Genomic DNA, 72089 nt, shown 5'->3' with positions numbered 1-72089 from the left:
ACATACTAACATGAGTCTAAATTTGAGAGTACACAGTGATAGTGACTAAGAATCATTCCAATGATTCCTCTTCAAAATGTCTAGTATTCAATATACAAAGTGCCTTGGACACACCATCTTCAAAAGTTAAACCAAAGTGGGTAGGATCAAGGGTGGGAAGTGGGGATGGCTGAGGCCGGGGGGATGTGATGGAGGGAAAATGGAGACAACCGTACTTGAACAACAATAAAAAATGTGAAAAAAATAAAACAAAATAAAACTTCAAAAAAAGTTACTAAAGATATTTCTCTGAAGATCTTTCATAAGAAATAAAATTTGTTCTCCCTCCTTCAAAATATTGCATTTTTTGACTTCACAACTATTTAGCAGGAGAAATATCAGATAAACTTCACATTCCTTTCTTATTTGAACTCCTTTAGAAACTTGTAGAGCATTACTTTCCTTTTGTATTTCAGCAATTTTTAGTGGGCTTCTTTCTTTTTTTCCTAAGCTGATCATTATGGATAAACATAAAATCTCTAAATAGATTTTCCTAGTCAGTTAACCATATTCTTGGGGGAAAACATAAGGTAGAATCATTATTAAAAAGCTTTCTCAGTAATACACACATCTTTATTATGTCAGCCTTTGCCCAAAAAAAAGATAAGATTGATAGTAAAATCCACTTAATTTTTTGTTTCTACACAGAATCAAGCCATCTGCCTCAAAATATACCACCAGCCTCTGTTAGATGAATTCACATATTTTAAAGCCCCAAAGTAACCATTTGAATGGAAATTGGACACTTCTTGTCATTTAGGAAGCTTTTTTAAACTGAAAAGGCTTCTCATTTGTTCAATTAAATGTGTGTATATGTGATGCACTTTATGAAATTTATCCCAAAGCAGCAAGGACTGAAATAATATTTGAAACAGATGGCACAGCTGCTGTATTTAGAGAGCTACTTGTGGACATGGAGGGAGACATTGAGGGAACTCTGAAGTGCAAGTCAAAATATTATTCAGTCAAGACTCTCAACCACAGCCATTAGAGATGGGAAAAATCTCTGTAATGTCAACCCCTTCCCTAATGGAGGTGTGTGGAAAGTGCTAAGATTTAGTCAAGTGGAATTTATATCTTTCTCTGGATGAATTCTTTGCTTCTCAGTTGAGCCTTAAAATTTGAAAATGCTGGATCTGCTGCCTGAAGTTTACTCTCTCTTGAATACTATTTGAAAACAGAGCTACATGCGGAAAGTATGGCACCCTAGGGGATGTTAATGTAGTTATGTATGCATAGCAGAGAAAAGCAAAGTAGAGCATTTAGAGCTGGAAGGCGAGTCGGGAGAAAGACCATAGAGATTATTTCATGATTGTCCTAAATTTTAAGAGAGGAAAGAGAGGCTAAAGCAGGTTAAATGGCTTACCTCCACCCCACACAACTGGTTTCATCAGACTCACCCAGGGCACCTCCAGGGTGGAGGTTCCACTACAGACACTGTTTAATAGAAAAAAAAAGTCGGGTACATTTGAATTTTATTTTATTTCATTTATTATATTTCATTTTGAATAAGAGTATCACATCTTTTTAAAAAGTCATAATTTTTTTAAATAAGACAGATTTAGAATGGCAAAGCAGAGAAAAACATCGCTTTTCTTAAAATTATATTAAGGTAAAAACATTTCATAAAAATGAAAGTATATATGCTCTAATTTCTGTAAATAATGTATGTGTGTTAACAGGCTACTTGGCTAAATTTTTTATTTCACATTAATCACTCAGACACAACTTGCAGTTTGCTTTAAAGTACTGACACAATTCTACATCTTAATCTAATCAAGGAAAGCAAACATTCTAATGTGAAATTCTTGAATTCAGAATTCCTGAGTAGGTGAAGCACATCTGAGCAAACACACACAAAAAGGCATAAACAGCAACCAGGAGGAAAATATTTCAATTTCATAGCAACAATTCCTTTTAAATGCAGCAGTGTCTGGGGTTTGAAGGTTCACACATTTCCCTCTCAGTTGTGGTTTTATAGACATGAGTGTTGAAAGCAGATGCCCTCATTTTATTTCAGGGAGATCCCCAAGCTACTGAAAATGACAAATCTTGGCAATCACTTTAGACTCCCATACTCTTCTATGTTGAAAACAAATGGATAAAACCCTTAATAAGAAAAGCAGCAAACAACTAAGTTGATCCATCATCTTCTCTGCAGCAAGAGCTAAGGAAACAGAAAAGAAACCAAGTCCATCTTCAGTGGAACTTTCCCCAACAGGTTGTGTTCGTGTACTTCAGTGGAGTCCTCCTAGAGAAAGCAATTCTTTTTCTAAAACATCCTTGGTTATTCCAGGGACAGAATAAAGTCACAGTCTGGTATGTTAACCTTCCACCACATGCCTAAGACCAGATATCTGCAATCAGAACAAAGGAAGACTTGAGGTCACTTCAGGTCAGAAAGTCTATTTGGGCCTGAATGCCTCCAATAACTGGTTCATTTACCACCTTTGCCTCCCCAATTATTTTACCATGGCTCTTGTGAATACATGGTGGAAGCCCAGTCTTTGTTTCTGTGTAAATCAGAGCAGTAGTTCCTAAAAAGCAATACCTGCACATAACTAACATGTTCACTGACCCTGGCTAGGGGTCTCCCCTGAATAACATTCCATTTCTCTACCTTTTGTACTCAGGAGAAACAAAGAGGTTTCAACCTCCTTGTTTCCATTACATAATATTTTTGACAATTTTCTTTAAAGAGTTTTAAAATCAGAAAAGCTCAAGCGTGTTAATCTTAAAATTTCTATTAAGTTACTGACATTTCATTTCTCACATAATAAGCGGTGAAAGCCAGTCAACAACTACAGAGTGTTTCTTTTCTTTGATGTGGTCTTGTGTTTTTTATTAAACTCACTGAAACCCATTTCTATAAAGCTATATATTAAGATGTGTGAGTCACCAGTATAAACACACATTCATTAATATACCCATTAACTGTGGAAAAGAGAGAATAGAAGAACACAACTTGGAAAAAAATTAGCACAGCAAACCTACCACTCAATCATTTTTAGCATCTCATTTTTCTGTTGGTATAGTAGAAGGTCTACCCACAGGCACCATGAAGAACCAATCTATCCCATATTTATTGCCAATAGGTCTAATCTGATGGGCAGAAAACTCAGTGTAAGGTAAGAGGGCATCCAGTGTTCCATACCATTTGGGGTCATCTGAAACTACATACATACTGCGAGAGATGATGTAGGCTGCTGAATTATATAGTATTAATCAAAGTATCTTAAGATGCTCTGCATACCCCTAAGAGGTTGTGAGAAACTGAGAGAGTGAGCTCAGTGAAGGAGTTTCAACGCAGGGACTCAATAAGAAACAAAGAATGAGGCCCATTACTAGACTCTAAAGAAAGTACTAAGACACATGAGGAGTGTGGCCATCTTTCATCTGTTTGATGAAAAGAAAAGCAAGGATTACTACAAAACAGAATAATGCCACCAAAATTGGTGATAAATCCCTGAAGACCTACAAAAGTCGAAGTGACAGTGGAAGGGCCAGAGCAGCAGGATGGTCATAGACAAGTGTTAACAGAACTTAAGCTTCCAAGCAAAATATGTAGACCACCCTGCAAAATTAAAATTGTGTTACTTTTTCCTCTACTATGCATTAGTAATCCATCTAGTTCTATTTCTTTTTTAATTTATTTTTTATCATTGACACTATTACAGATATCCCTCCTGCCCCACCATTTTCTCCCTCCACTCAACCCCCAGCCCCCACCTTCGACACATTGTTCTATGTTCCCATGGGCTATGCATATATGTATATAGGGGGTCTGTCCAGAAAGTATTCCACCATGCACTATGCAAAATAGAGACATTTACTAAGAAGATACAAGAAACATTGTACACAGGACAATAACACCTTAGCCCCCTTTAAAGTAGACACCTTGAGACATCACACAGTTCTCCCAATCACCATCAGCTGCCCTGTCACATTTCTCTAGCCTCACTGATGGTCTGAAATCTCTTCCCTTTCAAAGGTGATTTCAGTTTTGGGAAAAGCCAGAAGTCACAGTACACCAAATCTGGGCTGTAGGGGGGCTGCGTCACCTGCGTTATTTGATGTTTTGCCAAAAAACTCCACATGAGACATGATGCATGAATGGGTGCATTGTCATGATGAAGCTGCCAATCACCAGTTGCCCATAGCTGTGGCCTTCTGAATCATCCAAATAAATTCTGCAGAGGAATATTCAAACCTAGTGCAAAATCTGATGCAAATTCATTGCTCTACTCTCTCAGTCACTTTGAATGTGATAGCCACACAATACACATGCTCACTCAACAGCACCTACTGACCCCACTGACTAGAATAGTGAAGTCATCATTATTCATGCATGCACATTACAGTCCACTCTTCTTGATTGCCAGGTTACACCACTGTCATACAAACCGTTCTCATTATATTAACAATTACTGGACTTTTTTCTGCATATACCTTGTATAATCTTTGGTTAATATCTTCATTCCTCCTCCTACCCCTCTGAGATCTGTTGGTCTGTTCCATGTACCCATGCCTCTAGTTTTATTTTGTTCCTCAGTTTTTTTGTTCATTAGATTCCACAAATGAGTGAGATCATATAGTATTTATCTTTCTCTGACTGGCTTATTTCCCTTAGCATAATATTCTCCAGGTCCATCCATGCTGTTACAAAGAATAAGAGTTCTTTCCTCTTTACAGCCATGTAGTATTCCATTGTGTAAATGTACCACATCTTTTTTATCCACTCATCTACTGATGAGCACTTGTGCTGTTTGCAGATCTTGACTATTGTAAATAACAGTGCCATGAATACAGAGGTGCATATATTCTTTCTGATTAATGTTTTGAGATTCTTAGGATATGTTCCCAGAAGTAGGATTGCTGGGTCCAAAGGCAATTCCATTTTTAAATTTTTGAACAAACTCCATAAGGTTTTATGGAGTTTGGGTGCACCAGTATGCATTCCCAGAAACAGTGCATGAGGGTTTCCTTTTCTCCATACCTTCACCTGCATTTATTAATGGTGGCCAATCAGACAGATGTGAGGCAATATCTCATTGTGGTTTTAATTTGTTCTGATGATTAGTAACATTGAACATATTTTCATGCCTACTGGCCAAGTGTATGTCCTCTTTGGAGAAGTGTCTATTCAGGTCCTTTGCCCATTTTTTAATTGGGTTGTTTGTCTCCTTGGAGCTATGTAAGTTCTTTATATATTTTGGAGATAAACCCCTTATCAGATGTACTAATGGCAAATATGTTCTCCCATTCAGTTGAGTTCCATTCTCATTTTGTTGTTCATTTTTGGGTCTGTTTGTTTTTTTGCTGTATAAAAGTGATTCTACTTCTTGAAAACATGTCCAAACTTCCCTTCATGGACCAAGACTTTCTCTCACTTCTCCACAGATTTATGCAGTTCCCAACCTGAACCATAGCTGTACAATTATGATAAATGCATTTCCTGTAAAAATAAAAATCAGGAACATGTATAAAGGACACATGGACAAAACCAAAGGGGGGTAGGATCAAGGGTAGGAAGTGGGGATGGCTGGGATGGAGCGGTGGTGGGGAGGAAATGGAGAACTGTACTTGAACAACAATAAAATGTGGAAAAAATAAATAAATAAAATAAAATAATAAAAATAAATAAATAAAAACACAATTATGACAAATTATCAAACAAATATGTAAAGTAGGTCAGATGACTGCTAATCAGATCTTCTGTTTCTAAGGAAAACTGTTAGTTTGCTCAATAACTTCTTTTTAGTCTCATTTTCTAACACGAGAAGATAAAACTGAGGTAATAGTGAGCCCTGTGCCCAGAGTTCCTTCCTCCATAACTGTATTCCATTATGAACACCACTCTTTCACATGGAGCTATTACCCATTTGTTCCTAAACCTGTAATTCTTGTGTCAGGAGCTGGCATGTTAAATTTAATAAAACTTAAACTTATTCTCCTATTCAGTTTCATGATGTGATTTTAAGCCAACATAAGTTACTAGGGCCAAATTATTTCACCTTAATTTCATATATATTTTAAATATCTTACAAAATATAAAATCACTTTACATGCTCCACTTTAAATAAAAAACTTCCTTCACATATACACAAACACACATACAGTCACTCACACAGTCTATAAAAGTTAACAAATAAAAGGCCAACTTGAAGTATGATTATGAATTAAAATCTAAAGCTAACCAATAGTAAATAAAAAAATCTTATGATCAAGTCCATTTGGGATAATTGCATACAAAACCAGCATACTTAAATAATTTCTTAAAATCAAATATCTCATTCTGTCTTTCCAATAAATGCCACTCAATCAAACGTATCAGTGTACAGAACAGATTACATTCCTCTATAAATCTTGACACCACTGGTTTTAAGAAAGGAAGAAAATTTCTTGGCAGCAAATGTATAAAGTTCCACATGGCTCCTGTCCATTTCCTTTTATTTCTTCAGCAGTTAGGTTCCTTTCCTATATCAAAAACATGATGAGACTGACAGTTTTCTAAAGTCATAGCTAGTATTTTGAAAGAACTCTCTCCTGGTTTTCTACCATTAGGCAGCAAAATGAGGCCTAAATTGTTGGTCAGAATGACCTGAAATTTTAACCACTTCCTTTAGGCAATTGCTTTTTCCTGACATAGAGTTAAATTTTAAAAAGGATGTGTGTGTATATATGTACATTATAAAATTTTCTATTTACAAATAACATATTTCCTGTTAAAATTTGTTTAAAAAATTGTTTTAAAGGGTGGGGAAGATAAATGGGAGTTATTGAAAGGCAGAAAGTAGCTTGAAACAGACATTAGTCTTGAGAACGTAAATAAGGCAAATATCATATTTGAAACTCTACTTACTGTAAAACTTTAGAATTCTATATTATCCCAAGGTGAGAAATTTGAGTATGCTTCAATAACACAAAGTTATTTCTAGCACCATTTCCACATGCTCTCCATCAGCTCTTTCATGAACTGGTCTGATTATTACTAAGCTGACTTCATCCCCATTGTAGCTACTTTTCAAGGTACCAGGGAACAACACACTCAGCCAAAATCTACTACTCTTCTTTGTGATATTTTCAGACTGTTGTTTTTGGTACTACATGCCTCTCTTTCTCTTCCAAAATCTCTTTCGCTTTGACTCAGAGACACTGAATCTGATATTTCTTGAAGTGTTATGGCCAGTCCTCTTCCAGGTCCTAACACACCTTATTGTTAGATAATATAAATTATTATAACCAATAACTTTATTATGATTATATTAATAACAATAACAAGGTCACCTGCCCCCAAATCATTCTAATGTAAAGTAGAGTAATCACAAAGACTACAATATTGATAAAATCAAGCCAAGTCCCATCTCATAATGTTATTCAGGTATATCTCAAGTCAAGTGGAACTTAAATCTGAAACTTGTATCCCAGAATTTCCTTAGTGCTTAGATATCATCTTTAAATGATTAACCTATGCTAAATAAAGACATAGACTTAAGTATCTACTTGCAGTCTAACATATGCAGACTTTATTAATGTGTTTAATTCCAAATAGATGTCAATTACTACTGACTATTTTGAGACATAAAGTTATGAGGAAATACATTTATTACTGCCTTCTTTAGAATAATGGTAATTGGTAATGAAGCACAAAAAACCCACATTCTCTACTAAGAAGATTTCTTACATAGAAGAAGCAAATGCTAGTTTGAAGGGTGCCATTTAACTTTCTAGTGCTATTATACAATCTTCACAGCAGATAACACTTGAAGAAAGGGCATTAGTACCAAGCCATGGAAAGAGAAAATATCTGTAATATTGAATAAAAAGATGTTTAGATCTAATTGTCTTCCTCTTCCACAACATAGAAGCAAACAAAGCAGCATTTTTATTTATGAGGCTTTCATCTCTTGTCAGCAGGAAGAGCCTAGAAAGCTTTCAGATCAAGATGCTAATCTAATTCTAGGAAAGCTGATGCATTTTATCAAAGTTCTATGAGAAAGATGGCTTATGAATATGGCCAGATGGAGAGCTGCATAACTTTGCAGGGGAGAAATTCACATGAGAATTACAATGAGAGGAGGAAGGAACCCCCACAAGGCTTGAGTTTCCAACAGCTCCTAGCATAAATTTAACCAAATTAAAAGCTTTTCACATGGGTACAGCTGAGATAGCCATTACTGTAAAGAAATATATTAGAGCAAAAGCTATTTGGAAGCATTGAAGTATTCCCAGAGCATACCAATATGAGTATAGATCTTTTTTTTCACTCACAAAGACTACACTTCCATTACTACTCATTGCCATAGATTCAGAAGGGAAAAGAATATTTGGGTTTTCCCTCTCTGGATTAACCTGGAGAAACTTCGCTATGATGATATCTGGGATGCCAGCTCAGGTTGGGGACTTTTACTTCTAGTGGTTAAATGGCCCTGAATGAGGTAGACCACTAGAGAGAAGGTTTGTTAAATCCCCATAACCCAAGCTAATGAGAAAAGAAGTGGTGTCCAAGATTAAGAACAGCCTTCTTAATCTCCCTCCTAGGAGCAAGCTGGTGCCTTTCTCTTCCTCCTTTTCTTCCCTGCCCCCGTCCCCAGGTGTGTTACCTTTGCCTTTCTCTCCCCAGGGGTCCTTTTGCCTTTGTAACTTGTTTCCTGAGCCTGCACAGCCCAGGTGGTTCTCTTCTACTACCTCTGCAACTTTTTAAATAAACTTTCTCTTACAGTTTGAAGAAAGAAGAAAAACGAACAGTGACTTTCAGTTGCTAAAAGTCGGACATCCTCAATGAATTGACTAGACTTCTTACCAATAGAAACAGAGGAAGAATGCCAAAGATAATGAAAAGGCAACATGTCCATGACTTTTTCTGTCTTTTGCCCTCTCTTCCCTCCATATATTCTTTCAAAATTATCTTCCCTATATGTCTGCCAGCAAATTTTACCATAGACTCACTATCTCTGCAAGGGCAGACTGCTGTTTCCAAATGTCTGCTATACAGTTCCACTTTAAAGCCTGAAATTTAACATGTTCAAAAATCAAACCCTGACCATCTGGGGCTAGTTCATCTTTACTTTTTATTATCTGTTAATGAATTACATTCTCCCAGGCACCCAGGCTGAAATATCCCAAACATCTTGTCACCTGTTTATTCCTTTCACTCCTTCTCAACCTAATCCATTCAATCACCAATCCTATCACCTTTACATTGTTTGCATCTGTAATGATACCTTCAAAATAAAGCTGAAGTCTGTTCCTTGTGAGAAATGGTCTAAAGAAAGGAGTCTGTAAAAATGACTGTAGAAGAAAAAGCTCCACAGAAAACAGGATATGATAAGAGAATGAACGAGAGACAGTTGGTAAAAAAAAAAAAAAAGGTACAGAAAGGAAAAGTAAACTCAAGGAAATTATTTCTATCCCTCTGGAGGAACTAACAAGTTTTCAAGGTATTTGAAGTACCAGTTGCTCACAGCTGAGGTAGGCAGCATCTAAGTTATAAGGTAATGTATCTTATGGAGTAGAAGTCTAACCATCCCAGGGTTTGTGACCCAAGCAAAGAACGTGTAAATTTTAGGGGATTTTCCTAAATCCTACTCTGGTCCAACCAAGAAAAGCACTGGGGAAAGAGAGTTACCAATTCATTTGCCAGTCATTGAAGAAATGTATTTCAACTTAGTAAAATTGCTTGAAAAATAATTTTATGTTGAGCCCGTTTGTCTTGCAGTTCACATTTACCCAAAGGTCCACAAAATAGGAGAACTTGACCATGAAGTGGCATTTCTTGAAAGAAAGGCTACAGAAAATGAGTGCAAAAATTGACTGGCATGTGTGCTGCATTTTATTCAGATGGATGCCAGTACCTCATCAAGACAGCCCAGTGGCCTCCTAACTCTTCTGGCAATTAACCTTTCTCCTCTTTCTTCCCAGCCAGTTCTCCTTTTTAAAATAAGCTTTGACCAATACTTCGCATAGTTCAAAAAGCAGTAACTTTTTAATATATGTTAAATAAAAATAATAGACTTTGCCTAATATTCAAGACTTCACGATCTCTTTCCAACATAAACTACTACATTACTTTCTGAATATTTTATACATTGTGATTCAATAAAAATAGAAATGTTTTAGCAATGTTTATCTATCTATACCACGACACCTATTAATCAATTTATATCCCAAATACAATACATATTGTCACACTTGTTTGCCTCATTAATTCCATTCCCTCTGCCTGTAAGTTGTCTTACCTGTCTCTACTTCATGAATTCTTTTTTTGTATATTTATTGATTATGTTAATACAGTTTTCCCAATTTTTCCCTCTTTATCCTCCCTCCACCCTGCATCCCCAACCCTCCAGCATTCCCCCTGCCCACTTTGGTCATGTCCATGGGTTGTACACATAAGTTCTTTGAATTCTCTGTTTCCTATACTATTCTTAACCTCTCCCCATCTATTTTATGCCTACCAATTATGCTTCTTATTCCCTGTACTTTTGTCCCCTTATTCCTTCCTTTCCCCCTCCCCACAGAAAACCCTCCATGTGATGTCCATTTCTCTGATTCTGCTCCTGTTCTAGTTGTTTGCTTAGTTTTTGTTTTTATTGTTTTTCTTTTTTAGGTTCATTTGTTGATAGTTGTGAGTTTGTTGTCATTTTACTGTTTATAGTTTTTTATCTTCTTCAATTTCTTAGATAAGTCCCTTTAACACTTATATAATAAGGGTTTGGTGATGATGAACTACTTTAACTTGACCATATCTGGGAATCACTTTATCTGTCCTTCCATTCTAAATGATAGCTTTGCTGGATAGAGTAATCTTGGATGTAGGTTCTTGCACTTCATGACTTCAAATACTTCTTTCCAGCCCCTTCTTGGATGCAAGATTTCTTTTGAGAAATCAGCTGATAGTCTCATGGGAACTCTTTGCTTTTCTCTTTCTGCTTTTAAGTGCTCTGAGACGAAGAAATAGGGCCCAAATGAAAGAACAGAGTAAAACTCCAGAAAGAGAGCTAAGTAATGAGGAGATAGCCAACCTATCTAATGGAGAGTTTAAAGCCATGGCAATTAAAATCACGGAACTGATTGAGCTTGGTCAAAAAAAATGAAAGAACAAATGAAAGATACCCAAAGTGAAATAAAGCAAAATATTCAAGGAACCAACAGTGAACAGGAAGGAAACCAGGACTCAAATCAATAACTTTGTACTTCTTGAATTTCTATTCAAAAACCTCAAAAACCCAGGTTAAATATCCCTCTTTCTTGAAGTCCTCTTTCATCCCTCTTTTGCTCTCAACTCTTAGAGAGTTTTGGTCATGTCTCTATGGCACTTCCTATATTTTGCTTCAAATTGCCAAAGCTGAATTGGAAAAATATGGAAAGTGACATATTTTTGTGGCAAATGTTTAATATATATAACTTCTTGTTCCTATAGGTATAATTCTCTATTGCTGTCATAACAAATTATAAATGTAGTGGCTTAAAACAACACAAATTTATTATTCACTAATTCTATAGGTCTAAAGCCTAGGGTCTCACTGGGCTAAAAATAAAACATCAGGATGACATTTCTTTTTAGAAGTTGTAGGGGAGAATTCATTTCCTTGCCTTTTCCAGTTTCTAGGGGCCACTTACATTCCTTGGCTTATGAGTCCTTTCCTTCATCTTCAAAGCCAGAAATATCACAATTCCCTGACCCTTCTTCCATCATTACATCTTTTTCTGACCAAAGCCAGGAAAGGTTCTTCATTTTTAAAGATTCATTGGACCCACATGGGTGATCTAAGTTCCTTTCCCCATCTCAAAGGCCTTGCCTTCAATCACAGCTGGAAATGAACTTTGCTATGTAAGTCAGCTTAGTAACAGATTCCAGGGTATTAGGCCCTGAAATCTGTGGGGGAGCCATTATTCTACCTATTACAGTATGGAATGTAAGCTTCTATTGTAAGCTTCTCACAGTAGAATGTGAGACTTTTTTTGTGTCTCAATAGAAACAATATTCTATTTCCTATATCTTCTCCATAATGTCTAAAGTGCCTTCTCCAAAGTACAATAGGTACATATCACTAATAAGTGTATCACTATATGCGTGTCTGTCTCATGTGTACCTGTTCCGATCTTTATTTTCTTCCTCCTACTAACTTTGGGCTTAGTTTGTTTTTCCTTTTCTAGTTTCTTAAGGTGTAAAATTAGGTTGTTTATTTGGGATTTCTCTTTGTTCTTAAGGTAGCTGTTTATCATTATAAACTTCCTGCTTGGTACTGTTTCATTACAGAAGATACATTTTGGTATATTATTTCCATTTTCATTTATCAAAAGATATTTTTATTTCTCCTTTGATTTCTTCTTTGATCCATTGGTTTTTCAGAAGCATGTTGTTTAATCTTCACATATTTGTGAATTTTCCAGTTTACCTTTTATAATTGATTTCTAGTTTTATAGTATTTTGCTCTGAAATGATGCTTACTGTGATTTCAGTCTTCCTAAATTTATTAAAACTTGTTCTGAGGCCTAACATATCATTTATCCTGGAGAATATTCCACATGCACTTGAGAAAAATGTGTGTTGTCCTGCTGTTGGATAGAATGTATATCTCTGTATGTGCTTATTAGGACCATGTGGTCTAGTGTGTAGCCTAAGTCCAAAGTTTACTTACTGATCTTCTGTCTGAGTAATCGATCCATTGTTGAAAGTGAGGTATTAAAGTCCCCTAATATTGCTGTATTAGTATCTATTTCACCCTTCAAATCTGGTAATATTTGCTCTATATGTTGGGTGTATAAATATTTACAAATGTTATATCCAATTGATCAATTAACTCCTTAATTAATGTATCTTTCATTACAGTCTTCGTTTTAAAGTCTATTTTGTCTAATACAAACAGCTATTTCTGCTTTTTATGATTTTCATTTTTATGAAATCTTTTCCCACCCCTTCACTTTGTGTATCCTTAAAGCTGAAGTGAGTCTCTTACAAGCAACATACAGTTAGGTCTTTTTTTATTTACCCGTTCTTCCACTCTTGTCTTTAGATAGAAGAATTCAGTTCATTTACTTTTAAAATAACTATGGAGAGGTATGGACTTACCATTGCCATTTTGTTCATTGTTTTCTCACTATTTTGTAGTACCTCTGTTCTTTTTTCCCTGTTTTCTCTCTTCCTTTGTGATTTGATGATTTCCTTTAGTAGTATGCTTTGATGCCTTTATCTTTTGTGTATCAACTGTAGGCTTATGCTTTTTGATTACAATGAAAGTTACATAAAACATCTGATAGTTATAAAAGTCTGTTTAAAACTGATAACTTAACTGTGAGTGCATAGAAAAGCTCTACATTTTTGCAGTCCCCTCTTGTGCATTTTATGTTTTTGATATCAAAATTTAAATTTTTATATTGTATATTCACAATATGCTTTGGAATATTGGTATATTGGTAAAAAAAAAAACAATGGGCATTTTCCCCTGCCACCTCTGCACTGAGCCCTGAGGGGATAGACAGCAAGTGTTTGCACATGTTAACAACCATACTTTGATTGCGTTGGTCCTGTCGGACTCATGAACACAAGCCCCATTGGCTTTCAGAGCAAGGTGATTCAGGGAACCTATTGCTCATGTGGCAGCCTTAAAAGTTGTGTCATTGGGAAAAAGGAAATTCAGGAGCTTCCTATGTCACCATCAGGGTCCAGAGTCTACTTGTACTTTAGTAATGGGCAAGCAGGGGTACTGTGAGAAATGTTATTTACACTGGAGAGTTTACCAAACTATAATTAATATTTTCCTCTTTTTATTCTCTATTTAATTAAGGATTGGTAAACCTGAGTTAGTAAGAAAAGTAATGCGAATCCCAGAAGTATGAATATGAGATCCACTTTACCAGTCTCCTGTTTGTCAGTCCTTCTTTTCTTTGCTCTCCAATCAATGTGTCTTAAACAGACTTGTTATTAAATGACTTGTCCTGGTAAAGACATCAATGACTTCTTCATTCCCTACTAAATAGTGCTGGAACTAATAAGACTAAAATTAGTCTTGCCAGTCTGATACCAGGCTTTGCTTTTGCACGTGCTAATCCACCATTTTATAAGTTAATAATTTAATAACAAATGTTTTGGGGACATGAACTGAATGAACAATGTTGTTAGCTAGAAACCCTTGGTCTTCTCAGTGGTTTTGGTAATGCTCTAGTGGATTTATATTTTGATAATTTTTTTACACGACTGAGCCTCTGTGAGTTCTCTGAAATCATTTGTAATAATACTTCTTTAGACTGCGAAAAACAGTAAACCACTGGCGCCCAACTACAGATAGAGGAGTAAATGTATTTTTTTACCAGTTCTCCCCAAAGCACACTGAAAGCAGAAAATTGAGGGGGGGGGGGCAGGAGCAAGGGTGAGCAGGAATCATCTCTAATGAAACTAGGAATGCAAAACTCCAAACCTTAAACAAAGAAGATCTGCCAAAGACAATAATAGTGACTTGTGACTAGGGATGCAAGCCAGAGGACTGGTAGAGCATAGCAGAAAAAGGTAAGTGGCAAATTTAAGTCTGCCAGTGGCAATGAGGCACTGGCCTCATTGGCACTGGTATATATATATACCAAGTTGTCCATAATGGACTCTTAACATTCCAACCTTCTCTGCAACCCACAAGAACCACCTGATTATATCCAAAAAAGAGAAGCATGCAAACTAACATGCCTCATAGAAGATGACAAAGGTTTTAGTGCAAAAGTATGTGAGACTACAATCCAAACTCATGTCATTCCTCTCCCCCTCCTCCTTCCCACATCATTTTTGGGCAAATAGGTGGCCCAGACCCAGAACACCTCCCTCAAAAATAAACAGTGGGAACAGCACAAGGTCTACATTAAGGTATCACAGAGAAGTTGGGAAGGAAGATAAGAAGCAAAATTAGTTGAACACTAAACATCAGAAGAGTCATTTCAAAGAAATTTATAGGAAAAAATCAAGGAAAGTAAATTACAAATAAGATTAACTTGGGCATTGGAAGAAAAAGAGCTAAAAAACACAGTGAAACTTATTATCTCTTCTGTCTAAAAGAGATAATAAGATAATTTGACAGATAATAAATGGAAGCAAAAAATGAAATGAAATCATTACAAAAATAAAACCACATGAGAAGTACCTAAAATTAGAAGACAGTTTTGAAAATATAGTCAGAGACAATAGGATTCAGACAATCAAAAGATGCATCTAATCAGAGAGAAGATGACAGCTCAGGATGAGAGACATGGAGGATCGTGGTACTTATATTAATACTGAAGAAATTATAATAGAGGAAATAATTTTTCCAATTCTGTACAACAATGTTTATAAACTGTTACAGGAAATAAATTGGATCCCAAAATTATATGTAGCCAAGGTTTATATTAAGTATAAAAATAATAGACAGACCTTATCAGAATAGTAAGAATACAATCAATACAAAACACTTTTGAAGACTTCTTGAATTTAAAAAAAAACTAAGTAAAAGTCAAAAATAATTAAAGATCTCATGAAATTTTCTGTGGAGTAAAGAAATTGCTAATGTCTAAATGACTGAAGGGATTAGAATTATCAAGCAGAATATAAATACAGTTAAAGAAGATAGATTGTTAAGAGAAATAGTAGAGAAGTATAAAATTTTCTACAAATTCATAGTAATAATTCAATACAAACTATCTAAAGTCAAGAAAGTGACTTAAGTAAATATGAAAATTTAGAGAGCTAACCACACCATTTATAAATCTCGCTAATTGTAAATTTTTTAAAAACAACACTGAGGTTGTTTCCAGGTTTTGACTTGACTATTGTGAATAACCCTGAAATGAACATAGGGATTTTATACATACACACATCTCTTTATGAATCAGCTTTCTCACAGTTTTTGGCTAGATATCCAGAAGAGGGATTGCTAGGACAGATGACACATTTCCTCTTCATTTTTTAAGAACCTCCACTCCATAGTGCTTTCCATAGTGGCTGCAGCAATTTACATTTCTGTCAGCAGTATGTGAAGGTTCTCTTTTCTCTGCATCCTTTCCAACACCCATTACTTCTTGTCTGATTGATAATAACCCTTCTTGTGGGTATGAGGCAGTATCTTATTGTGGTTTTAATTTGCATTTTCCTTATAGCTAGTGAAGTTGAGCACCTTTTCATATATCTGCTGGAAAACCATATGGAGGTTTCTCAAGATATTAAGAATAGAGTTGCCTCTCCTGCCCAGTGTGGCTCAATTGGTTGGGCATCACCTGGCAAAGCAAAAGGTCATGAGTTTGACTCCTGGTCAGGGCACATGCCTTTGTTGCAGATTCAGTGCCAGCTGGGGCCTGTACAAATGGCAACTCATTTATGTTTCTCCCTCCCACTGATGTTGATTTTCTTCCCTTTTCCTCTTTCTAAAGCCTCTCTCCCATGCTGTCTCTCTAAAAACAATTTAAAAAATGTCCTTGGATGAGGATAAACAAAAAAAAAAAGAATAGAAGTACCATTTGACCTAGCAATCCCTCTTCTTGGTATCTACCAAAAAAATTGAGAACACTTTTTTGTAAAGATATGTTTCTCTATGTTTATTGAAGCATTACTCACAGTAGTCAAGATATGGAAAATGGAACTGCCTTATGACCCAGTGAATCCACTTCTGAGTATATATTTGAAGAAACCCCAAGTACTCATTTGAAAAAATATGTGAACGCTTATGTTCCTTGCAGCATTATTTACAATAGCCAAGATTTGGAAGCAACCCAAGCATCCATCAGTAGATGAGTAGATAAAAAAGCTGTGGTGTAGGAGGCCTGTCCAGAAGGTATCCGGCCATGTAATGTAAAAAAAATAGAGACATTTGAAGAATATACAAGATACAAGAAACATTGTACATAGCACAATGATGCCTCAGTCTCCTTCAAAGTAGGCATCTTGGGATGTCACACAGTTCTCCCAAATGCCAGCAGCGGCACCATTGTATTTTCTTGACCTCATCAGTGGTCTGAAATCTCTTCCTTTTCAATGGTGGTCTTAGTTTGGGGAAAATCTAGAAGTCGCAGAGTGCCAAATCTGGGCTGTAGTGGGGCTAAGTCACCTGGGTGATTTGATGTTTTGCCAAAAAACTCTGCACAACATATGATGCATGAACAGGCAAGTTGTCATGATGAAGCTACCAATCACCAGTTGTCCATAGCTGTGACCTTTTGAATCATCAGAATAGTTTCTGCAGAGGAATGTTCAAGCTTAACACAAACTTTGATGCAGATTTGTTGCTCTACTCACTCAGTCATTTTTAATGTGACAGCCACACAGTACACATATTCACTCAATGGTGTCTATCACCCCCACTGACTAGTACAGTGAAGTCATCATTGTTCATGTGTGTGCATTCCAGTCCACTCTCCTTGGCTGCCAGGCTACACTGATGTCATGCAAACCATTCTTGTTATATTAACAATGGCTGGAATTTTTCCAGAGAGACCTCATCATATTTACACAAGGAAATATTAGTCAGCTGTAAAAATGAAGAAAATTTTACCTTTCGCAACAGCATGGGTAGACCTGGAGAGGACTATACTAAGTGAAATAAGCCATTCAGAGAAATAAAAGTACCATATGACTTCATTCATATGGAATCTAATGAATAAAGTAAACAAACAAAACAGAAACAGACTCATAGACACAGACTGACAGCTCTCAGAGGGTATTGGAGATTGTAAGGCTGGCTGAAAAAGATGAAGGAATTAAGCAAAAAACAAAACCAAAACTCACGAATATAGACAACAGAATGGGGAGAGGGGGCAGGTAGAACAGGGTAAATATGGGATAAATGATGATAAAAGGAGACTTGACTTTGGGAGGGGGTTAACACACAATACAATATACAGATGATGTATTATAGAAATATACTTGAAACCTATATAATTTTATTAACCAACGTCACCCCAATAAGTTCAATAATTTTTTTAAAGAAGTAAGGCACAAAAATAGTGAAATATCATTTGGAATCATAGTAAATTTGAGGCTGACTCAACAATAAAAAAGAAAACTCCAAGCACTTGAAATTCTTTTAAAAAATCAAAAGTTTAGATTATAGCATATCTGGAAAATAATGGTTTTAAACACCCTATACACTGGAACCTATAAAACACATCTACCACAATGTTCTAACAGAAGAATAGTAGTCTAAAATGTATTACTAAACAAGAAAAAATAAAAATAAATAAGTAAATCAACCAAAAACTTAGAAAAAGAACAAAAATTAGAAAAGTAAAGGAAAAAATAATAAAAGTTAAATGGGAAAAGGATAAATTAAGCAAGGAAATGTAAGAGCTGATTTTTAAAAATTCAATTAAAAACTAAATTTTAAATTGTTAATTAATCAATATTTGACAAAACAAAATTTAAAATGAGACATGAACACACAAAAGAAATTGAATTAAAAGAAAGAGAATTCTTTGTTTTATACTCTACAAATATATTTGTAATGTTTATAAAATTAATGTCCAGATGGTGTGAATTTTATCAAATCATCATGAAATCTAATTCTAAAGCTAAGGATTCCAGAGCATAGAAATTAAGGTAAATTTTCAAGTTCCTGTTACAAAGACAAACACAGCTACAAAACTACAAAAATAGATTATAGGTAGATAGATTAGATAGAAAGATAGGTAGATAGATAGATAGATAGATATAGATAACAGTATCTACATATACATATAATATGGTAGACAAATATAATTTTTAAATACAATAAAAAATTCAAAACACAATAGAAGAAATAACCCCATTCCCAAGGCAAAGGTGGGGAAAAACTAAAAATAAACTTAGCAAGAAAATTTGATATTGCAGTGATGTCAATTGTCCCCAAAGTAATCTATGTAATTAATGTAATCCTGTTGAATTTCTGGAAATATTTTGTAATGACTATTAAGGTCTTCTAAAAAAATGAGCACACCTGTTTGGCTTGGAAAATTCCATGAAAGAAGAACAATAAGGGGAACTTGTCCTACTAGATAGTTGACATCCTTTAAGCAACTTGTTGAAATTATTTGGCACTAGGATACAATGATATATAGAGGTAAAAGGGACAGAACAAATAGCATAAAAATAAAACTATACAAGGGAATTTTATTTTTAGTAAGCATGGAATTTTACTGTATTAGGAAAATGATTAATTATTCAATAAGTAAGCTAAGACAACAACTAGCTATCTGGGAAAAAATTAAAATAATTTCCTACCTGATTCCTTACTATAATATATATTCAAGATGGATCAAAGATTTAGATGTAAAAGAATTAAAAGGTAAAAGAGCTAGCATAAAATGTGCATGAATATTTTTTATAAACTTAGAATGAGAAAAATTTCCTAAACATCAAACTTCAGAAATTCTAAGTGAATAATTTGATCAAAGTTGATATATAAAACATTTTAATTCAATGTGCAAAAAAATATTACAAAGTCAAATGCAAAGAAGAAATTAGGTAAAGTATTTTTGAAACAGGAGAATAATGAATAATTTCCTTAATATATAAAAGGTTTGACAAAATCAGTTAGAAATAGTAATCTATTAGTAAGTTAGTCCTTTATTAGTAAACTAGTCCAAGGATATGAACTAGTATTTCAGAAAAAAAATATAAATGAAAACATAGAGCAAACCCCTCGTTTCAATGTTTCTTAAAGACATACAAATACAGTGATGGGATACTGTTGTTCTCTGTCATGTAATTTGATAATACACAGTTCCATTGAGCATGTTAGCAAACAGTTCATTTCCTGCACTTTTGTTATACAGGAAAAGCTGATACACCTCTGCAAGGACAATTTGAAAATATATGGTGAAATGTAGTATGCACATTCTTCATTTGACCAAGAAAAACTGCATGTAGGAATTTTTCTTTCAGTTATAATCACATGAGTGTGCAAATACATAAACAGGGAGATCAAGTGTAGTATTGTTTGTTTTAACATGCCTGCATGTATGCATACATACACACAAAAAAACACATGACAGCAGAAACAACATAAATATTTATCAGTAAAGAACTAGCTCAATAATTAGAATAAAAAGCCCTGGCTGGTGTGGCTCAGAGGACTGAGTGCTGGTCTGTGAACCAAAGGGTCGCTGGTTTGATTCCCAGTCAAGGCATGTGCCTGGGTTGCCAGCCAGGTCCCCACTAGGGGGCAGGCAAGAGGCAACCACACACTGATGTTTCTCTCCCTCTCTTTCTCTCTCTTTTCCCCTCTCTCTAAAAAATAAATAACATAAAATCTTTAAAAAAATAAGTAGAGTAAAAACACAAAATTGAATATCCTACCACCACTGAAAAAGAGATAAGTCTAAAGGCACTGATTTGGAAAGATAAGTGACCAAGATATTATGGTAAGTAAAAAAGGCAAGGTATAATATAAAACAGTATCCATGTCAGCATTCAATCTGTATAATCAAAGGAGTTTGAGATGTATGCTATATAATTCCTGCATACACACAATAAAATGATCTTATAAGAGCATATAAAAGAAAACTAATTGTTAAACTCTAGAGTCTGAGAAAAATATATTTTTACTTTTTATGTTAAACTAATCACATAGTATATGAAGTTTTTACTATGTGAATGTTTTACTTTTTATAATTAAAAACTAATGTAAGTAATGAAAATATGTTTTAATTAAACCAGATTCTAAAATATATGGTCTCAAAAATTAAATGTTTTATTGCCTTAATTACTGAGACTAATTTCTTTTTTTTTCAATTCTTTTTGGATAAAAATAATTTATATCATCAGAACAAACAAAAGAAGACCATTATGACTATAATTAAAATGTTCTATAAAGTTAGTTCTCAGTTTGACAAAAAATATTTCAAATATCACATTTGGCAATGAAAGAGTTTTTATGAAAAATAAATCTGGATTCAAGTTCTAATTTCGCTTTCAAGTGTCCACGTTCATAGGTGAGTCAACACTTTAGTGAGTTGATTATAATTCTCTTCTTTATATTTTCCCACCTGCATAATAACCCAGAAGTCCAGGAGTCATGTTTGCACTTTATAAAGCACATTGAGTCCTTTAGAAAAAGAAATTGATGTGAAATAACTGTGCAAGAGACCTCTTAATGTTTTTTGACTTTTATAAATTCTCCAGAATATGTATCTTACCCTAGTACAACCTACCTTACCAATACAGCTATTTCCTGTTTCCCTTCTTTATACAAGTTCTAATAATGCTGTTTTTATGTAGCCAAACTCCCACTGATTCTAATCAGTCCAGCATTTAGTTTTAGTAGCATGTTACTGATAATATTTCTCAGACATTGCTTTTTCTGTATGAAGCCATTTCTTCAATCTCCTACTAGTGTTGCTGAATTATGCCCCAGAGATGTATCTAATAATGTCCCATCCTTCTTTCCCAAACATCTATAACACTTGTAATGCAATAGCAATTTTCAAACAATAAAAAGTAAATACGAGGAATCCAACTCTTTCTTGGTTTGCTGAGAATTTCAGCTGAATGGGATTTACTGCGAAATATGTTCTCTCCAGGAAAGAGCTTCAGTTTATAGCTCACATCCTCCTATAATCATGCATTGCTTTAATGCTACAAATGCTCAAGAGCTACAACTATGAAACAGAGCTGTCTCTTCATATCTTTTAGGCAAATATTTGATTTCATCGGAAGCTTATAGTTTTAAATTGTCAATGGGAGCTAATAAATTTGAACATATGGATTGTTTTATTATTTGATAGAGGTATTTGACTCCAAAGTGAAAATTTGCCTCCAACCTGATTTCCATACTCTCTTTGATGAGTTGTTCTAAAATCCCACTGATTCCAAAGAGATGTCTTTTTATGGAACAGATGTGTATCAGTGAGAATTAGGCAAACACTCTGAAGACTATTATCAGGAGCAAATTTTTTCCAGGAAACATCACAGCATGAATATTTCTATTCCAGGAAAGTTTTTCCCACAAATGAATCTTCATAACTGCCTGTAAGGAAGATCATTTCAGTTGGTGAAACATGGATAAAGGAATGGTTTGGAACAAAAGGAAACTATGACCACATCCTCACCACAGCAGGCAATTTAGAAAAATTTAATGGAATGATTGGAAACAGATATAAATAGGAAATTTCCAAGACAATCCTTCTGGGATTCTCACTATGTGCAGAAGATTGAAGGAGACATCTAAACCCCTTCTCTTGTGAGTTTATGGCTTAGTGATAAAAGAGGTATTTTATGAATATCTTCCTTGTGTAAATCACAAGCCAGATTGATGGGAAATGAGACAACGAGACACACCAATGGGACAACGAGACTGTGTCCATGCCAGCGACTTGGGCACCAGCAATGCAGTCCTGGGCCAGAAACAGGCAGTGGCAATTAAGAGAAAAGTAGGTAAAGGCAGCACTAGGCCAGGAGAAATGAAGCCTTGCACAGGTGTCTCTCATCTATGGAATGCTTCCTACTTCACAAGAGCTTTTCCACTTATTTCCTTACAACAATCCTGCATGGAGTTAGAACAGGAGTAATGTCCTTTGTACCAATGAGGAATCCAAGACTCACAGGGGCTAACTTGTGCCACAAGTAGGACCTTTAGGGTGGAGGCTGGGTGGGATTTAAAAACAAAACTACACAGCTCTTAGTATTCTTCCAAACCCTATACTACACAGACACACTGCAGATAAGCAAACTGCTGGGAGTACAGCAGATGTTTAATAAATATTTGAAGGAATGGTGAATAAATGAATGAGTAAATGAATGAATGTTCATTTTTTGTAACTGTATTTTTCTTTAAATTCTGCCTCACCTACACATTTTTCTGCCCCAATTCCCCATAAAACATATTAAGGGGATAGACTATGTCCTGTTTATCTTTGCACTCCCATTGGAAACCCTCAGTTTGTAGCGCACGATTGTCCTCGGTCCACGCAAATTCCCTCTTCAATCTCTTTAATGCTGGCATTTTGCAGTCATTCTACTATGATCCTTGATCACATCCCTCTCTTTATTTGTATATATACGTACCCTTAAACTATATACATTCTTTTTATGGGTATATTTTACTACTAATAAATGAGATGTCATGCTATATATCTCAGTTTGTTTTACATCTTTACTGAACATATTTACAATATGTAGTTCATTGCTTTTGATTGAAGTATGCATTTCTATCATATATTTCCATTTATTTATTTTTATCCATTTCAATATTCATTCTGTTTCTAATTTGGTATCACAAATCATACTGTGGCAAACATCCTCATATATATCTATTTGTAAACATGTACAAGAGTTCATTTTTGTTATTTGAATGTGTTGCAGAGAATTAAAGATAGCAACTTTCATGGTATTTTCACCTTATTAAGAAAAATGGAAAAATTTGGCAACTCCAAACTCTCATTCCCTCTGAGAAATGCTGACTGGAGCTGATGAGCCACGTGTGAGGTGGCTCTGTTCAGACTGCCACCCTACAACCACTCCATGTTGTGGTCACATGATACCCCTTCACTTCTTTATGTTATTTGCTGTATTTGTTCCCTGTTAGTGCTCGAACAGATAACCACAAACAGTGGTTTAAAGCAACACAAATTTATTATCTAATAGTTCTGGAGGTCAGAATTACAAAATGGGTCTCACTGGGTTAAGACCACGGTATTGGCAGGGCTGCTCTCCTATCTGAAGGTTGTGGAGGAAAATCTACTTCCCCACCTTTTCCATCCCCTAGAGCCTTCATGCATTCTTTGTTAGCGACCCCCTTCCACCATCTTCAAAGCCGTCAATGGCTTTCTCACATGGCTTCACTTTCATACTGACTTCTGCCTCCTTCTTGCATCCCTTAAGGACCCACCTAAGTAATAAAGGATAATCTGCCTATTTTAAAGTCAGCTGATTAGCAATTTTAATTCAATCTGCAACTTTAATTCCCACTTGTCATGTAACATAACATATTCACAGGTTCCCAGGATTGGACATGGATGTCTTATGGGTGGATGGCCAATGTGTATATTCTGCCTACCACATTTGATGCAACCAATCTGAATTGTTGATTTCTGTCTTACAGCAGCTAAGAATGGTTTCATAATTATAGGAACTTAATAATTGCCTCTGAATTGAACTTATTAACAACTCAGACTGCTATTTTAGACCCACTAATTAAAAGATTATCCAGTATTCAGCAATGAACTTGTTCTTTAAAATACTGGTCCCTCTTTTTCCAGTAGCATAATTGGTATGAATCTCAATTTATATAATATGTAGAATCAATCTAACTCTTCCCCAATCTGATATTATCTCAATGTGAATCAAAATGTTAAGCATTGGGACAATATTGTTAAGACACTTGGGAAAACTGGCTAAGTGTTTTTGTTCCAGTTACTTCTCTTTTCTTAAACAAACTGAACTGCACATTCAGTGATTGCTTTAATCACTCTCACATAGAGGAAAATGTCAATGAAACTATGTACTCACCTGTAATGGAAACACTACTTTAACCCTCTCAGATATCCAAGGAAGAAATTGGACCAGAAGAAGGCTGAATTCCCTTCAAGTTCTAACACTCCGTGATTCTAGAGGCCCTTAGAGGATGTGAGGTGGGCCCTAATTTATTGTTCTTCTTGCTTGAGGGTCCTCTACTCTTGCCTGCCTTACTTCTCTTACCAAAGCACTATTCCACACCTTAACTGATTGAGAAACAAGATTACCTGGTGCTATCTTCTGGTTAGTGGCCTCCCATTACAAGCACAGAAGGACAGGAGGCTAGACTCAGGAGACACAGACCTAAGGTGTCCCTCAGGCATGTGACTGACCTTACCTCACTTCCTGCCCTACCTTACTTAGATCATTTCAACTCTCTCGACATCCCTGCCCATTTTCTTTTCATCAGCAACCTCCGTGTGAGGGGAATCAGTTCAAAAACTTACCTTTTGGGCTCAACTCCCTGGCTACTGAAATCCTCTAGGAGAAATCACTGAATCCTACTGAGTCATTTTTATATAAATTTTTAGACTCCAGCATCAACTGCATCTAGGGAGACCAATGGTTCTGGTGTGCCTAACCCTGAAAAGGGTCCTTGGATGTAGAATCTAAAAACTGAATAGTCCTTAGCCAACTTGAACAGCCCAGCTACGTCCTTAATAAGGCTCAACAGTCCTTTTCATGTCCCAATTCAGTTCTCTTCCCCATTTCACACATTTGCATTCCTTAACTGTCCCACACTCCCTAATGCACAGGACTATTTTTTACAGAGAAGACTGAGACCATCAAGTCACTTCATTTCAATAGAAAATGGCCCATATAACAAAAAATATTGACAAGAATTCTTTCCTTAACCAGACTCTACTCAGGCTACTCTGAGCTATTTTTTCAATGAGGCTGACTTTGGTCTTATATGTTTGTCTCAGTATTGTCCAATTTTAGCAAGAATCCTGCTAAGCCAGTCTAGTTAGAATGTCTCATCCTCAGTATATGATGATCCTCAGTATCTGATCATTTTCCTCATCTTCCATCATCCCCCAGTTGATGTCTGGTCACCCTGGCCCACCTCTAACAAGAATCCCATTTGGTCAGTTTAGCAAAATCCCTCATTACCCCTGGGAGTTCCTCTCAGTAATTTGCATCCATTGACCCCTCCCCCTGCTCCTTGGGTATGAATTCCCCCTTGCTCATGCTGTATTCAGGATTGAACCCAATTTCTCTCCTGAACTGTAAAACCTCTTGGCAGTGGTCCTACACCTACAGAGATAGTCCCTATTGGAGTAAAGTCTTCCTTACTTTTTCCAACAAGTGTCATAAATAATATTTTCTTTAACAGCATCAACAGGAAAAGGCTAGCTGACTTCTTGCAGTGAGCCTGAACAAGTAAAACTGAGCTCAATGAATTCACCACAGTCTAGAAACTGACCTGGAACTTTTTTGGAACAGGGGGAGATACATGGTTTTGTCAGCACCCTGAAGTAGGTGTGATTCTGAGGGGTAGGCTCTCATTAATCAAGTTCTCACAGAAAGATATTATACACAGGAATGACTATGTACTCATTTATGAGGGGCCTGACCATCAGGCAGAAGCACTCACTTCAGCTTGCTGACACATTCTCTTCCTGTGAGCAAGTGACATGAAAGCCAAGTTACCATCAGAAGGCCACTTTATTAATATTCAATTTAAAAACATCATTATCAAGCAGAGCAGAGAATCTGACTTAACAGTCTCATTGGTGAATATGTTTGAACAAATAGATGAGTGGGAAGTTAAATGACCAACAGATTAGTCTTATGAAAACTGACCAGAACAAAGAAATACAGAGCGTCTTGAAGAGAGTCCTCCGGCATAGGTAACATGAGGTGCTGTCTCACACCAGGGGAATGTCACTGGAAGACCATGCAATACACAATTCCAGAGGGATATCACTCACATATTAGTACTCAATCCACATTGATATTCCTCATAGCCCTAGCAGCATACTAAATACACTATTTACCTTGCTCTTCACAATCACAACATATATTGGAGTCTGTCCCATGTCAATGCTAAAGAAAGTCATTCTTTATTAGGGTTGCACAGCATTCCTTACTTTACGTACATTAAATTATCTAAAAGTTTCCAATTCAGAGCGCCAAAAGACTCTTAATCTAATCGTCCCTTGTCTTCTCTACGATTTAAATCCATTAGCTAATCCTTCCTTCTCCCTTATAATAGTCTGCTCTTATCTGCAGGTGATATGCTCCAAGAACCTCAGTGGATGCTTAAAACCAGAATATTACCAATATATATAATGTTTCTACCTATACATGCATACATACCTGTGATAAAGTTTAATTTATAACATAGGCACAGTAAGAGATTAACAATAACTAATAATAAAATAGAACAATTATAATATACAACACAAGTGAAAAACACAAGGTCCGTGGGCCGAATCCAGCCTTGCACCTTGCTTTATCTGGCCCAGCACCTTGTTTCTACCTGGCAGCTGCACCAAGGTCCTTGCCCCTAGTTAAGGAGTAGTTATGTTTATACAGTCCTAAAATGACATTCGGCCCTTTGAAGGCAACCGAGAGGCTGATGTGGCCCCCGGTGAGAATGAGTTTGATGCCCCTGATGTACAGGAATAAAAGTTATATGAACTTGGTCTCTCTCTGAAAATATCTCATTTACTGTAATTATCCTTCTTTTTGTGATGATGTGAGATGACACAATGCCTGCATGATGATGTAAATGATGTAGACATTATAATAGTTACAGTTAGTATTTTTTAGCTATAAGGGTTTCTTGGACACAAGCTCTGATATACCAAGACAGTCAATCTGATAACTAAATGGCTACTAAGTGATTAATAGATGGGTGACATATACAGTGTGGATGCACGGAACAAAGGGATGATTCACATTCTGGGTAGGACGGAGCTGGATGGTACAAGTTTTCATCACACTATTCAGAACAGCATGAAATTTAAAACCCATGAATTGTTTATTTCCAGAATTTTCTATTTAATATACTTGGAATGAGGTTGACTGCAAGTAACTTAAGCTGTGGAAAGCAAAACTGTAGATAAGAAGGGGCTATAGGTATATCTCAGAGATATTTCAGGTTCAATTACAGACCACCACAATAAAGCAAATGTTGCAATAAAGCAAGTCACATGAATTTTTTGGTTTCCCAGGCATATAAAAGTTATCTTTACACTATACTGTACAGTCTATTAAGTGTACAATAGCATTATGCCTTAAAAACTCAATATACACGCCTTAATTTAAAAATACTTTATTGTTAAAAAATGCTAACCATAACTCATCTTAAGTTGGTGGTGGAAGGTCTTGCTTCAATACTGAAAGCACAGTACCTGCACAGTGCAATACAGCAAAGCATACAATAAAATGAGGTTTGCCTGTACCGCATTCGGATTCTGCATTCCACTGACCCCTTCCTCATGACCTGCATGACCTGTCCATGTGCTCAAGTCTTTCACTTGATCTTCTAAGCCTTTCTTTCACTACATTATATCCTTTCACAATAAAGATCCTGGGAAGAATGATCTTCACAGAAAGACATCCTTTCTCTACCCATTCACTATTCAGTGGGGCCCCTGACTCCATCATTACAGTGAGGCTTAGTTGACACAGTCACTAGTATCTCAATAATTGCCAAAAATAATTTAATCTTAAAATCCAACTTACGTGGCCTCTTTAGTGACCACACTCTAATTGGAATTGGCTTGGCTGACATTGCTCAGCCCTAGATCTCCCTGGATCTATCTTTGTCCCTTCCCAGTCTCTTTGGCTGGATGCTCATCCTCTTTCAGACAGGTTGAAGCCAAGATTTTGCCTTTGACCAACTTGTCACCTCTCTATATACCTTCTTCTTACTGTCTCAGGCCTCCAACATTTTTCTGCATTTGATTGTGCCAGTATCTACCTCTCTAACCAAAACCTCTCTGAGCTCCAACTGGTGTACTCCATCACCTGCTCGGGACTTCCATCTAAGTGTCTCACAGGGACCTTAAATTCAACATGTCCAAATTAAAAATTATGTCTTCTTATGACACCATATCTGTTTTTCCTCTTTCTTCTTTCTCTTACACAGGTCTTCAGAGCCCTGTAGGATCCTCAACAATAGCAAGAGTACCTGCTTTTCAGACTCCAGGCATCTGCTGCACTGTCCAATAGCTTTTTTGGACAGGGCTGAAGATAAAGATGCTGGCTTCCTCTTATGGAACTGCCAACCTATGGCTCATGAAAAACTCTCACACATCCTTTCCCAGACAAACCTGGGAGCTCAAGTTGTTGCATTTGGCAATTTCTCCTTTGTGCTCTCATCACAGCACTTAGCAAGTCACTCATCTGTTAGATCTCTCAGATATAAGTCAAAAACTGGTCCCATATCTCATTCAACCCAAATGGACATTAATAAAAATAGCTAAGGTGAGGTGAGGTACAGACATACCCCACTCATTTTCTTGTAAAGGAAGAAGAGAGACTCACAGCAAAGAAAACTTGCACCTAAAACTCATTCTAAAAATCAAGTCAATACCCTTTTGTACTGCTAATGTTATAAAAGAATTTAGACAATTACAACTGGTGTTGTTAATTTTCATAAAATTTAGCATCTTGTCTGATAAATCCTGTGGAATAGATGATTTCTTGTATGTTGTTGCCTCAGCCAAAACTTCAACTTTATCATCCCATTATATTATCATATCTTTTGACTAAAAATTCTTCTCTAGTGAATAAACCCTAGAAAAATAATGCAGAAGTACCAAAAAGCCATGTTCATTCGTGAAAATCTCCACTGCAGCTTTATAAAAATAGTAAAAAATTGAAAATTCAACAATGATATGATAATAGATAAATTATGGAACCCCCCTCAATAACACCCACATATCCACTAATAATTTGAGTTAGTTAAACAGGAACATCCTTAGGTTATAATGTTAAGCTAAAAAAAAATTGTCCCAAACTGAACATACAGACTGACAATGTGTACAGCAAAGTTCTGCACAGAAAAAGTTAAAAAAAATTTAATGTTAAAGTTTTCTTCTAGTAATTTATCTTTCCTTTTCAACTCAACTTTTCCATGATGAACATTTGTTACTTTCATAATCAGGAAAATTAAGCAACATTTGAAATACATAGTCATCAAATCCCACTCGGTACAATGAATAGATTTAGCTTTATAGTAGGCTTGATGACATTTTCTTTGAGCCAAAATACCATATTGGAGTAGATCTAAACTTCAAAACTGAGTCATCTTTCTTTCTTCTCCAAATAACAAAATAAACCATCCAATATTTTCTTAATCATACAAGGTAGATCTCTAAGGGCTGGAAGAACATGGACATTTCTATTTTTTAACCAATGCACCAAGTAAGGAAGCGCAGTACTCAAGGATATCTTGAAGCATCAGCAATTAACCTACCCACGTTCACCACTTTGCAGAGTTAGTTCACCTGCCAAATTTGCTCCGCCCGGATTCTCCTAACTTTTTAAATGTGAATTGTGGCAGTTATGCAAACCAGTGTAGTAGGCAGTCTGTGAAGAAATAACTGCTCCTGTCCATTACATTTTGCTTTTCCTAATGGAGTTATCCAGGAATATTTCAAGTTTTTAACATTTTAAATTGACATGTTTATTGATTCTCGCTCTCTTTATGTGTATTGCACATGGTGCTGGCTCCCCTGTCAAAATGTTCAACTTTACAACCTGACACTCACCACCACAGCAGGTAACTTCCTTAAGTTATTAGCAAATGTCACTAATGCAATTGAATACTGAGTATTAAAATAAAATGTCTGTCTTTAGACCATCTTGATAATTTTAAACAGTAATTATATACATTAGCGATACTTTCTGACAATGAAGCTCTTAATTTTTTAAATTTGAAGTGACTTTTTCTGCAAATTCTTAGCAAAAATGGAAAGAAACTGCAATTAGACTATTGGGACCATGTTATCATCATTCATCTTCCTTCAGTCCAAAACAGTGGGTGATAGAAGAGGGCCATTTCTAAAGTTCTTTAGTTGGAATGAATTCTTATTGACCCCTTGCCCCCACAGCAACTTTGGCAAAGCTCTAAATAGCAGATAATAGGATCATTAATGCTTGAATCCCCTAACAAAAAAGTTTTGAGCCTGTTACCATTGCTCATTCCCTTCTCAGAGTTTATTTAATTTTGATTTCCTTAATTCAGAAAATCATGTCTGGCCCAACAGGGCGCCTATTACTTATACAGCAAGAAGAAATAAAGTTCAAGAATGAGACTCGAAAGACAGTGATTCTGTTAGACTCTGAGAAGTGCTTCCTTCATTTTCCTGCTGCTGTGATATTTAATAGGATTAAATTCCCACATTGCTTAGTGAGATTTACTGAGAATATGTAAATTCTTCTTTTTGAGGACTTTCTCTGTTCTGCAGAACTTACCAGTATCCAAGTGCACTTATTACATACTATAATGTGCAGGTACAGAACAGAATCATAGGATGTCCTTGTCCCATAGAATTTATAATTTCAACTTGAGATATATGACCACTTAATATACATCTATGAGAGATTAGGAAGGAAATAAATCAAACTAATCTCAATAGCATTTGGTAGATTATTAATACAACGAGAATTCGGAAAAGGGGAAAATTCAGGACATTCCTGAGTGATCTTGAAAAGGTTGCCCAGAAAGTGTTGAATGGGACACCCTTAAAAAGCAACTTGAGACTGGGTGTGTGGGGAGGAAGGGGGTATGCTAATTCCTTGTATGACCCCTCATCAATCTCACTTTGGGCTGTGCTTGTTTTCTTACTGACATGGCTGCCTATGAATTTTTACATAAAAGAGACCTCAATAAAGAAAGTAAACACTGGAGAAAAGCCTGGGAAAGGCATAGTCTTAATCCAACTTCTTTTCCTGCAGAACATGGACTTTGAGGAATTGGTTTGGGTCAGAAAAAAATAAAGTTTTGTAGATGGCCAGTGGGTCGAGAAAAATGCTTAAGAAGCATATCTGTGACCAGTTGATGGGGATAAGTGTCATATCTGTCTTGTTAATGTTTAAGTCTTTACAAATAGCTTCATAAGTCTTCACACCCTGCCTCTCAACACCATTTTTAAGGCAAGCACCAGCCAGCTTTAACATTTCAGCCATCTGCATGCCTTATTTATATGAGGCCATGGTATGCAAGCTAGCAGAGAGTTCCTGGTCTAAGTTACAAAGAAGAGTGCAATACAATACATTCTCAGCAGTTAGAGGCTGCAGGGCAGTTCAAAACTCTAAACTAAATACATCGGTAAAAACTTTTAAATATCACCTCCTTGTACCATCACAGAATACAATTTCTTTGAGTATGCTTTAGGTTTTGCTTTATTTTAAAGTTTAAAATATCATACTTAATATTTTTCCTCTGACTTAATTCAACACTTTATATGAAAATAAATTAATTTCTGGCTTGGGAAAACAGCAGTCACTCTGGTTTATTTTCAATTTGGTCTCCAGCATTTGTATGATAGGGCTTCCCTTTGCAATTTATGTTTCTGCTTCCCAAACTGTAACCCTGGGATAATTAGTTCTTTCCAAGTCACTTGATTCTCTCAGAATGTCTCTAAAAAGTTGTTACAAAAATAAATCTTTGGAATTCATTTATGCTTTTCATTTCCCCTTAGAAACTGCTTATGATATTGATTTCTCACATTTTTCTTTAAATTTCACAAACATCTTTGATTGCATGTATATTTTCCCTAAGTGTTACATCAATAATATTGTTTACAAATGAGTCATATTTTACAAATAAAAACACAAAGGCAAAAACCACACCTATTCAGGTGTTTAACATTTGGTTCAGTGATCAGTTCACTTTATTTCTAATACTAGAGTAAAATTTTAGCCATTACTATATAATTACATAACCCTAAGAATTTGTAATTTATTTGAATAAAGGGGGATGGTGGCCAAGTAGGTGGAAGCTGAGTCACTTGCTCTTGCACTCAACTTGGACACTTGGCTGATCTTCCAGAAAAAAAAAAAACTGAATATTCAACAGAATCTTGGCTGATACGAAGTTTGGAAGCCAAGGAGTACAGAAAAACACTTCACAATGGGCAATAAGGAGATTTATAAATGGAAGGGGAAATACCCTGTGCATGGTTCCTGCAGCCGCAGAGAGCCTGGCAGAGATCACAACTTTGTGGCTCCCTTCCCTCCCAGGGCAGGGAATCTCCAGACCCGGGCCAGCAGTGACTTGAATACACAAAGTCAGGGAGACTCAGGCTACACACACACCCAATGAGCAGCACGCCCATAGGTGCATCAGCAAATGCCAACTGGGAGAGTGACAGATAGAGACAGAGGAATACTATCTGCACCTGGGTCAGGAGGAAGAGGCTGGCTATGGCCAGTTGTGACTACAAGAGACTCTTGACTTTTTGGGAGAGATAGCATGTATGGAAATCCAGACAGTGACTCAATGCTGCAGTGCGAGCTCCTAAGGTTTTTTAAAAGGGGAACTGGGCATGCTGGGCATGCTGGGCATGCTGGGCAGGGGCGCTGTGTGCAGCTGCCCCGTCAGCAAGGGGAAAGGATTGAGGGTGCCATTTGCTTCTACTCAATGAAACTGGGCAGATTGACCAGAAAGGTGAAAAGCAAGGGGATTTCTCAGGCCCCAGCACAGAGCTGCTGGCAGAACAGATGCTGCACCGAGTGCAGATTGTGGGTCTCTGTCTGCTGCAAGGACAATGGGCTGGGAACTGCGCACCTGAGACTATTTAAAGCCGGACAGAGCCCCCTTCCCTGGTGGAACCTCCAGGAAGGTAGCACCTAGCCCTCACCTCCTGCTGGAAAAGGGAAGATCTGCAAAACAGGGCAGGCTCAAGAACTCTGCCGGGTGCATTTCCACAAGAGAAAGACAGCAAAAGGAACACCTAAAGGGCCCTGTTTGAACTTCTCTGAGGGAAACAAACTACACTGGTTCCTAGGGCCCTATTTCACTGAGGCCAAAAAAGCAGGAAGATCCGCAAGCAGTGCAGCAAGGGGGAGTCAGGGCCGTTCCAAGCCTCAGCTGGCACACAGAGCTTCCATCAACGCCAAGCAGGAGAGAGTGGGACACAGAGTGTCCCCACCCCATGAAACAGACAGCTAATTAATCAGAAACTATACATTATTACAAACAAACTGGTGCACACCAGGAGGGGTGGTTCAGGGACAGGGGGAACACACCCACAATTTTCCCAGAAGATTGAACAGTGCCTCCCAGGGCAGACATTGGGTCCTACCCTTCCAATCACAACAGAAGCCCCCTCTAGAGGCAGGTGAAGGTAGTACAGGCAGTGTTGCCAGAAGTTGGACAACTCACCCTGGGACCTTGAGCTGATAAAAAACCTGTAGATCCAGAAGGAGAACTCTGAAGGCAAACACCAAACATCTGAGACAAATTCCGCCTCGCTTTTCTTCTGAATTTCTGTTTTTTTCCTTCCTTTCACATAGCCTTTTAATATTTTTTTTCACTTCAGTTAGCTACTGTTTTTTATTCTGTATTCTTTTTTCAGATTTTATATTATTTTTCATTTTATGTTATTTCAAATCTCATTGTACCCTTCCCTTGACATACTCCATTTTGCCTTCTTCCTACCCTCTCTTATTTTCATTGCAAATTTTATTTCCTCCCATGCTACACTTGTTCCTATTCCTTACTATTTCTCCTCTCTCTATCCTCTCAAACGCATTCTTCCTTCCTTTAATGAGCTTACCTTCTTTTTTCCCCCTCTGATAATTTTCTTATTTCCTTTCCACCGTAAATTGTGGCTTATTGGGCTTAGATAGTATGGACATCGATGTTCTTTTTCAATGGCATTCCTATTGGTTCACTATTTTTCATACTTCAAATCTCATACGTTACTCTCCACCTGTCTTCCTTCATTCTGCCTTCTGCCTGCCCTAGCTTATTTGAGTTAGGAATTTTATTTTCTTCCCTTTCTTAGCTTGGATTCTATTCCATATTCTTACTATTTTTCCTCCCCTTATCCTCATACAATAATTGTTCTTTACCATAGATATCTCATATTCTCTTTGCTCTTTTGCATGATACCCTTATTCCCTTTGCACCTTTAGTAATCTTTGCTCATCTGTCACTGATATTGACCCTGCTGTGGTTTTTCTGTTATTTTGTTCCCTTTGGTTCACTATCTTTTCAATTTTATTTCAAACCTCATAGTATATTCTTCTTCCCTTTCCTTACTCCATGTTGCCATTGTCCTTCCCTATTTTACTTATGTTTTAGGATACCAGACATACAGTACCAGAATGGATAAGAAAACATGACCCTCCTATATGCTGTCTACAAGAGACCCACTTGAGAATGAAAGATCTACATAGACTGAAAGTAAAGGGATAGAAAAAATATGCCAAGCAACTGGACATGAAAAGAAAGCTGGGGTAGCAATACTTCTATCAGACAAAATAGGCTTCAAAACCAAAACCATAAACAGGGACAAAGCAGGACAATATGTAATACTTAAAGGAACAATCCAACAGCAGGGTATAACCCTTTAAATATATATGCACCCAACATAGGAGCACCTAAATATATAAATAAAATCTTAGAGGACCTCAAGAAAGATATTGACAACAAAACATCATCATAAGGTATTTAATACCCCACTGTGAACAATGGATAGATCTTCCAAACAAAGAATCAGCAATGATATTGCAGCACTGAATGACCCTCTAGATCAAATGGACTTAATTGGTATATACAAAACATTTCACCCCAAAGAAGCAAAATACACATCCTTTTCAAATGCACATGTAATATTTCTAAAAACAGACCACATGGTGGGACACAAAACAAGATTCAACAAATTCAAGAAAATTGATATCATATCAAGCATATGCTTAGATTACAATTGATTGAAACTAGAGACCAATCTCAAGGAAAATCTCAAAAACATTCAAATACATGGAGACTGAATAATATGTTATTAAATAATACATGGGTCAATGATGAGATCAAAGGAAAAATCAAAAAGTATCTGGAAACATGAAAATGAACTCACAACAACCCAAAAGCTATGGAGCACAATGAAGGTAGTACTGAGCAGGGAGTTCATAACAATACAGGACTACCTAAAGAAAATAGAAGAGTCTTAAATAAATTACCTAAACCCACATCTAAGAGGTCTAGAGGAACAACAAAAAACAAAGCACAGAACGAGTAGAAGGAAGGAAATAATCAAGATCAGAGCAGACTTAAATGACATAAAGGCCAAAAGAACAATTCAAGGATCAATAAATCCAGGAGTTGGTTCATTGAAAAGATTTTAAAAATTGACAAACCTTTAACTAGAGGACCCAAATATATAAAATCATAAATAAAAGTCACAATGGCTACCACAGAAATACAAAGGATTGCAAGAAATTACTATGAACAACTATATGCCAAGAAATTAGAAAACCTGGGTGAAATGAACAAATTTCTAGAAACATACAATCTTCCAAAGCTGAATCAAAAAGAAGCAGAAAGCCTGAATAGACTGATAACAGATAGTAAAATCAAAGCAGGTATGAAAAACTTCCTGGCACACAAAAGCCCTGCACCAGATTGCTTCACAGGTGAATTTTACCAAACATTTAAGGAACAACTAACTGTTATCCTTCTCAATATATTGCAAAAAATTCAAGAAGAGGGAAGACTCCCAAACTCTTTTTACAAGGCCAGTATCATCCTAATTCCAAAACCAGGCAAAGACACAACAAGGAAAGAAAATTACAGGCCAATATATCTGATGAATATAGGTCTAAAATCCTCAACCAAATACTGGCAACTCAGATTCAGAAATATATTAAAAAGATCACACACCATAATCAAGTGGGATTCATCCCAGGGATGCAAAAATGGTACAATATTCACAAATCAATAAATGTAATATACCACATAAACAAAATGAAACACAAAAACTACATGATTATATCAATTGGTACTGAAATCTGGCACCCATTTACAATAAAAACATTCAGCAAAGAGGGACTAGAGGGAGCATACTTCAACATAATAAAAGCTATATATGAGAAACCTCAGCCAATATTATACTCAATGGACAAAGCTAAAAGCTTTCCCCTTAAGATCAGGAAGAAGACAAGAGTGTCTGCTCTTACCATTCTTATTCAACATAATACTGGAAGTCTAGCCACAGTAATCAGACCAAAAAAAAAAAAGAAAGAAAGAAAAATCATCCAGTATATAGAGGAGGGGATGGAGGGGGGAAACAGGGAAAAGAAAGGTAAGGGTCATCAAGGGACATGTATAAAAAACCCATGGACAAAGCCAAAGTGGGGAAGGATTGAGTGTGGAAGGTGGGGGTGGGTGGGGCAGTGGAGAGTATTGGTGGGAAAATAGAGTCAACTGTACTTGAACAACAATTAAAAAAAACCTGAAAAAAATCCAAATTGGAAAGGAAGAAGTAAAACTGTGAGCATTTGCAGACAACAGGATAGTGTAAATAGACAACTTTATAGTCTCCACCAAAAAACTACTAGACCTAATAAGTGAATTTGTCAATATAGTGGGATAGAAAGTCAATATTCAGAAATCAAAGGCACTTTTGCACACCAACAATGAAATATCAGAAAGACAAACTCAGAAAAAAAATCCATTTACTGTAGCAACAAGAAAAATAAAGTACCTAGAAATAAATTTAACCAATAAGTTAAAAGACCTGTACTCAGAAAACTACAGAACACCAAAGAAAGAAATTAAGAACACACAAATAAATGGAAGCATATAATGTGTTCATGGATTGGAAGAATTAACATAATTCAAATTTCCATACTACCCAAAATAACCTATAAATTTGATGCAATTCCTATTAAAATACCAATGGCATATTGCGTAGTTATAGAACAAATATTTCAAAAACTTATATGAAACCAAAAAAGACCCCAAATGACCTCAGCAATCTTAAGAAAGAACAAAATAGGAGGGATATCAATACCTGAAATCAAACTATACTACAAGGCCATAGAAATCAGAATAGTCTGGTACTGGCATAAGAACAGACACATAGATCAATGGAGCAGAACAGAGAGCCCAGAAAGACACCCAAGTCTCTATGGTCAATTAATATTTGACAAAAGAGGCATGAGCATACAATGGAGTAAAGATGGCCTCTTCAATAAATTGTGTGGCAAGAACTGGACTGATACATGCAAAAAAAAAATGAAACTAAACCACCAACTTACACTATATGCCAGAATAAACTCAAAAGGAATAAAAGACTTAAATATTAGTTGTGACATCATAAGATTCCTAGAGTAAAACATATGCAGTAACATTTCAGATATCCCATGCAGCAATATTTTTGCTGATATGTCCCCTAGGGCAAGGGAGATAAAGGAAAATGTAAACAAATGGGACTACAATAAATTAAAAGGCTTCTGCTGGGCTAAAAAAATCATCACCAAAATGAAAAGGGACCTGACCTTATGGGAGAACATATTTACCAATGATACATTGCAGAAGGGATTTACCTCAAAATATATAAAAATTCTATGGCTCAATACCAGGAAAGCAAACAATCCAATTGCAAAATGGGAAAGGACCTGAACAGACAGTTCTCCAAGGAGGACATACAGAGGGCCCATAGACATGTGAAAACATGCTCAGTATCACTAGCCATCAGAGAGATGAAAATAAAGCCACATTGAGATATCACTTCACACCTGTCAGAATGGCAATCATTAATAAATCAATGAAGAAGTGCTTGTGAGGATGCAGAGAAAAGGGAAACCTAGTGCACTGTTGGTGGGAATACAGACTGATGCAGCCACTGTGGAAAACAGTATGGAATTTCCTTAAAAAACTAAAAATGGAACTGCCTCTTGAACCAGCAATTCTGCTGCTGGGAATATATCCTAAAAATCCCAAATCACCAATTCAAAAGAATTTATGCACCCTATGTTCATAGCAGTATTATTTACAATAGCTAAGTACTGGAAACAGCCTAAGTCCCCATTGGTAAATGAGTGGATCAAAAAACTCCAGTACATTTACACAATGGAATATTAAGCAGCAGTAAGAAAGAAGGAGCTCCTACCTTTTGTGACAGCATGGATGGAACAAGGCAATATTATGCTAAATGAAATAAGTCAGTTGATAAAAGATAAATGCTGTATGATCTCACCTATAAGTGGAATCTAATGAACAAAATAAACTAATGAACACAAGAGAACCACAGGCATGGAAACACAGAGGGGACTGAAAGTGACCAGAGGGGAGGGTTTGGGGGTCAGTTGTGGAAAGAAGGGGAAGGGACTAGACAAACAGCATGTATGAAGGACCCACAGACATGGACAACAGCATGGGAACCGCCTGTGGGAGCGGGGGGTAAATGAATAGAGGAGGGCAAAGGAGGAAAGATTGGGACAACTGCAATAGAATAACAATAAAAATGGTTTTTAAAAGAGTTTGTAATTTATTATAAATTCCATTCAAAAAACAATGTGAAAACTGAGCTAAACCTCAGAAAAATATTTCCAAACTGGGACTCCCCAAGGTTGAATTATTGTTTTGGTAAAATAAATACTATACCATTTCTCCCTAGAATCCAAGATTCTTTTCCAGCTTCCATTATGGTGGGTTATAATTCTGGTGCATTTTCTAATTCCCACCATTGGCAAATATTGCTCCAAGCTTCTCCCTGGACTGGCCTGGAATTACCTGTATGGGGTATCAAAGTCATTTCCTGGAGTGCTAAGGAAGCAAGATGGGACGGTCTCAGTGTTCACTGAGTAACAAAGGCTAGTTCACCTTCATTACAAATCTAATAAATAAAAACTAAAAAGGAAAATCAGACAGCCACTAAAATTAGACCTTCAATCAATGTTAGCTCCTTGTAGCAGTTAATAGCTTAAAAGTATTTTGACCTATTGTTCCTCTTCAGCTCTTCATTAGAACTTTGTGGTACACATGAGACTCATACTGGAGAGTGCCCTTAGCTGTGTGCTTTCCTTTTCAGCAAATCTGGAGTACTCAGAACCCTCACCCCCTGCTGCCACCATCAGACCCTGCTGCCCTGCTGCTTGGTAACAGAGACAAGGCCACAGATGGCTATGGAAGCATTGCCTAAGGAGCACAAATATCCTGAATCACAATGAACACCCTTTGGTGCTATTGGTGGCAGGCTGAACTTACAGCCCCAATCTCAAGGTCAAGTTAAGCAAAACTTTCCCAGCATGTGCCAAGGACTTTGAAGTCTACAAAGCACTTTCACAGGCAGCTGTCAAGGTAGCCAAGCTCACAGCACCATAGTAATTGGACCCTACTGTCCCAGCCTTACCCAGAGAGTCTCTCAAGCCATTCCTCCACTCTCTATCTCACCTTTAACTCTCTACCTGCATTTTATAGAGGAGGACAGGAGACTCAAAGTCATTCCTTTTTAAGTGAGTGAGAACCGAAGGCAAGTCCTGATCTTCTAACTCCAAATCCAGCAATCTTTCTACTTTACCACACTATCTCCACAATAGCATTCAAAACATTTTTATGGATCTGGACCTTTGCAGAGAAGCTTAGGGGTGTGTGTGTGTTGTGTCCAGTAACTGGGTGGGGTGTATAAAAACATAGAAGTAGCAAAGATAGAAAATAAACAAAAACAATTGAACAAGTCACTCATAGTTTTGACACTTAGGAGCTTCCAAGTTCTAACACTGCCACTAACCAACTACAGGTTCTTGGGCAAGTTATCTTTCAATCCTCAGACCAATGGCCTATAAAATTGGGGGTTGAACAAGATAAATTCCAAAGTGTCTTCCAGCTCAAATAACCTATGATGCCATGTTTAGATCTACAAGGAAGTTATGCCAGACCCTCACCCCCACCTCCTTCTGAGCCAGCACCATAGCAGCTCTTTATCCGGGTGCCACACTTGCACTTATCATGCTGCCACATATGGAAGTCTGTGTTGAAACCCATGTGGATGTGCAGCCAACATATAAGTGTCCCTTTTAGCTCTGTTCCAAATCCCTACCTGGTGCCTCAGCCCTGGGCAAAAATGATATAACCCAAACCCCTTGTTCTTGGTCCCTCCACCCAAAATAAGAGAGTCAACAGGCCTGTGGCATCACACCTCAGACCATAATCAATACCCAACCAAGGAAGATAATTATTGTCCAAAATGCCAGAAGACATCAATTGAAATTGAAGCTGAGGCACCAAAGAATCACAGGGAAATATTGTAAAGAGACATTGTTATATGTCTGAGATGCTTTGGATATATTTAGTTTTGTTTAAGGCAGAAGTGTCGCCTTAATGGACTATTATTACATTCCACAAATTCTGATTCTAGAGTTTATATGTGAAAACAATATGAAACTCAGTACCACCTAGAACCCCATTCCTCTAAGGCTACTGCCTGGCCTGCTTGTGACTCTGGGGCAAGAACATTCTCTCCTTCTATAATACAGAAGTGGCCGTTTCTTTCCCATCTTAAAGGGGAAAACAACAAGGTCTGACACATTTAATTCAGCATACAATATAGAGCATTTACTAACCAAGAACAGGATATATAAAGATGAATAAATCTGATCCTTATCCTCAGATAATTTACACTCTTAAAGAAAACAGACACATACATTCATAAATTATATTCTGTGATAAGTCCTTTAATAAAACTATGTACAGAGTCCCTTAGGAATATAGCTATAGAGGAATTAATTATGTAAGAAAAATTGGTGGGGAGTGATATAAATATCTAGAAAGTAGGTGACCTGTGAAGCAGATCTTGAAGAATCATTAGGAGTATGCCAAGTAGGCAAAGAATGTGAAGCAGCGAGAACAATGTGGAAATGCATGACCAATAAAAGAACACATTGTATTTTGAGAAATCTGAAGTGGCTTGAAATAATGAGAACCTAGGACACAAGTGAAGGGAAAAAATGGGGGCAGGATATCAAAATGAGACTGGCAAGGTTAGGGAAAGCCAGTAGAGAAGGGATCCATATGCCATGCCCACAAGCATGGACTTGGGGACACATAGGGAGGTTGCCAAGAAGGGCACAGTCCCACATGAGTTTTATGGTTACTCTGGTCACAGTGCGGAGATTAGACTGGAGGGGCAAGGAAAGAAGCAGAGATACTTGTTTGGAGGTCACGTCCGTGGACCACGAGAAAAACTAAGGGGACTTGATTTGAGGCAGTGGATGTGGAAATAAAGAGGGAAAGAGGATTGTTGAGAGCAATGTTTGAGGTCTGAGCAAATGAATTTAATTAATGTGGAAAGTAAGGAAAGGAATTAGAAAGAATTTCCAGGTTTCTGTTTAGGCAGCCTAGTGGAGACGGATGATGTAAACCATGCTTTTCAAATGTCAGAAAGAAGCGAGCATCAGAGTGACCTGCATTTCTTCTTAAAATACCCATCTCCAGAGCTTCTAATGCAGTAGCCCTAGCTGGGACACCACTATAAAGTGAGCTAGGGTAGGAAGGTGGAGGTGCAGGTTTTAAAAAATGATACCACAATTAAATTAGTTAGTGAGAAAAGAATAAGCAGTCTAAATTCATTCAGGGAAAGAGCTATATGAATTTGCAACAAGCTGTGTTATCTTTAAAACAAAACCTTTGTCAAAAATTAATCAGGTTTGGATTAATTGGTCTTGTGTATCTGAGAAATTTGTAAGAAAATGATGTTATTGACCTGAACCTAGCAGCTCCTTCAAATCAAGAGCATACTAATGTCAACTGTAATAAGGCTTTACAAATGTAGAGACAAGGACACTATTATGCCAAGTGAAATAAGCCAGGCAGTTTGAAAGACAAGTATCATATAATCTCACCTATAAGTGGAACTTAATCAACAAAACAAACAAGTGAGCAAAACAGACCCAGAGACATGGACGTAAAGAACAAACTGACAGTGACTAAAGGGAAGGGGAGGGGAGGATAACAGGGGAAAGAAAAAGAAGGGTCAAGTCAAGGAACAAGTCAAGGACCCATGGACAAGGACAATAAGGGCAGGGGGAGGATTGCATGTGGGAGGTGGGGGTGAGTAGGGCAGGGAAGAGTAATGGGGGGTAGGGAAATGGGTACAACTGTAACTGAACAATAAATAAATGGAGAAATGCAGCATTATTTTAACTAAGACAAAAGATTTAGTTAATTATATATCAATTACTAAAATAATCATGTTCTTTTATTTAAGGGGAGGGAGATAGAAAGAGAGTAAAATCCCTTGTTTGATTACATGAAATTTATTTGTAGGTCTGAGATTATGGAGACTCAGGACAGTTCCCACTCATGCCTCACTGATCACTTTCCTTTCCACCTATCCTTTTAAAATATTTGCAAGTATGTGCTGACTCAAATGGCCAAGTTTACCTGTGCAAATGCATGGCTCTCAATATTTTTTTATTTGTTTTACTGTATAAGCAATAAAGAGATTATAATTAACTGGGAAGTTATGTGTAAGGTCATAATTTTGCAGGTCCCACTGATAGTTGAAGGAAAGTTTGAGAGTCCTGATGATGCAGCTAAATCCTGCATAGTCCAGACTTATTTGTCATGTGACCTTGGTTACAAAGACACAGGCCTTTCTCACCAGTGCATAAAATTCAAGGGTGCATTTCAGACCCTTCACAAGTGTCCAGAGAACAAGAGAAAGTCTGGAAGATGGACAAGCTGTGAGATTACAATGGGGATGAAGCAGCTTCTCTTCTGCTACAGCTGGCCCCAGAAAGAGAAAAGGAATCTACAGTGGCTCAATAAGTCATCACTGATCTATTCATGCATTCCCTTAACTACTGCTTATTGTGCACCTACTATGTACCTGGTTCTTGGCTCTAGGCTGCAGTCACAAAATGCTCTCTACCTCTATGATCTCTATTATCGAGAATTTAAGAACCCTACCTGGACTTGGCAATAGTCAGAGTGTCCTTACACTGATGGAGTTAACAGATTAGAATTTAAGTGGATTTACAATACCCTGAAGCACAAACCTAATATTACTATTATTTTTTCATTTATCTTCTTTCCTACAAGACAGTCACTTCTCTGACTGACAGCTCTGCTCATCTTGCCTGTTGTTATGAAATAGCCAGCAGCCCATCATGCACATGCACGACACTTCAAACACCTGTGTTAAGACCAAAGGAAAAGAGAGTTTGCCCTTTCGCAGCCCACACGGCCCATGTTTTCAGGATAAAAATTTGAGACTCAAGAAAACATAATGCCTTCCCTTTAGTAAGTTAGCCAGTCAGTGGAGAGTTAGGTACAGAATGCTGGTCTCCCAATTCCTAGTCCAGAGTTACTCCAATGATTTTTCCAACTGAATTTTTAGTTATGGCCCTTTGACATAAGCTAATAATCTGTGTTTGCCTGTTTATGAGCATGCTACTCTCATCTGTGTACTATTTTCCACTGATAATGTAAACACATAGTCATTAACCAAACATCAGTGTCTGCTGAGCTGTTTCCCCAGCCCTAGGGAAGAGTTTTAATCAATCTTTTCATCCATTCTCACCTGGACTGATAACACAACATCACTGCTGGAAGAATTTAAGAATAAGTTTCACATATATGTGAAATCTAAAGAAAAAAATAAAGGACAAAACAGAAACAGACTCATAGATACAGAGAACAGACTGATGGTGGCTAGAGGGGAGGGGGGTTGGAGGACTGCACGCCAAAGATGAAGGGATTAAGGAGTACAAATTAGCAGTTACAAAACAGTCATGTGGATGTAAAATGTGACTTAAGGAAACAGTCAATAATATTGTAATAACTATGTGTGGTGCCAGGTGGGTACCTGAATTATTGAGGGGGATAGCTTTATAAATTGTATAATTGTCTAGCCACTATGTTGTACATCTGAAAAGAGAGTAATATTGAATGCCAACTGTAATTGAAAAATAAAATTTAAAAAAAGTAAGCTTCACAGCAATAGAAGAATACTTTTTAATGCAAAACTGACCAAAGTGTGAATCAAACCTATATCATTGCCCCTGATGACTCAGAGTAAAGCTGGCGAAACAGCAGCATTGGCATCGGGAACAGGTTAGAAATGCAGGATCTCAGGTCCTGTAACAGACCTACTGAATCACAGTCTGCTCTTTAGTGAATTATCCAGGTGACTCATATGTATATTAAATTTTAGGAAGCCTTGTCCCAGACTCACGAGCACCAAGCCAGCAGACCTCCCCACCTGCAGTGTGACAAACAGGTTATAGTTGCACTGAGCTGACAATTTCCTCAGTTCTCATCAGAGGTGGGTAAAGCCTAGACTATTTGGAGCTGTTGGGCCAGGCTCCTCCAGCCATGGGCAGCCTCATCCTTCTACCCTGTTGTGATGCAGAAACACAGGCTCAAATTTCTTGTGTGCATTAGGCACTCACAGGAAAAGGTTATATACTGTTCATGAACTCTCTACAAGAAAAACAGTAAGTAGCAAGTATTGTCCTATCTGAGTGAACCTGAACAAGTGTTAGAAACAAGAATTCAATTTAGTAAAGTCCTTTGATGTCATGAAACATGTCATAAAAGCATCAAGTGGTTCGACAGCAACGCTAACAAGACACACTGGGATTCTAGCAGCAGCCTAGCTCCAGCTTTGTTTCAAAGACTAACTGTCTGGTATCCTAGGAGGCAGGATGATATCACAACCGACTGCTTTCTGAAAGTGACTTTTGGAATAGGTTTGAGGCATCTCTTTTCATCTGATGGGAAATGAAAGCCACTACATTGAATTAGAAGGTGACACACTCTAAGAATGAGAGGAAGCCAGGCTTATAAAACAGCCCCTTGTGTTTTCCTATTGAGAAAATATCCACATCTTACTTCTTCTCCAGAGAGATATGATTTCACATGCTTGCTGGAAAGGGAGCATCAGTATAAATAAAAGGATGTCAAATCCATAACTAAGATTCCTTGTAGTGCAAGGCACTCCAGTTTGAAACATCTGATGTATTCAGCCATCTTGTCTCAGCAAAATCCATATCTTCTGACCATTCTACATGGCTCAACAGAGCAGTCCTAAGCCACATATGGTTTTCAAATTTAAATATAAATTAATTTAAATTAAACAGAATAAAAAAAAATTAGTCCCTAATTCGCATTTACAACATGCCAAGTGTTCAAAGCCACATTGAGTAGTGGCTACCGTAGTGCATGTGCAGATACTATAAAGCATTTCCATTACCAAAGAAAGTCCTACGAGAAGGGGCTACTCTAGAATTTCCAATACAATATGTTCCTCCCATAAATTCCTACAGGAAAAGATGCAAAGGGTCTTTCTTTATCATATCACTATTCTTAAGACAACTGAAGAATCCAGTAAGATAAAATGGTGAACCAGCCATATGTTTACTCTGAAGAGCCTCTTCCCTCCCACCCCAGCCCCCAGGATAAGGAGCAGATTGCCTGACTGCTGCAGCAAGTTCATGGACCTGGGGCATGTTCCAGGAGAAACAGAGTTAGAGTTTTCTAACCATGTCCCACACCCTCCCTTCACAGCAGAGCCTTGGAGTATGCCCACTCCATCCCTATGCCACCCAAAATGCTCTATTCAAATAGCCACCATTAAGAAGAATTTAATTATGTCTGTTAACTCATTCATTCAATTCTCACAAATAGTTCCATTCAAGAGGTTGTCCCTTCAACAAATATGCACTGAATGACCACCATATCACACAGGCAGGCACCGTGCAAGGCACAGGAGATTTAGTGATGGACATGACATGGTGTGTTTCCTCCTGGCCCTGACCATCTGGCAGGTAACAATGAACAAGTGATGAAAAGTATGATAGCCACAACACAGATAGCAAATGATCTAACAGGAAGGCTTAATCTCGTCTTCTGGGTTAGGGGAGGCCTCTTCGGCAAGTGATATTTGGGGCAAGGTGTGAAAGATAAGAGACCAGTTAGAAAAAGGGTGGGTGGGGGGGGGGTTGGTTGCGGAATAACACTCCAAACAGCGGTAACAGCATGGTCCAAGGCTTTGAAGGTGGAAAGGACAAATCAAGAATTAAAGATTCATCGTAGCTAGCTCATAGAGACTGAGCAGCATGGCAAAGGTCAGAGTAAGGCTAAAAGTCTCACCATCTGATTTGCATTTTAAAGGTCACTCTGGATGCAGGAAATGAACAGGAAGGAAGCAAAAAGAGATTCGCAGGGATTATTTCAGAGTATCTGTGCAGAATAATATACTAGAATGAAGACATAGTAAAAGTAGGCATAGTCGTAAAAAACTTGGAGGTAAAAGAAAATCAAAATACCCTAAGATTCAATGAATATCAAGAATGAGGAAGAGAAAGGAGTTTAAAAATGGCTTCCAGGTTTTTAGTTTCAGATATTGGCTAGGTGGTGAACTGGCAAACCCCATAAACGAAGTAGGTTGTGGGGTATCAGTCATTAAAGTTAAGTTAGGGACTAGTGGAACTAAAGATGTGTGTGAAACCTACTAAAATGGGTATGTTTGAGTAGCCCCAGATGGATCCGTGGGTTATCATCAGGGATGTAGAGGAGATTTAAACCACTGGAGTCAATGAAATCACCTCAAGAGAAAATACAGATTAATAAGGAAAAGCTGAGCCCCCACCCACCCACCCCCATAGAGCCCTGCAGTGTTCCACATGCTAGGCAGCATTCTGAGGAGGGCAGTTCTGAAAAGGTCTACAATCTAATAAATAAATATTCCATTCAGAATCATCCAAGATTCAATCTCAGCATTTAAGCACTTGCAGCCGGCAAGAGGCTGTTTTTGCAAGGCTTTCTGAAAGATTTGAAATACTTGAACACTTTCAGATTCTCATCCCTGTCTCTGGCTTAGAGGAGATAGTGCTCCTGCTAGATTCCCAGCAGCCCACTGGCAGAAAGGGACTTCTTCCTCTCAATCATTGAGGCGCACTGCCATCTAGTGGCCATGACATGACAGAAGAAATCTCATACTCTTACTTGCATTGGTTTTTGAGATCTACACACTTTCAGGCTGCCTCCTACCTACACTAAGCTATTTTTAGCTTCTTTGATGATATCATTGAACCTGAAGGGTAATTGGTCAGGAAGGTTAAGCAGCATTCAAAGCAATGACACAATTTATTCCCCTCTTTTCTTTAAATATTTTTATGCAACCATCAGAACACGTAGGCTTTGCTGATGAAGACAAGAAATATGGATTGCAGAAGTGCTCATAAACTGTGATAACACCACAGCCATGTTCCTACTAATGATAGCAATCACACTGTTAATTGATTTATGAAAATCAATTAACTCATGGTTGTGTGTGTGTTTGTGTGTCTTCTAGAATTAAACCAAATTCTGGGCAAAAAGAAAAATGTATTTACTGGCTGATAAAATAAAGCAACATGATGGTTTTATTTCATGGTTTCAGGGTCATTCACAGGCTTTAGAACATAGCTCGAGTGTTGACAGACAAAAGTAAACAAACTCATAGTATACTTTTCTATTTTTTCCTAATAATTCTCCTTTAATAATATGATCATATATAAAGGTAGCATGTAAGATTACAAAAAAAAATGAGTTTGTACTTTCAGGGTTGGGCTTACTCATGACAGCGCATCCTCTGTATAAAATGTTGTAATCTCCTGGCTGGTGTAGCTCAGTGGATTGAGCGCGGGCTGGGAACCAAAGTGTCCCAGGTTCGATTCCCAGCTAGGGTACATTCCTGGGTTGCAGACCATAACCCCCAGCAACCGCACATTGATGTTTCTCTCTCTCTCTCTATCTCCCTCCCTTCCCTCTCTAAAAATAAATAAATAAAATCTTTAAAAAAAATGTTGTAATCTACAACTCTAATGAAACAGAATTCAATTTAAGTTAAATAAAAACAAAAAGCAACAAACTTATAATTATTTGTATAAAGATACTGATAGCATCACCGCTATTTAATGTAATTCAGTGAACCATAAAAAGCATCCAATGCTAATTATTGTTTGTTCAAACTTCTCAATTATCTACCACATAAAATAATTACATAGATGCTATTTTTTCTGAGAATTTCTAATTGGCAAAAGATCAAACACCATATAAGCATAATGTTGAGTTGTTTTAAGAGAGATGATATTCAAAGTCAAATATCAAAGCAAAATTCAACAAAGAGCAAAATCATGAAACAAAACAAAAGGGCCAGGATTAAGCACGTGCTTTTTAACTGAGTTCCCCACAGTTCTGCTGTTTATAAAAATATCTCTGTGGAGCATGTTTGGTTGTTTCTCTGCAAGATGCCTAGAATTTTTATTTCTCTAAATCCTACCATAATCATCGAATGAATCATGGGCAAATAAATGTGGAGAGTGCTGGGCTGTGTAGTACTAGGAGGTGAATTAAATAAAGCAATTCCTGTCCTTGCATTAACGTGAAACCAGGTGCAGCCAATGCATAAATCAAATGAAATACAAGATGAGAAAGCACTCTTCAAATTATGTCATGCAAATCTGAGGAAGCATCGTCCTCATGACCAGGAGTGTCACTTCACAAACACCGCCCTGGAGGAGAGCTCCGTCAGACACGCACCCACAACGTGACCGAGCGGATGGAATAAATTAGACAAGGAAATACACAGGAGATGATAAAAACTTAATAGCATCTGTGAAAATGAGACTCAGCTTTGATACTCCCACCAATTTTTGGTTTGAGGGTTTACTGTTTCTGAGGCAGCTAAATGAAGACCTTTATCCTTGTTTTTGTTTGTTTATCATAATCCTTTGACTTGTTTCTATCGTAGTTCCCTGAGTAACTGTGCAGCAGCAACCAAACAGAAAACAGGAGGCCGGGTTGCACACAGGGCCTCCCAAACGGCGGCTGTGCAGCGCAGCAAGCTGTGGTATGTGCCCACCGATGGGCACGATGTGAATCATGTGAAAGCCTGGTCCCCCGAGTGCCCCGCGTTGCTGCACAAGGAAGTTCACAGTGTGTGCTTGAAGGATCTCTTTGCTCAGGAAGGTTTAAGCAAAGTTCAAACAAAATTTGCTCCCCAGTGGATGATCTTAAATCAAAATCTGGATGCCACAGGCTTGATGCATGAGCCTATAAAACCCTACGAGTCCTGACACACAGAGACACAGCCTCGGATCCCCGGTGAGTCTTCCTTTGCTCTTTCCTCTGACAACATCGACTTCCCTTGGGTCAGGATCAATTCCAGCAGTTTGTGTAAGAAGTCAGAATGCAGGAGAAACAAAACAGCCCCTCTGATAGAGTGCATTTCTTTAAAATACTTGAATATTCTCTTGGATGCTTATCAGGGGGATAAATCTCTAACGGCAGCCTCCAGTCCACAAAGATTCACTTTCTTGCTGCTCTGTTTTTTCACACAGAATTTGCAGTGATCTGCACCACCAAGTACCCCAGCCTTTCACGGTGAATGGGTTAAATTAGGCAGACGACTCACCATGTCTGCCTAATTCAACCCTGTATTAGTCAGCTCAGTACGCCGTGCTGAGATTCCACAGACTGGCAGCTTAAGCAACAGGAATTTATTTTCTCACAGTTCTGGAGGCTGGAGGGTTGCCTTCTCGTGAGACTCTTCAGCTTGCTGGAAATGGCTTCTCGCTGTGTCCTTACACAGCCTTTCCTCTGTGTACACACACAGAAAGACAGAGAGTTCTGCTGTCCCTTTGTGTTCTTACAAGGACACCGGTTTTATTGGATTACGACCCCACTCACATGACCTAATTTACCATCAATTATCTTCTTAAACTTCCTATCTCCAGATATAGTCACATTGGAAGTTAGGCCTGGAACATAAGAATTTTGTGGGGTCCTGGCTGGTGTGGCTCAGTGGTTGAGTGCTGGCCTGCAAACTAAAGTTAGGTCGCTGGTTCAATTTCCTGTCAGGGAACATGCCTGGGTTGCAGGCCAGGTCCCCAGTAGAGGGCGCATGAGAGGCAACCACACTCTGATGTTTCTCTCCCTCTCTTTCTCCCTCCCTTCCCTTCTCTAAAAATAAAATAAATAAAATTTTTTTAAAAAAAAGAATTTTGTGGGGACACAGCTGAGTCTACAACAAACCCATATTTACTGACAACTCGGTATGAAAAAGATATGATCCTAGACTAAAGGAAAATAAGACATTATCCCTTAGCTCAAAAGGTGCATACCATGCTCTGGCCGCTGTGGCTCAGTTGCTTTAAGCTTTTTCCTGTAAACCAAAGATCACAGGTCTGATGCCCAGTCAGGGCAAATACCTAGGTTGCAGGTTCAGTCCCCAATTGGGTCATGTACAAGAAACAAATGATCTTTCTCTCTCACATCAACGTTTTTCTCCCTCTCTCTTTTTCTTCCTTCCCCGTCTCTAAAATCAATAAGCATGCCCTTGGGTGAGGATAAAAAAAAACAACATGCCTTAATGTGGGGAGATCAATGTGTTTACAACTATCCAGAGCCCAGGTCAGCTGTGAAAAGTGTAAATATTAGAATCTAAGAGAACAGTAAAAGGCTATAGAAGAAAGAGAGCCAGCAGTTGAGTTTAAACAAAGGGTGTGATGTGGTAATGTGTCCTTTGGAATGATCATTCAGGTAGCAGTAAGGAGGGTGAGCTGCCTAATGAGGCTAGAAGCACAGAGGAGAGTTAGTGGTCTCCTATTAACCCAGAAGATGAAGAAAGAAAACTTGAACTAAACCCGAGAGATATGATTGAGGACAAAGAGACAGATCTGAGAGGCTTTCAAGAAAGAAAGCCAAGAATATTTGGGAAAATTAATGATTTCTGTCACGATAGACTTCGCAGAGAGCATTACTTTAATTATTTTTAATTTTTCTCATTCAATTAGCATTTCCAAGTATCCTTGATTTATATCCCTGTTAGTATACATAGAAAAATATCTTTAATTCAGTCTAACTTGCTTTCTACCATACTAGGATCACTCTTCCCAAGTATACTTTAGTTCTATAGATTTAAATATTTAGACATTGTCAGTGGGTATCAACAATAAGACCTGTGAATAAATCTCCAACCGCCTTAGCTACTAATGTAGAGGGTGGGGCACCCTCTACACTGAGTAAGCTAAACTAAGTAAGTTTCCAGTTGTATGTGAAACAGAGTTGGTTCTTACTAACTACTATTAGTAAGATTAGTAATACTACTTGTGTTACTATTTATTGATTATTACATCATTTTTCATACAAACAACTGTACACCAACTTCTGCCCCACCCTGTATTCCTTAATAGATACTGAGAAATTACATCTCAAAGTTAACTACAAACTCTACATTTATCTTACTCTCAAAGCTGGAGTCACGTCTTTTGTTCCTCTCGCATGTTCATGATTCTGCTGAGCACCGAGTTCTTTGCCTTGGAATCATCATGGACTATTCCCTCTCCCCAGGAAGTCGCTGAGATCTTCGGGCCTCCCTTTACACTTTAATGTACAAAATGGCTTGAGCAGTAATCCTTATTTCCCATTTCCAGGCCCAATCCTCAGCAGTACCAGAATTCTTCAAATTCTGTTTTGTATTTGAAACAACCACATACCTTCCAAAGACACGACTCTGTCCGGGCAGTCAGGTGTTCAGATGTGAGGCCTCCCTGACTCCCTCAGGCAGAGCTAGTGAATCATAATCATCTGTTTGTGTGTGTTTCTCTCCAACTAGACTGTGAGATTTTGAGTGCAGGAGCCATATCTTACAGAATCAAATCCACAGCATGCTGCTTCAGAGCATGTGAGTGCTCTGTTAGCTGAAGTATTTGATTGGCAGTCCTTGTGCTGCCAGAGCACGCCCAGAGATTGTATGAAACACAGTGTGGCATGAATATATGCTGCTTCTCCCACTCACGTGTCAGGTGCTTGGTGCCAGGCCAAGGCATTCAATTTCCTTATGTCCCAGAGAATGTAAGGCAACACCTTAAACCTAGTAGGTGCCTGGCTGACACCTGTGTTTGAAGTAGGTAGTATGTCCCCACTCACCACCGCACAAAGTGGCACCAAGCTGGAGCCAAAATACATTTCCTCCTTCCTCTGTATTAATAAGTTCCATGCAAAAGATCATTTAGGATGACCATTTCTCAGATACTCTCCCAAAATGTAGAGCCAGCATGAAGAATTAGCTGGTCCTTGAACCCTATAGAGCTTCTATCCCTGCTTTGATTGGGAGGGAAGAGTGATAAATGGAATATAGTCATTGCAGGAAGCCAGAAACCAAACTTAAAAACTGAGTTTTACAGCTGAAGCCAACTGCTACTCCTTTGTCTTCCTTGAAATGCTGTCTTGCCCAGGCTCCTAAGAACCTTATGACATCTGCTAGCTGCCAACCGCCAAGTCACCCGATCATTTCAGAGCCAAGCAGTTGAGCTATGGGAGTGAAAAATAAGCCCTGTCCTCACCCCTCTCCCACTCCTTTTCTCTAAACTGAAAATGTTTTATTTGTATAGGCTGCCTTACTGAAGGAGGTACAAACCATGAGTAACAGTATGGACGGAACTCAGGTGTTTTCTAGGTTGCCTTTGCATTATGAGAAGCCATATTTTAACTTGGTGCTCCCAAAAAGACAGGACTAAGTTCGTATGCAGCAAATGAGGGCAAATGGATGGTTGCATGTAATATTCAAATGGCTTGTTCATAACAATGAGAGAGGATGTTTATTAAGGCAGCTCACTGTGTACCTGGTACTACGCTGAGTGCTTTATACACTCTCTGTCCTTTTGTGCACATTCCATTATTTAATGCTCACAATAAGCCCATGTATGGGCAATTATTCCCACATGTGGATGGGGGCAATGAGGCTAAGGGAGGCCTGGCTGTGCCAAGTCACTCCCTCCCTCTCTCTCTAAAATCAACAAGTATATCCTCAGGTGAGGATTTTTTAAAAACATAGATGCATATTAGTATAATGCAAACTTCTTTAAAAATAAAATAGAAGGCACCAAAAAAATCATCCATTTGAGGTGTCATCCCACCTGAGGCTATGTCTCAGACTCTCCCTGCCCCCTTTTCTCCCCCTCCTCTTCCCACTGCCTGGGGTATTTATTTGACACTACACTTACTAAAAGGCTCAGGTGTGACCCAGAGAATGGCCCACTTTAGGAAATACATTCCAAGGACAGAGGCATATTGGCAAGAGATGGCAGTGGTCAATTTTATTTAGGTAGCTATTCATGTTTACTGGGGCATAGCCTCCAAGCAAAGGACAGAGGATTGGGTACTTGGCTTCTATCATAGGTGGAATTCCACACAAGGACTGAGTAGAAGATCCTGGACAAGGTAAAACTGGAGTGAAAACAGAGAACCCAAAACTGGAAGGGTATCAAGGATTCACCCTCCAGATTCCAGATTCCAGGTTCTTCCAAATTCAGAACCTGTTGAACAGTGAAGAAGAGAAAGAGGAGAGAGAAAAAGAAGGGTAGGGAGAGGGAGGGAAGGAAGGTAGGAGGGTAGGAGGGGGGAGAGGGAGAGAGAGAAGGAGAGTGAGAGAGAGGTGGGTGAGAGAGAGAGAGGAAAAGAGAGGGAGGAGGACAGAAATGGAGACACAGGAAGGAAGCTGGGATACTAGTTAGTGCTTTAGTGTCTTACCAATTATGTGTGCCCACCTGAATTTAGTTTAGGTCAATGTTCCAATATTATTGCATTTGTTATCTGAACAAGCATCTAAATTTTTTCCTTATTTGATGAATTCTTCACCATATAAATCTTAAGAGGCAGAAACTAATCCTACCTGACAAGCTGGAAATGCCAGCCCCTCAAATATGTGAGTCCAACTCTGCTGATTGAATGCACCTACACAGAGGCAGCTGCTGTCCTTCCTGCTGCTGGCAGGATATCCTCAGGACTTGGGGCTGGCGTGGGCTCCAAGTCAAGGCCAACTGTTACATTTACACAATAAAATACTACTCCGCTATTTAAAAAAGAAGAATTTTTTTCCTTTGCTACAGCATGGATGGACCTAGAGAATATTATACTAAGTGAAATAAGCCAGTCAGAGAAAGACAAATACCATGTGATTTCATTCATATGTGGAATCTAATAAACAAACAGAAGTAACAAGCAAAGTAGAGACAGACTCATAGATGGAGAGCAGGTGACAGCTTAGAGTGATGGGCAAGGGTAAAGGGATAGAGCTAAAAAGAGAGAACTCATGGACACAGACAACAGTGTGGTGATTGCATGTGTGAGGGGGTGGACAGAGGTGGAAGAGGGTATAAGGAAGATAAATGGTAATGGGAAAACACAATAAAAAGTAAACTATTTAAAAAAAATAGATCCAGCTGTAAAAAGCTGAAAAAGTCCAAAATCAGACAAAGGTAGGAACTGCTATTTGATGGTGATAAAGGAACAGAACTTTTGCATAAAATCAAAACATCTTAAAAAATAGCCTTATGCCTCAAGCCAATGTTTTCCACTACTACTTGCGAGTAGGAAATCCATAAAATTTACCTGTAGAGGGTAGATCTTACCTAATGACAAGTCAGCTTCCCCTTTACCATCTCTACAAGTCAACTTGATTAGCAGCCTAAGATGATTTTTTCCTGTGCTCCTCTACCGCCATCTAGTGGAATTAGAGTCAACTGCAACTCTGGCTTCCGTCTATTCCGCAATGGGGGCAGGCTTTCCTCTGCAATTGCAGGTCTATTCAGGCTTTTGTGGCTGGAAAACACTCCTGCCTCTCATGGGACAGAGTATGCATTTAGCTATGAAAAAACAATACCTTTTGGTACCCATTCTGCCCAGGGCTAACATTGCAATTCTGAACATGTTGATTTAATGATGTCTGTTAAAATGGGTTTTGTGTTTACAATATTTCCTACTCAAAACTCTACCTTTAAAGTATTTTTTTCTGCCAGGAATTTCTGCTGCACTGCAGCACCCACGACAATAATAATAAATCACAGACCACTGACAGAAGAAATAGATGCTGTTGTTAACAAGTAAGTGTGGCTCTGAGTGCTCTCTGGGATCTAACTTGCATAGAAGTCAAAAGGAAATGCAGTAATAAGGAAGCAAAGAATTTTTAAAAAATTTTTTGTTTCTTTATTTTCAGAGAGAGAGGAAGGGAGGGAGAAAGAAAGAGAAAGAGAAACATCAATGTGTGGTTGCATCTTGCATACCCCCTACCAGGTGTGGGAGACCAAGCTGGCAACCCAGGCATGTGCCCTGAGTGGGAATCAAATAGCAAACCTTTGGTTCACAGGCCCATGTTCAATCCACTGAGCTACACCAGCCAGGGGGGACGCAAAGAATTTTTGAGTTAAGGAAATCTTCATGACAATCAGAAATAGGAAAAATAAAGGCGAGCAAAGGGAAGACAGGGGATGTGGCCCAAAGAACTCAATTCCAGGTGTGAGACAGCAGTGCAGATTCTATGACTTGCTCTGTCTCCTCTCCCTTCTCTCAAGGTGATTCCACCTGCCTATTCATCCCTTTCCACCTTCCCCAAATTTATCTTGTTTTTTCTTCCCATCAGCAAAAAGTTACCTTTTCTACTGACAAGGTATTAAAACACAGAATTACAGAATGTCTGAGCAAAAATGTATTGTACCCTGGCTGCTGTGACTCAGTGGATTGAGCATTGGCCTGAGAACCAAAAGGTCACTAGTTCGATTTTAGTCAGGGCACATGCCTGGGTTGTGGGCCAGGTCCCCAGCTGTGGACATGCGAGAGGCAACCGGTAGATGTTTCTCTCACATATTGATGTTTCTCTCCCTCTTTCTCCCTCATTCTCCCTCTCTAAAAAAATAAACAAAATTTTAAAAAATATTTTGCAGACCATCTAGTTCTACTTCTTGCACATTATGAACAGTATCCAGGTACTTTCAATAACTTGCCTACAGTCATAAAGCCAGTTAGTTGGAGTCATTGGAAGACAACACCAATCAATTCTATGACACTCTGAAAGAGAAAGGGCCATCACAGGGTGACTGCAGCCATGTGAAGCAATGTCCATGGGAGCTTTTTAAAGGAGCAATAGATATCAGCCTTTATTTCTTCACTTTTTTCCCCCAGATGTCAGTTTGCCTCAGAAAAATGCCTTCAGGGAGCAATCAGGTCCCAGAAATGTCTGGAACCATACATGCTGTAATTGGCCGGTGGAGTGGCAGACATTACCACTGGGAAAACTACAGAGCATTTGCCCATCTGAAGGTCTGCAGCTTAAACACTGTGAACCCAAAGCTGCCCAAGAAGACCACTTCCAAAGGCCCCATTCAGCTTGATGACAGCCAGGTCATAGCCTGTAGTTTATGGCATCACAAGGGGAGACTCCCAGAGCAAGGCTTCCAGAGTGACTATCAATAAATCGTTTCCAAGCAAAGAAACTGCATTCTGCTACTACACCCATTCCCTCCGAGTCTGTGTGAAAGAGGGACAATGAAAAGAAGAGGAGGAAAGCAAACCCGACAGGACCAAACACAGTAGTGCCTTTTTAAAGTGTCTCTCCCAGTTAGAACGAGCCTGTGGCAGAGCAGAAACGGTAAAATAGCACACACTTTATGCGCCATCTGGCACACCGGACTTGTTACTTGATTGCCACAGGACATAGTTATTTTAAAATACAATAAATTTGATTACCAGCAATGAAATTTTTCACCTACACAAACTAGGAGAAGGGCAACAGGATGAGAAAAGTACCCAGGTTTCCAAAACCAGAATGCAAGATGTGCCATTCAGAGGCTGGAGAGATGAGCCCATCTCCTGGAAAGCGCTGGGATTTGTGGCATCCACCTCATTCACCAAATGTTAACCCCACTTCCAGGAACCAGATGTTGGACTACACTGAATGTGAATATCCTCTTATGTACATAATCTGCTGTTAGAGATTTTATCTATTGGTTAAACTAAGGCACAAAAGACAACATTGCTGTGCTTCTATTCAATATCAGGCAACTCGCTAGATATACCTTATTTATCCTCCATTTTAACCCTCACAACCGATTCTGTGAAGGAGGTTAGGATGACTACACCAAGACCACACGGCTGGGAAGAGATTGCGGTGGGCTGAACAATGGCCCCAAAGATGTCCATGTCCTCATCCCTGAACCTGGGAATATTATCTTACATGACACAAGGGACTTTGTGTGATTAAATTCAGAACCTTGAGTAGATTAGCCTAGATTATCAGGTGTTCTCTAAATGCAAGTAGGCATACACTTATAAGAGAGAAATTTGACTGCAGAAAAGGATGGGGTGGTGTGACCACAGAGGCAAGACGAGGGTGAGGCAGCCAGAAGCCAAGGAGTGCCTGCGTCTGCACAGGGGGGGAAGGCAAGGAAAGGATTGTCCCTTGCAGCCTGCAGAAGGACCTGGCCCTGCTGGCACCATGTTGCCCTGCGAGGCTCATTTTGGAAAATGTGGGAGAATAAATTCGTGTTGTTTTAAGCCACTGGGTTTGTGTTAATGTGTTACATCAGTAATAGAAATTAATATGCAGATGAGCCAGAATTCTAACCCAGCTCTGCTCAGACTTGAAGGATGCCTTCTTTTCACTCCTTTATACCACCTGCAATTTAATGAAAGATTCTGGAATTAAGTACACACAAAAATATTTACATCTCATCCCAATTTAAACATTCCTGAGATCTGAAATTGAGTACTGAATTGTGTGACTGAATGCTGATCGGACTAAATCATCAGAATTGCCCCATTCTTTGAGCATGGCCACAATGGCTCTACAGAGCGGGTTCAGAGAGAAAAACAGCCAAGAGATCTGCCTGTAAGTATGGCTAAACTGAAGTCAGGAATTTTGACTTCAGATGCTTTGAGCTAAACTAGTCAGGTATTAAGCTGAAAAATGCTTTGATGCTTTCCCTTGCATTTTTCAGAAAGACATGAAGTTTACATATCTAAGCTTGTCCCTATCAGCATTTTTACCTATTTGCACATTGGATTTTCTCTTATGGCACTGTCCTGAGGGCATGGGACTCTAAAAACCGGTATTCTCTCTCTTTTTTAATATATTTTATTGATCATGCTGTTACAGTTGTCCCATTCTCTCCTTTTATTCCCCTCTGCCCTGCACACCCCCTCCCACCTGTATTCCCCCCTCTTGGTTCATATCCATTGGTCGTGCATATAAAAACCAGCATTCTATCATTACTGATTCTACCATTTATCAGCTCTCTGATCTTGACCAAATCACTCAGCATTTCTGGACCTCAGTATCCTCCCCTGCAGAGCGGGGTGATGAGGGGAAGCTTGCCCTAGCAGATCATCTTGAGATTTCTTACAGTTTTCCCATCAATTCCCACAGCAAAGTTTCTGAGTTCAAGTGTGCTCATTATTACAAAGTGCCACTAGAGGCCAGACTAGGCTTGGTAATTCTGTCTGATCAGAATGGCAGCGCCCAAAGTCTTACTTTAGGTTGCTGCCTTGCCCAGCAGGCCTTCCCCTAGACCCTTCTGAGCTAAGGAATGTTGAGCCCAGTGTTACAGAATAAAACAGGAAAATCTCTGAAGCCAGAATGCTTATCTTTCTTTGCTTGCCCGAAAGTCATTCACTGGCAGTGTCACCTAAGGCTCCGGTGCTTGCTCACGTGACTGTGCAGATCAATCAGTTGCAGGTAATCGGGGCTATGAAACTACAAGAACTTTATCTATATCCTCTTTATGCCTCAAGGTGTAACTGCGTTAAGAATATGTAACTGTCTGTGTATATGGCATTCAACTTACTCATTGGTGTAAAGGAATGAATGAAAAAGAATAAACGAGTAAGAGGGAATATATGCCTTCCTTGGACACTTGCTTGTCAAACTACCAATCAGGACCAGCTCTGGGCACCACTGTGAAGTCAGCACAACTAGATTTTTTTGTAGCTACCATAACCCCATCGTTTCCCTCTCCTTCCATCATCCACACTTTCTCTCCTCTCAACACCCCTAGTCAAACAGTTCTCAGCAAAGATCCAGAGAATTCAAATTCAGTAAGATATAAAATCTGATGCACTTTTGTTCTCCTGGAACACCTGAATTTTGTCAGAGAAGAAGGTCTGGTAAAGGGTGAAATTCCAGAAGTAGAATTATAATCATCCAGAAAGCTGGTAATTTGGGGGGACAGGATAATTAACAGCATCTTCAACATCATCCCATAGAGCTGAAATCATAGACCAATGACAAAGGCTGCCTTGCCTCCCTTTAAGGCACATGGCCTGAATGTCTAAGTCAGTCTTTCTTAACAGCATTTATTGAGTATTCGCTGATGGCAAGGTTCTGTGTGAGAACCCAGAGTCAGGTTCCTGCACTGGAGAAGCACACTCAACTGGGTTCCTGATCCCAAGTGCTTTTAGTCACTTCCCTACTGCATGAGATTGCTGCTTGAAGATTTAATGATGTCTACCTGCACGAGGCACTAAGATGCAACAGGAATCTGGGCACCACCTCCGTGACGGGGGCCTGCAGGAATCTCCCTTCTCTTTCCCCCATCTCCCCTACACATCATTAAATGGCAGCAGCAGGGGGTATGGGATTCTGAGAATCATGTTAAGGGTCCTGACCTGACCACCCAACTGGGTGCTTCAGATTATCCATAGTTTCCAGATAGCTCTGTGGTATAAGGACAAGCCAAAACCTCCTAGTGGCTGTTACTTAATAGCACCAGAGGCAAGCGAATCTCAAAGCTTTGGGGACCTCCAACCTATCAAGTTGCCGATGCACTAACGTGGGACCATAGACTTGACAATCCTGTCTTCAGCTTCTTCTTCTATGTGGACTTATCATCATGGTCACATCCACCTCACAGCACAGCTGCCACAGCGAGGGCACAATGAAAATTCTCTGTGACATTTTGTCTCTGACATCTCAGTAAATAGAAAAAATACCCTTTATTTACCTAGCACCTGGTAGTTTGCAGAGCGACGAAGAAAGTCCATCTCTCTGTGAGATTAAATATTGTTATATATTGTTATTCTTATATCGCATAGACTCTTAGAGTTGGTAGGAGACCAACGTACCCCGCCCTTCCCTCGCACCTCACCATCTCACAGTGCCCGATGAAGTGCCTGGCCCTTCCGGACCCACACCCCTTCCCTTTCCACCGCCCAACACCACCTTTCCTAAGGAGCAGCAGGGTCTCGAACTGGTTGAGGGATTTTTCAATCCTCATTGCATAAAACTTCTCAGCATCATCCAACACTGTTGACCCGGTACTCCTGCCTCTCTCTCCCTCTCCCACTCTCTCTCTCGCTCTGTCTCTCTCTCTGTCTCTGTCTCTGTCTCTCGGTTTCCACTGTTCTACCCTTAATTTTTCTATCTCTGGTTCCTTCTTCTCACTCTCACTCTCACTTCTCACTCTTTAAATGTTTTCTAGGCTACATCTATTTCCAAATTTTTGTCTCTAAGACACACCCCCTTTTGAGTTCCAGACTTATTTATCCAAATGTCAGCTTGTCACTTCCATGTTGATATTTCCTCATGCCTTAAACTGAACTCTGTATTTTCTCACACTAACCACCTCTGCAACCTTCCTCATTTCAACACACAACATCCCCACTCACCCAGAACACTGAGTTTTATCTTCAAACTCTTCTTCTCTCTTTTCCCTCCCACATTCAACTAATCAAACAGAAAGTACTACAGAGCCTACTACCAAAATGTATCTTCAACATATTTCCTTTATCTTCAAAACTAAGATTATAAAACAATAGGAAAAAACACTAAATATTTTTTTTAAAGATTTTATTTATTTATTTTTAGAAAGAGAAGGGAGGGAGATAGAGAGACAGAGAAGCTTCAATGTGCAGTTGCTGGGGGTTATAGCCTGCAACCCAGGCATGTACCCTGGCTGGGAATCGAACCTGGGACACTACTAAATATTTAATAATGTTTAAAATGTATTATTAATTTTTTGTTTAATATTATAGTAACTTTTGGAGGTACATACTGAAATATATACATAAAATGATGTGTTTTCTGAGAACTGATTTAAAATAATCTGAGATAAGAGTGAGCAGGGAGATAGAAATCAGATGAGACACACGGTGCCAGTGCCGTGATGGTTACTGAAACTGGGGAATAGGAACATCAGGGTCATTATGCCCTTCAGTTATGTATGTGTTTTTTAAATTTCATAATAAAATTATAGGAAATATTTTACAGGGTGCCTCAAATAATGTAAGGAAATAATAAAATTTAAGTTGTCAGTTTTAAGAAGTAAAAGCAATGGCAACTGAACCTTGTAAGAATTTGCCCCAAATAATTAAAAATTATCAGAAGGCTCTATGAAATATATATTTGTATACACTATCTTTAAAGATTGATCTCACCCTTCATAGATATTGTATCTTGAAATATTAATTAATGGTAGTGTGAAAGCCATCATAATTTTTAAGATACTTACTTGTCATGAAGGCAAATGTCAACAGTTTTTTTTAGCGATGCTAAATAGTTAAATGGGCCCTTACAATACTTCCCTAAATATGGAATACATTACAAGCTTCTTACTTAAGTACAAAAGAAAAATCATATACCACTGGGAAATATTGTCCTTCCTGCAGTAAAAACAGCTGAAAAAATACATGGGAAATAATATGGTTACAAATTAAAGTATATATTTTTTGTCAGAAAATACTAGTGGAAGATACAAAACCACTGCAGATTTAAAGAAATAATTATTACCCTGTATGAGAAGTTCGCTGTACAGTTGGGTGAAAGCGCACCTGTCCATGCTCAAGGTATATTCTAGAGTTTTCCAATAATGACATACCTGTATACAAAGTATTAATTTTCTAGTGAACAACTAAAGCACGAGGGCATTCAAAGACGTATTCTACTTGGTAAATTACTTTTCTAATGTATGTATGAAAATAGTTTAAAGTAACCATTGATGGAGTGGAAGCTTTGAATATAAAGAAATTAGTAAGTCCAGACTAAGCTATGGAGAGAGCAAATCACGTGATACTTATGTACTCTATCATTCCAAAACACAAGATTACAGCAAGGAAGATAAAACAGAAGTTCACAAAGTGCTACCAACCATCACTGGCTCCATTGATTTTACAAAAACAGGATCCCTGTGACACTTTGCAATGGGATGAAGAGTAACCATGACAACCTTTTGTGCTTCATGAAATTTCCCTAGTTATTTCATAGCAAAGTACTCAACATATAGCAAACTTGCTGATGAGATATCCATTTTTTCTTTTACAAAGGACAAGCAATAAAGTTTGGTAATCTATTTTTTTAATCTTCAGCCAAAGATATGTTCATCGATTTTTAGAGAGGAAGAAAGGGAGAAAAAGAAGTGAAGAGGGCAGGGGAGGGAAAGAGAGAGAGAGATCGATGTCAGAGAGAAACATTGATCAGTTGCCTCTTGTATGTACCCTGACAAAGGATCAAACCCCCAACCTAGGTATGAGCCCTGACTGGGGATTGAGCCCACAAACTTTTAGTGTACAAGACAGCACTACAACCAACTTAGCAACACAGCCAGGGTTGAAATTTTCTTAAAGAACATGGGGCTATCAGTAGAAAGTACCCTCGCAGTTAATTTCTTAAATAAATTAGTAAACAAAATCTGTCTCTTCAAGTTAAAAATGATGCTTCAATGCTAAGGGATGAAGTGGTTGATTTAAAAAAAAAACTATAAAAAAGGATTCTGAAGGTGATATTTTCGCTATTACGGACTTGCGTTGCTGTAAGTGATATGTACCACTTAGAACAACTTTCATATCGGCACACTTCAAAACATGAGAACAGAATTATTTAACCCAGATATAAATCCTTCTAATGAAGTATTTCAGAGGTATTGAACCCCTTTTGATGAGTTTTAAAAGACTGATTGTCATAAGGGAAGATGGATATTATACACTAAATTTTAATCAAACTTTAGCATAAGTGATGTGATAGTAAAAGGTGAGCATCACATAAAGCAATTAACAGCTAATGACACACTTCTCATTTGGATTTCTAAGTCAATGTGAGGTATATTTATAACCTACCACCAACATTATGCCACTAAAACCAAGTACCAAATTATACCTGTAACTATAATTTCTGCTATCACATTGTTTCAAGATAATAAAAACAGTCAACCACAAAAAAATATTTGTATTGTTGTTATTGGCAAGGTAATTATTTCTATCATTTAAAAATATTTTAAATATGATTTATTTCTCTTCCTTTTTTATATCTACACATGTGTTTTATAATATACCATATATATTCTCATATTTTATGTGTATAATAGTACATCCATATAAAATAAGTACACATTTTTGGGATAGGTAGCTACTTTGTTTCGTCTGATGGAGTGCCTGCAGGATTCAGGATGGGGGGGCAGAAGCTTGAAGTAGCCTCATGTTTTACCTTAAGCAGTTCTTCAGGATCTCCCTCCCTCTGTTTGTAAAAAAGAAATCAAGTTTCAGAGAATTCAAAGGTGGCCTTAGGGTGATGAGGAAGAGTAGAAAATGTTATGAGAGTTCATCACCTAGACTGTGTTTAAAGTATTTGTTGCCAGGTAGCCAGAACATGGGTCTTGGAAAGCACTGACTGAAATGGGCTGAGGAAATTGCGCCTGATGTAGAATAAAGAATTCTAACAGCTAATCCTCTCCACCATGCTAATATAAGCATGCATGATCCCAAACTTTCCTCATGTACATGGACTAGAACCAGTAAAAACACTTATTATACAAGGTTATTATTATTGTTGAGAATGTGTCATGATTAGATCAACTCAGCGAAACTGGATGACAAGTCTCTTATGCAATCCTCTGGTAATGGAATTTTCCCTGAACTTTGACAAAGTGGCTTGTTAAACAAACAAGTAATATAAAGAAGAGCCTTCTCAAAAGAGAAGGATTTAGAAGTATGCTATTAGTTTGTTAATTAAGACATTCCCACCTAATTATTAAAATACAAGATTTTCTAGCACACCAGCTTTTTAACTTTCTGATGAAGACTCACAGCAGGAAATGAATTGTGCATCCTATCCCAACACACACAATAATATACAATTGGAAAGGATTCCACAAAGTAATTTTGCCCTTATTATGTAGGACATAGTACAATATTCCTAATTTGCTGCATTTTATCCCACTATTTAGAATTCTTGTAGTACCTTCCTAAACTGATTTCCCTTTCCACTAATAATAAGTCTACACTTGCGGTTAGAAACACCCTGCTTTAGCACTAACTTGCCAGCTCTGCATTCCAGCCAAAGCATTATTCCACATATCTGAAATAATACAATTACATTTGCTAGGTCTGTAAGGAAAAAGTTGAGCCATTGTTAATATAATGAGAATGGTTTGCATGATATGGATGTAACTTGGCAGCCAAGGAGAGTGGACTGGAATGTGCACGTGTGAATAATGACAACCTCACTGTGCTAGTCAGTTGAGGTAGTAGACACCATTGAGTGAGCATGTGTACTGTGTGGCTGTCTCATTCAAAGTGTCTGAGCTAGTAGAGCAACACATCTACATCAAATTTTGTGTTAAGCTTGAACATTCTTCCACAGAAACTACTTGGATGATTCAGGTAGCCATAGGCCACTGGTGATTGGCAGCTTCATCAAGATAACACACCCCCTCATGCATCACATCTCACGCAGAGTGTTTTTGGCAAAACATCAAATCATCCGGGTGACTCAGCTGCGATACAGCCCATATTTGGCACCCTATAATTTCTGTCTTTTCCCAAAACTAAAAGCACCTTTGAAAGGGAAAAGATTTCAGACCGTCATTGAGATTCAGTAAAGTATGATGGGTCAGCCGATGGCAATTGGGAGAACTGTGTGAGGTCCCAAGGTGCCTACTTGAAGGGGACTGAGGCATCATTGTCCTATGTACAATGTTTCTTGTATCTTCTTCAATAACTGTCTCTAGTTTGCATATTACATGGCCGGATACCTTCTGGAGAGACCTTGTATGACTTTAATGTTATATTATTTAATACTTTTTAAGATTCAGACAATTTTGTCACTCCAGATAACAGTCAGTTTGCAGTTTCACTATTCCTAAAAGGCCTGGTGAAGAACTCAGAGTCAGGTGCTTGGTGCTTCAAGCACAGCAGATGCGTACATGAGTGAGTGGGGGTGCTGCCCACAGGGGCCCAGAATGTGACACAAATGCATAAACCCTCCCGGTTCTGAGAGGGAACACAATCACATGCCCGTGATGATAAAGGGCAAATGATAACAGACACAAACAGCACTTGCCAAGCAGTAGATCTGTTGTAAGCCCTTTAAATATATTGCTATTTATTTCTCTAACAAGTCAGTGAGGTAAGGACTATCGTCACCCCCCGTTTGATAGATGAAGAAAATGAAGTCTGGTTTGGACTATTAACTTTTCCACAGCCACCAGTTAGTAAGAAGCTTTATCGGGATTAGAACTGGGGCTCTCTGCTCTAAGTCATGCTCTCAACCCCAACACTGTCTACCTCCACATCTTATCTGAAATCCCCCATTTACAAATATTAATACATAATTACTTTATATATGAATTATTCATAAAATTAAGATTATACATTAAAATTTTGTTGGACACCCCACAAAATTTGTCCAAGGGTTAAGTGCAGGCCCTGAGATGACACTTTGTAAACTCTGAGATAGGGAAACAAAAGAAAGGAGAGCCCCACGTGACGCAAGAGTTGGAGATGGGGCTCATTCCTTCCTCTGCCTTGCCGTGGACTTTTGGTAAATTATGACAGCTTGCTGGGCTTCAGCACTTTTACCTTAAAAGTGAGAAATTGAAACAGATAATCTCTAGGGACCCAGCACTTCCAATATTCTATGAGTCTAAGGTGCTCAGGAGAAAAGGAAGCCCAAATCGAGAGAGAACAGAGGAAATAGAAAGCTGTTTAACCTAAAAAGGGCAAAGGAGGTAGGAACTGGTGAAAAGAAATAGAATGGTAGCAAAGGAGTGAAGAGAAAACCCATAATGAGGAAAGGCCCATGGATGTTGAGATTGGATCAGTGAACTCTCCTAAAGTCCTATTAAAGAAAGCAGAATGTTGCAAATGAGATTCCATTTGAAGAATATTTATGTGACTTTAAGAAAAAATAAGGATGGGGAAGAAACACAACGAAGTGAAGCAGATATTAAAGATATGGTATAAGTGAGGAGCAGAAAAGTGTCCAACACAACCTGTGCCAGTTAACTGAGAAACTGGCACAGGGTGGGCATTTGGGGATGGAGATTGCAAGCAGGGAAACAAGAATCTACAAAAAGACGCTGGGCAACCTCAGAAAAGCAATATGTCTTACTGGCTCAGAATCGGGATCTGAAGATAATTCACATGGCCAGAACAACTCCTGTCACTGGGCCATCTGTTCTGAGTCACTCCGTTTTTCCTCAGAAACCCGTTTGGCAAGATGAAGATGAAAATCAGCCATGGAATGCCCAGGACTGAATTCATCCTGAAAATTAATGGCTTTAAAAAAAAAATCCATCAGTGGAAAGATTTTGATAAGAGCCTCCTAGAAACCAGGAGTCAAGCAGATGGTCCTCAAACACCCCTCATTGCCCCGGGGAAGTCTATCCCACCTCTTTCTGGGATTGGAACAATGTTAAAATGTGTCTTTAAAACTCTCACAGGATGAGAACTTTTTTGTGAAAACCAGTGCCCTTGATTTTGTACATAAATTAGACCAGTTTTCTTTTCTTTAATTGTGGCTCTTGTTTAAAACAATCACAGGGGTTATATTGAAATGCAGATGCATAGGCTCCACTCTCTGTGGATAGAAGTTTCCATTTCTACCAAGCTCCCAGGCATAATGCAGATAGAAGTTCATGTCCTCTGCCAGACCTCATTCCGAAAGGTTAACCTGAGGTCCACAGGCACATGGAATGCTCCAGGACTTGATAACAGCCGGTGACATCACTTGCAACTCCACCACATGCAGCGCTGTTCTGCTTCATTTATCTGAGAAGTGAAAATTTCCGTCCTGGGAGGACTTTCCTTTTCACCCAAGATGTCTGAAAGCTTTCCTTTTCTTTGAGTTATTACACATCATTCCAATGCTGTGTGCCTACCTTCATGTTTTCCTCTTAGTCACCATCCTTGAATAACTGCTGTGTTCCAGAACATTCTTTTCATTGGACACACAAAAGTCCACCCTCATGAAACTTATGTACTATTTAGACAGAAAATAAATAAATAAATAAATAAATAAATAAATAAATCAGTCTGATTGGCCTCATTGTGAAGGTGAGATTTGAGTGAGGGCTTTAAGAAGCTGAGAGGTTCATTTAGAAGGGAATTCTGGGCAGAAGAAAGAGCCAGTGTGAAGGCCCTAATGTAGAAATGAACTTGGTTTGACTAGGAGGTCAGGGTGGCTGGAGCAGAGTCTGAGGTCAGTAATGCAGTGCAGTGGAGCACCCAAAGATCTTAGGGAATTTTTAAGTCATTGTAGAGACTTTGATTTCACTCGGATGAAATGGGAGTTAAGAGAGTCTTAAGTAAAGTTATGTGACTGACTTGCCTTTTAAATTAGGTTTATTGCAATTTATTATATTGTTAGGTCACATACAAACCAATGAATGTCTAACAGGGCCAGAAACCATAAATGTTGGGTTCCACTGAACAGACATTATTTACATTTCTATTGAACAAAATCTACAACAGAGAGTTGAGGTTATTTTTTCTGTAATGCATGCTTACATGTGTTTATTTTAAAAATCAAATGAGCAGACACAGTTTGAGTTTTACAAAACTTTAGCAAATAAGTGCACCAGGACATTTTTATTCCCATTTTACAGTTGACAAACTAAAGTATAAAAAAGGAAAGTGATATTCTCAAGATTTGAATATATAGTAAATGCACATATAAATGTACCTATTTATTTAACTAATAAATAGATATACTAATTTAATAGATGGCAGAATGAAGTCTTTAAATTATTTTTGTTAATCACACAGTTCACCTAGAAACTTGGAAATAAAATGTTAAAGGAACCAAATATTTACTTTCTTATACCTTCTTCTGATGATGGTATTCATGAATACTTTATACATGGTAGGAAAGAACTCACTTTACTGTTTAGAGATTGGTGGTTATCAAGCTTAAGAAGATTGACAAGGTGCTCATAGTAAATGTAAACCACGAGGCAAAACTGCTTGCCCAGTGCTGCAGAGGCAGCAGTCACTTGTCACTTGTTTTGATGCAGGGACCGAGTTTTACTAGTTTTTCTCTTCCTAACATCTGAAAGCACAGAATAGACATTCAATAGACATAATAGTCCTCTATGGGAAATAGTCCTTTTGGAAAACAATAGTTTTCCAAATGGAATTCTCTTCCTGCTGCCTGCTTTGGAGTTAGCAATCTATGTCTTTGGCTCTCCACAGCGTGATGGTGCCTCTATACCACAGGTGACAAACACAAGGCCCGCGGGCCAAACCCGGCCCTCCACCTTGTTTTATCCAGCCCGGCACGTTGTTTCTACCAGGAGGCAGTGCTGAACTCTTGCTTAACTGTTAAATAGTAGTTACACTTACACAGTCCTGAAATTACATTCAGCCCTTTGAAGGCAACCATGAGGCTGATGTGGCCCCCCGTGAAAATGAGTTTGACACCCCTGCTCTGTATCCAGGCTCACTCAGAGATCGTGTCAGGTTCCATGGGCAGCTGTGTGTAGAGGAAGGTGGTAAATAACAGTGGTGGAGGTTAACGGCTGTCCACCGCCTTTGCCCACAGGTGCTCTTGACAGGAGATCTGAATGGCACATCTCCCTGTCCACCACAAGTTTTGAAGAAGGCAGAAGGTATGAAATAATCATCTGGAATGGAGGTCAATGAATGGCCAAGAGAATATTTGGTTTCTCAGTCAGCATCAGGGGAACATAATCATGTTCCCGACTCAAGTGGCTGTGTTTTTGCCCTGGTATATGCACTTGCTTAGGTTCCAGTGCAGAGCAGATAGAAAATTGGTTTTAATCAGAGTGGAAGTATTTACAAGTAAATATAATGAAGCAAGAGAGGGGTAAGTATTTGAGGCTATGTGCACAGGAGTGAGTAATAATGGACATGGAATTTAACTTACATAAAGAGGTAAATAAAGGAATAGGGAGTGATAGATAGTGAAAAGGCAGAAGAATCAATAAACTAAAACCCACACTGGGATCAAGGGATACATAAAGTTTGAGCACTAGAGAGAGGGAGCTGGAAATATAGGTCACTAGAGGAAGTGATCAGCGGGTGGGACATGTAAAATCAAAATTATAAATAGTTATTGGAAAGTATAAGGCCAAGGATACTAACAAGGAAATGACTGCTTAAGGTAGAAGACATTATCATCAGTGGAGAGGAGTTCCAGAAGTGAGAAAGGCAGAACATTGGAGGAGTCATTTACACGTGTGTTGAAATCACTGAGAAATAAGACAGGAATAGTACTGAAGAGAGTAATAAAGAGCCAGTAACTATGATCACCCAGAAATGAATGGCCCAAAGAGCAGGAGATGAGGAGTGTACACAGCACAGTCTAGTGAAATAAGATTCAAAATTTAAAGGGTTTAGGGAGAATGGAGGAAGAATGGCCTAAAAATGGCAATAAGACAAGGGGAGGACACCTAATTCACACCTAGACCCAACAGGAGAAATAAATTGTACAAAATGGAAAGGGCTACAGAGGAAGTAGGATACTCAGAAAAGATGATGGTTTTGGTCAGAGCAGGAAGGTGAACAAAACTGTATCATTCCGGATCCAGTCAGGAGAAGAGAGCCCACAAAAGTATTGAAAGAGCTGAAAAGATCAGCAAACTACAGTGAAGAAATAGACATTAGCAAGAGTAGATTCCTATCACTAGTTTGGCTAAAGAGCCCAGAAAAGAAGGTGTTGGTACCAGAACCCAGGAGCGGGCCTCCCAGCAGGAACTGGAACAAGAGGGAACTGTGGCCCCAGAGGACAGTCATCCACAGGGAACCAGAACCAAAGAGAAGCTATAGCCACTGCTGGAGCCTAAAGGGGAAAGGATGGAGAGAATGCCCTTTCTTCTCCTCTCCTGTCGTCCTTTAGTGCCACACCAGTGCTTTCTATTGGCTGAAACTAGATGGCATCCAAATGACAAGGGAGCTTTTGACAAGCTCTGCCACCCATGATACACAGCACAGGGGTGGGGGAGGGGAGTGGTCATAGGCCTGAAAACATAAGCAAAGGAATCTTTGATTTAGCCATGGTGTTCCATGAGTTCCAAAGGGTCCAGTGGAAGGATTTTAGGGGTTGGGGAGGGAGCGGTTATGACACCAAACTGGGGACTTGCAAAATTGCATGAGAATTTAAGCTGGAAGTCTGGGGTTTCTTATAGCTTCTGACACCAACAGGAATTAAAAAAATAATGAGATTGGTTCTGGTAGATTCCAGACAAACAATCTTCGTGAGGGGTGGATTCTGTGTTTTACTTTGTTTTGGCCTTAACATTAGAAGAGATCTGATCATTCACATAGGCCAAGGGGAAAGAGGCTATAGCAAGTAATAGTGAGGGATAAAGCAAGATAAAAAGAAGAAAAGGAGAGAGAGAGAGGTAGAGAGAGAGAGAAAGAAAAATGAAAATAAAAAAGATAAAGTTTTTAACAATATATGGTGGTGAATGTTAACTACAATTATTGTGATGATCATTTTGCAATATACAAAATATCAAAACATTATGTGGTACTCCTAAAACTAATATAACATGTCATACATAAATACATAAATAGCATTGCTAACAAAGTGTGGCAGATATATATCTTAGTCCACAAATTCTGATGTGTAAGAAATATAACTTTATTTTTTTCTAGAATCCAGTCTCTTTCTTGGAGACCCAATCCACAGTGACAGTATAAATGTGTTGGGGTCTGCCCTGTCTGGTCTCAGGAAGCTGTACCGCCCCCCATGGCTAAGGCTGAGTGAGAGACCTCAGGACTAGAAGCCACTAAGGAGACAAGCTCATCTCCCTGGCAGGAGCATTGCTTCTGCTCCTTACCTGGCCCCCGTTGTTTGATCAGTTAACCAATGACGGGTAAGATTCCCAAAGGGGGGAATCATCTAAGACAGGCACAATCACATGGAGGCCCCAGGGAAGAGATTCAAGGGGCTGTGGAAATGAGGGGGTGATTGACATCAACCCCTGCCCCTTGGCTTTGACAAAGCCTGAGTCCTTGTTCTGGCTGTGAGAAATCCAAGTCTCCCATCTGCCTTTGCCTCCTCTGCCTGACTCGGGCCTGTGGAAATAACAGGGGCAGTGCAGTCCAGACTAGAGTCAGCAGAACCCGGGATAATTACACCTGAGGCATAGGATATGCAAGATCTTGTGAGACCTGCTTGCTGAGGATGCTCTTGAATATGAAGGCACAGGCAGGAAACGAAACTAGCCCTGTAGCTTTTTAAGTGATAAAATTCCAAACTCAGAGTGAGCTCTGTCAATTCTTTGAAAGATACCTAGTCATTTGATCTTGCCTGTCAGACTATAATCCACAAACTGTATCCGTACCCCTACCCAATACTGCCTAATAAAAAGCCTACTCAGACAGTGACTCTGCACACTCTCCACTAGAGAAAGTGGCCATGCCATTCCTATTCCTCCACAGGACTCGGTAGTCTGTGTGTATTTTTCTCGTATCTTGAGCATCTGCAGCAGCAATGGATACTGCTGGCCGGTATCCGCCATAGAAATGTAATTTCACCTTTCCTGAGTTTTGTTTTTATCTGAATTCTAAAATCTTACTTAGTGCTAAGGTATATGTGTATGTATGTGTACATGGTTGATGTGTACACATGAGGCTAGG

The sequence above is a fragment of the Phyllostomus discolor genome, chromosome 2, assembly GCF_004126475.2.
Source record: "Phyllostomus discolor isolate MPI-MPIP mPhyDis1 chromosome 2, mPhyDis1.pri.v3, whole genome shotgun sequence".
In the NCBI taxonomy this organism is placed as follows: domain Eukaryota; kingdom Metazoa; phylum Chordata; class Mammalia; order Chiroptera; family Phyllostomidae; genus Phyllostomus; species Phyllostomus discolor.
Note: the sequence above shows the minus strand (reverse complement) of the source record.